Here is a 72,089-nt window from a genome sequence, read left to right on the forward strand (position 1 = left end):
AATTCCTTTTGAATTAGTCTTTATTGGTGTTTTTGTACATTATAATTGTTTATAAAATAAATTTAAAATAGGAAACCGCTTCATACAAAAAATTTTTATTGAACAGCTGTAAAATACAATTTAAAATGATTCAAGCCGTGAGAAAGTAAGCGAACAAAAACAACTCACTTACATTCAAAAAATTTATTTGAAAGTACTGAATCTTAACATTAAGACAAATTGTTTAAACTTAGAGTTTTAAATAAAATAAAATTTAACAGTACTGTAACAGTTAACGATGTCTTTATTAAAATATCTTTCCTAACATTTAACAATTAAAAATAAGATTACTCAGGACTAGAGAAAGGATTTAAAATTGACTAAACAAATTAAGTTGCTTAGACATAATTTTTTGTTATAAAATAATGTTTAGTAAACTAATGGTAATGGTGTGTTTTTGTATAAGATTGTTTAAGCGAAGTGAAAATTAAACATTGTTAAATAAGATATATTTCTTATGTTGGAAGTTTAGTATTCGATTTTCTAAAAACTATGTTGAAGGTTTAAAAAATCGGTAGAAATATTTTTTACGTAAATTTTAAGTTTTTTAATTGACAAACACTCCCATGAGATTCGTTAACTGAAAAAATTTAAATAAAAAAAAATGATATTTATTTTAATACTTTTAGAGGTTAAACAACTGTAAATAAGCCAGTAAATTTTAAGACTAAGCAATATACTATAAAAAAATGAAATACTAAGTTGTAAGTTTAGGAATAATTATAAAATGTTAAAAACATATGTTTAAAATTGTGCCTAGGAAAAAAATAACTAAATTATGTCATTAAAGTACGTTTCGGATATCATTATTAGTATTTATATACTTTTTGATAATAAATTTCTATAATTTCTAAAGAAATAGTTTGAAATATATATTAATTTTTATTAAAGTTAATACTCGATTTGCTACCAAGAAAACTTCAATTTAGGAAAACAATGAACGATAGTTTAATTTGAATCGATTGGGTGTTTGCCAATAAACAGTTCATATGACTGATAAGTTCACGGGTTGAGAAGTTTGAAAGATGAAAAGCATTTTATTGAACCGCAAGCTTATTTTAAGCGCAAACTCTAAAATTAATGTCAATATTTAAGAGAAATAACAAATCTAAAAGTTTAATAAAAAAGCATGCAAAAGTTAGTTTAGTATCTTTCAATTATAAAGTAAGAAGTTATTTCAATGAAAATTTCAAGAGTTTTTAAGTAAAATTTTTATAAAAAACTCTTCTTCTAGCAAAATACATCTTAATGATGTTAAATTTAGGTATTAAAAATCTTCAATCTTTTGTTGAATCTTTCTTCATAAATAATTATATAACAAAGTGTTTTAGTTTGACTTATATATAGGATAAGCAATAATTAGACATATGTTTTATAATACACAAAGTATTTAAAATCAATTCTATTTAAACTTTAAGGTTAGTGAAAAGAATGATAATCTAAATGAAATATTTTAAATCATATACAAAGTAGTAACTACAAATCCTTAAGTAAGAGACTTTTACTTTTAGTTCATACATAATTTTCCTTGTTTATTTATTAACATAATTTTGATATTTTAAGCTTTCAATTTTATAGTTCCTTCTAAACACACGGCTGTTTAAAACTGAACATTATTCAATCACAACTGAATTGTTAGAATTAGGTTTTTTTTGTAAAAAAGGTGAATAAAAAGTGCAATTTCTTAGTAATTGTGTTTTTTATAGCTTAGCTTTTGATTTTTAATTGCACTACGTATATACTTAATTTTTTAATACTGTGTCTGCATTTTCACTTCCTACTATCATAATGTAGTTTTTAACGTTTATAACCAACTATCAAGTACGTAAAAAGTAACACATGGTACGTTAAAACATTCTTTGTCATACGAGATTGTTCCAACAATGTATATTTACCTCTTTTAAACCTGCAACCAGTTATTTTTTTGCAAATTTAGCGGTTTTTGTTCAAACAACATTGCAACACATTATACTTGTTTGCCCTTGGATATTTAGACAAAACTATAAATAGACAAAGTGCTTAATTTGATGTGTGTATTTCTATAAAATCAATAAAAACTACTGTATATAAATTATTTGATTTTACGTTTGAATTTTTTGTCTAACATGTTTGTTTTGATTATTTGATAAAATTGTTTTGAGAAATTTAACATAATTAAATAGGAAAATATGTTACTGATATTTTAAAAAAACGCAAATATTGTAAAAACATGTTTCCTTATATTTTTTTAAAATAGAAATCAACTGAAACTGATAGTAAAGTTTATTGACTAATTAAAATTTTAACTGAAATAAAAGTTTGAATACTTCTTTTTTTCAAACTTTCTTCCATTGCATATTAAATGTAAAACTTTTATTAAAATTTATAATGTTGAAAATGAATTAAAAACAGCTTTAATTTGTTGTAAAATCGGAAAACTTATACAAATTTTTTTTTATATAGTGAAAAACAAGGCACAAATAACTATGTTGTAAATTTTTGAAAATATTATAAATTTCGAAAATTTGTGAAACTAAAAAGTGTAGACTTATAGACTTATTTTTACTTTGAAAAGATTTTCAAAATACGTGGCGAATAAAATAAAATACTTTAAAATATTGTTTACATAAACAAAAACTTTATTTAACATGTTTATCTAACAGTGAAAATATATTTAATTAACAAATAGTTTTAAATAATTACAAAAAATTACATGTATTTACGTACATAAAATTTTGATTAGTAAAACATGTTAAAATTTCATGTGATTATAAAGATAAATCTTCACGGTCAAACACTTTAAGTAGACTTCAAATAGGACAAGTTTAACTTGTAAAGCAAACATAACATTACAAAGTTATTTAAAAAAATTGTACTTGTATAGTTTTTATATCAAATTTTTTATTCAGCAACCATACGGAAAACTAGAACGAGAGTTAAAAGTTAAAACTCACGACGTTTTATTAAGAATGTATGCACATATAAACTACTTTTTACAAATACGTATAAATTAAATAGAGTAGATAATTTGTACTGAATCTTTAGTTTTTAAAATAATAAAAAGCTTAAGCTTTTTTTCATAATGGTTTATTTAAAAAACTTGATCTTAAACAAAAAAGACCAAACGGTCAAGTTATGTTCATTTTAATATGAAACTGTTTTTTATGTAAAAATGTGTACTTTTAAATTATATCTAGTAAAATTTTAAAAGCAATTTTAAGACGAGTGTTTTATTTTTGTTGTTTGCTTTGAAGCCACATATTAATGTCAGTGAGTTATAAATAATTATAATTAATTGATAACTATACAAAGTGTATTTACTAATTAGTTGCACACTTTACACTAGTATCTTAATGTAGTAAAGTTGATTTATAAAACATTAGGAATTGTATTTGTTTACAAGCTCAAATTATGACTTTATAATAGCTTTAACCAAAAAAAATAATAAGCCGTTTAAGTTCTATTGAAAAAATTAACTTCCTTGACATTATGGCATATAAATTCTATTACAAATTTTTTTAATCGCCCATGTCTTACACATACTAACAACATTTTATAAAGTACGTAGTATAAAAGTCTTTAATTTAAAACAAATTGATTAAAACCAACAAACAAAACTTAGACAAAATTCGAACGAGTATAAATAAAAAAGATAAAATAAATAAAAATAAATATATTAAAATAAAAGGCCAAAATAGCTTGAGTAACTGCCAATATAAATAAAGTTGAGGGTATCAGTTTTCAATAGTTATGCTCAGTTTAAATAAGCCAGCCAATTTAAATGAGTCATGCAAATAAAAACCAAAAGAGAATTGACAAAATAAACAGCACATCTAGAAAAATTTCTAGACTTTTCAAGCGTAAAAACCTAAACTTAGATTATCTTTGAGCCAAACCTTGGGGTAAAATAAATTGAAAGCTACAACAAAAGCTACTTTTGAATTTAGTATAAAAAAATATGTGAACAACTTAGGTCAATGGTAGATTTTATGCGTGAACTTCTCGTCTTATTTGTCGTTTGGAGAAAAAATAACAGTAAATTAATATTAAAGTTAAAATAACAATATTAATTTACACACCGTTTACCGGTTTTCAAGCGTAAATTAAACAATTTTCTTTTCTTTGTGTTTTAAACTATTAATTTTTCTTTTCTATTGTTTTTAAAACTAAGTAAACGATTCGAAAATTAGTTGTTTTTTTATATTATATATGAACATCGTATATACATATTTTATAATACAATATTACATATAATTATTGTTGATGGCGCAAGGCATCTTAACTTTGATGTTGATCTTAACTACTGGTTACTAGATTTCTTATTTATATCATTTTGCTAAATTATAGTTTAAATTATTATAGTTTTATTCAATAATTTAAAATGCAAATTTTAAACGTTTTATACTGCTTATAAAAACATTAGTTTACTTTCTTATCTAGAGCAGGTTAGACAGTTAGTGGAATTTATTTAACAACAAATATTCAGTAGTACATCAATCACAATTCAATTATATTTAAGGTTTACAGTTCATAAAGATTTGGGCTACTTATCCATGTAAAACACAATCAAAAACTTTTGACAAAAAAAAATGTAAAAAAAATTCTTTTTATGTCAGATTAGTAATACTTTTGAAAACTTCAGAATTCAAAATAGTTTAAGATATATGCATTACATAAAAAATAAAAACACAGTAACGTAATCACAAAAATGACATAATAATTTAAAACACACACATGAACACGAATTATCTTAAAAAATTAATTATTTCTAATTAGTTTTTGGTAAGTGTTAGTTTAATTTTCAAGCCATGTTAATGACCGTAAGCAAAATTTTAAATAATAGACTTGAGCGTTATTTATTTAAGTTTAATATTATTATTTTTATTGTTTATTAATTTAAAATTGTAAATACTAGTCTACACATAATTAATGTTTTTTTAAATCATAATTTTTATATGTTTACTAATTTAGTTTTAATTTACTTTACTAGTAAACTTCGTTTGAATATAACTTTCATAAACTTTGTTAAATTTTGATATTTTTAAATATCTTATAAAGAGCCAAATAAATCAATCGCCTAAAAATTTTTACCATTTATGTAAATCTTAGCGCAACGACTATTATAAAATTGTTTACAACCATTTGTTTGGCTTATGATATTATTTAGCAGCTGAATTTACAACAGCTTTTAAAATTTGTAAAACTAGCATACAAAGATGCGATGTATTTCAATCATCTTATAATCAGTTAGTTTATATTTACGCTTTGTAACACAATTTACCGAAAATTTACTTGTTACGTCACAATTTAGTCATTGCGCATACGTTGAAGCGTGCGTGATGAAAATTTTTATTAACACCAGTTAGCTAGGAAACCAATTTTTTTTTTTGTTTGAATTAAAGTTCAAAACTTAATTGTGTCCGTTAAATTGGAAAAATAATTAAAATTCTAATTGTATTCTATAAATAGTCTAATTTCTTCTTATTGTGTTTTAAAACTTTACTAAAACCTATGTTATGTTATCTAAAAGAAATGTTTTGCTTAAAGTTAATACGGTATAAAAATTACAATTATGTACTTTATAGGTAAACGAAGTTAGTGATACAGTTTAGTTATGTTTAAGTATTTTTAAACAGTTATAAAGCTGTTCTAGAATTCAATTCAGCCATTTTAAACTACATAAAGTAAATTATCATTTTTATTTTACGGAGAGAAAGTCAAAAATTGTTCTTGTAGATTTAAGCTTTAAAAGTTTTGTGTTATTTTTTAATTAATGTCAGAAATTATTTTTTGTAGCATTTAACAAAAGTGTTCAAAGTTAGTAGCATATGTAGTTTATTAAAATTTATTTTAACTTAACGTAGTTAATATTTTTTTTTATGTTTGTTATATACATTACAGTAACCAAGCGTAATGTTTGTTCTAATTTTATTTAAAAGATGGATTGTAAAAAAAGCCATTATTTTTGATAGTTAACTTAACGAACACAATATGTCAAATTTAAAATGAAAAGTTTAAAAATTCGTTTACTCAAGTTATTTAGTTATAATTTAAGTAGTTCAATAATCTAAACAACAGTATAAAGTTTTTGTTAACAGCCGTTTGCACAGCTAAAAATTTGAATTACCATTGTCAACAGTTTACTTAATGTCTTTAAACAAGTTGTATTTATTTCTGATAATAATGTTTGTTGCTTTCTTTTATTACCTAAATTGAAATAGATTACCTTTCTAAATCGTAATTTATTTAAGTTTATTATAGTATTGAAACAAATATTTCTAATAATTTATTAAAGTTAAAAACTGTTTTAAAGTTTTATTGAGTAAAACAACTAAATAGTGTAATTAATACGTAAAATTATGAAAAGGATAGAAACAATTGTTAAAAAAATATTAAAAGTTATTTAAATTAGAAATTCATTGTTAATTTTAGACAGTTCTTTAAAAGTTTTTAGGCGTTTCGATGGCTACGCTCGATTTTCTAAAAGACTTTTAAACCAAAAAATGTTGTACAATAATTTAAATTAAAATACTTTTGTTTTGTGTCAAAAATATAAACTATTATATTATTTCAGCCAAATATATAGCTTAAAATTTGAAAGAAACACTAAATGTAGCTTTAATACAACTTTTAGCATTTAAAGTCGGTATAGTAAAAGGTTGTGACAATGTTTGATTACGTCATACAAAAATTAAATTAATCATTTTTTTCACATGTTATTAAACTTTACAAATTTATGCTTAAAAACAAGGTTTAGATGATAAGTTTATATTTTTTAAGTTAGTTTAATACTTAAAACTATACTTACTAAAATGATTTTCAACTTTAAACTTTACATATGTTTTTACGAAAAGATTTCAACAAAATATTCAAAAGTTGTTTTTATAGTTTATAAACTAAATATGTTCTATAAAGATACTTACTAGCAATATGGCAAATAAAAAAAGAAAATAGAAATCAAACTCAAATATAAGCATGTTCTAAATTGTAGTTTTAATACTTGAATCTTTAGACTTCTTAAAATTTAATTTGTAAAACTATAGTAGATTTATACATGTATACAACCATTTCGATGGTTTTAAAATTTGAAAGTCTAAAGAGTAAGAAGTCTTATATGCAATAATTATTATACATTCTATATTGATGTTAGCTTTTATTTTAATTTTTTCACTTCTCACTGTTTTGTTTTTAGTGCTTTTCAGACTAGTTTGTTTAAAAAAACTACTATACTACTACTATTTTTAAAATACTAAACTAACAACTAATATAACTAAATTGATTAAAATTAATAAATTTGTTAACAACTGTCCAAATTATAGATTTAATCGTTTGCTAAGAAAAGATCCTAGTGAAACAAGTTCACTGGCATATAAAAAAATTATACAGGAATCTTCCTTTATTATACTAACTGATTACTATAGTAAATAAAAATTTTATGTTATTAATACTTAATCTTATTTTACAAGAGAGTCTAAAATTAAAGCTGAAATATTTTAAGAAAACTATTTCTATGTATAAAAATAACAAATCATAACTAAAACTTTTTTCTAGTATTTATGAAACAATCTGAACTGATAATATAAAAAAGCGTTTCCCTTTATGATAACTGAAAAAAAATTGACTGCTTTGTGTATATTTTAGTTTAAACAATCTTCATTAACTGTAATCAAGTTTGTTTTTAAATTATTGCAGCATTCAATTTTGACAGTCAAACACGTATGTTATTTAAAAAATTCGATTCTATTTTTTTAATTAACATACAATTTTAAGAGGTAAAAATTAATTACGTTATTTAATGTTTGAAAATAATTAATTTTCAATTTATAATGCATAATGACAAACAATAGTAGCTTGAAAAATAATTACGTAATACAGCTTAATCTCGTTACGTTTAACTATATTGGTAAGAATAAGTTTAAGTGAATATTAGGATTACTAAAACCTGCATAATTGTTAAACATAATTTAATTATTGAAATTTTTACTAGAAATCTTTAAACCAGGTTAAAGACTAAAATTGTTTTGGTTTAGTAATTTATTTTAGAAGCAACAACTAAAGAACTGCTTAATAATTTGGCTCAATAATAAATGTCAAAATTAAAATTCTTAAAAGTTTTATATAATAAGTATCATAACAGTTCAATACTTAGAAAAAAAATTGCAATTTAAAGCTTAATAAACAATTAAAATAGCTAGTATTCGTAAAACAAAGCATCTTAGTTGTTATTGACAAAATATTTTTAAGTTATCGAGAAGTATAAATAAGATAAAACTAACTGTTGAATGATTGCAAAGAAAATAAATGAGCATAAAAAAAATTTCTATTTCTTCTCCCTTAGCCATTAATTTGGTTTAAAACTTCCTTCAATTCTACAAAGTAATGATTAATTGAAAAGTAAAACAAATAAATACAACTATAGATAATTAAATATTATGGTTTATCTTAATCATACGTCATGTTCATTGTTTCTAGATCTAACTAATTTTTTTTTTTAATTTAAGAGCTCGTTTAAAAAGTATTAAAACTCAAGTATTTATATAACTACATTTGTTAATAGTTATTCTTCCACAGAAATATTTAATGCAGTGGTATTAAAATAATAACTGACAATAAGTAAAACAGTTATTAGTAATAAAAATCAAAAGAAACTCTTGGTCATACTAAAAGTTTTGTTATTTTCTATCTTTGATGAGAGCAGTCTTGAATATTTGTTTAAGTTTTTATGTTTAAAATATTCCAAGTATGACTCCTAAGCAAAACGTTGTTATCTAAAACTTTTACAAATGATATAATATAATATTGTCTAAAATGGTAATACGATTTGTTACAGCGTCGAAGTTTTAAAAATGTTTGTTATTTCTAAACAAAAAAAACTAGCAATACTATAACTTAGCTGACGCTTAACATAAAATTATGACAAACGACAGCTAATATAGTAACATACTTATTATAAAAGAAAACATAAGTATTAAAAAATGACTTAAAATTTTAAAGTAACTTTTTGTCAATCGCATAATAAATAATATTGTCTATATCTATTGTACGTGAATTTTCCACGAAATTTAATAACAATTTTTTTGTTTAAACATTCTGCCGAAAGCTTCCGTCGCCCTCAGTATTAATCTAAAAAGTTTCCGATAATTTTCAATGATTTTTAACGAAAACTTGTAAAAATTTACCGAAAAGTCCGCATGTAAAAGTACCATAAAATATTGAATGAATTATCTCATGACTTGAATTATTTAGTTGAGTGTCAGTTAATTATTAAAGCAACACATTCATACAATTTTCGATTTTCTTTTTTTGTATAACAATCGTTGTCAGTTAAAATAATGTCGCATTTTTACTTTGAGCAGGATAAAATTAGCGAACCAACTTGTTTATTTTATGTTTTTAACCAAAAAAATTGTTTAACTCTACTGACAAGTACATCCTCAGTCCCTGTTTATCGATTCTTAATTTTTTTTTTAAATGCTTACGTAAAAGTCACAATATTGATTAACTTTTCTTTTTGTTTAAACTTTTCTTTAGTTGTGGTTTTTGAAAGGCAAGTATTAATTTATTTAGTAGAAGACCTCAAAAAACAACTAAGTATGACTTTGACTTTTGTTATAGCTTTGATACTGTACTATGATCATTTCGACAATTGTGCTTAATTAATTGGTTGATGACTGAGAGAATTAGCTTTTTGTGATACAAATTATTTTTTATACTGAATTTTTTTCACTTCTACATTTTTTTAACTTCGATTAAGCTTTAAAACTGTTTAAACAAGTAAATAAAAATGTTTAACTAGTTTGTGATGAAAAGTTGCATACGTTTATTATGTTGTCGTTTTGAAAAATACGAAAATAATTGTTATAAAGTTTTTAAGTTATTAAAACTATTGTTATAAAGTTATTAAGTCGTAAATCATTAAACTTTGTAAATTACAAAAAATAAACAAATTAGTACTTGAGTAATTTTATGTAAAATTTTATTAAATTTCTTATAGCAGTAAAAGTTTCCTATATTTTCTTTTAAAGAAAATATGTTTTAAAGTATTTGCCAAGATTTTCTAATAAAGTTTATTATTAACTAGTTTCCATTGAAAAGTGTTTGACATCTTAGTGCTGTAAATATCTTGGATAGTTTAAAACAAAGTGTACTTCACAACATACATTCGACTGAATAGACCCATTTAAACATACAATGTTGAATAATAGTAAAATAATAATAGCAAAATATAGTTTAATTTTGTAAAGTTTTCTCAATCTTTAACTAAGCACACTTTTTCTTTGATAACTACTACAAGAGAAATGTCAGCTTTTCTTTATACAGATTTACTAAACGACCTCCATCTAATTTAACCTATTTTATTCTAAAGTTTTGGATCAAGAATCTGTTTACTATGTCACTATGGTATTTTATTTTAAATAATACTAACCCTAGTTTAATGAAACTGCTTCTATTCAAATATCATAGTTAAAGTACCTTAAACGTTTAAAAGCTTTAATTTTCTTTTAGGCTTTTACTTTGAAAAAAAATGAAATAAAAATATTTTTATACTTTAGTAAAATAAGTTATTCCGTGAACTTATATCACTTGTATAACAATTTCTTAGAAAAGTGTCACGAAACATGAATTAAACGAAATTTGACACTATAATAAATCTTTCTAAAGATCTTAAATAATTTTCCTAGAAAAAGGTAAGGTTATTTCAGTGCACTCAATTTATAGAAATATTACAATTGCAATAAAATTCATCAAGTTATTTTCCCTGTGGTAAGCATTTCAATTATGACGTATTTGCTGCAATCTGCTAAATGTGTCTGCAATAACATAATTTCAATTAATTTTAATGAATATTTGAACGCGATCTGTGATTAATAACTTCCTTTTTTTATATACTTTTACTCATCCTGTTTTTGTATCTAGGCTTTTTATTTTCTTATTCTTGTAAGGATCCAATTTTTCAAAATGCCGTAATAAAGAAGTCTTTATAGTTGGTATAAAAATTCAAAAACAGTATGATATCAATGTGTTTGTTTAGTTCACGGTAAACCATTAGTTTGTATATTTAAACAAACTACTACCCTCAAATTAAATTAAACATATAGAAAGAAGTTAAATGATGCTTAAACATCTTATAGTACTATTTCAGAATCAAATTTATTAAGTAAACAAATCTATTTGAAAGATATACGAAAATTCATTTATAAAATTAGACGTTTTTTTTTCTAAACAGACAAGTACACAGACTAATAAATGGTAAAGTTTTTACAAATAAAATTTACTTGTTGACTCGTTTAAAATGTAAATTTTAGAAAGTTTACAAAGATTTTTGGCTGATAGTAATCAACTTTGCTTTTCGATACAACGTGAAATCCAAAAAAAAATTTTTGATGATTTTGTAAACAACTTGTCTTGTTTTAAAATAAAAGTTTCTTTTACTAAAAAGAATATTGACATCAGGTTTTTTTATTAGCTTTTTGTTGTAAAATGAAGAGCAGGCTTAGTGCTTTTAGTCTTTGCCTCTATGGTACTTAGTGCTCTCAACCTTTATAGTTATTCTATTAAAATAATTAGTTTAAAGGTCAGAATTGTGCTACTGTTTGGTATTCTTTTTAGGTAACTATTATTTTCTGTCTCTTGTGTCAAAGAGCCGTGTTATAAAAGCTAAGAAAAAGTCTAAACTTATTAACTGCTACAGCTGGCCATTATACAGCAGTATAAAAGTAAACTAAACAGTTGGCCAAAAAACTGACGTAGAAATAAATAACGACTAAGGTTTAGGAACTTTCTAATTGCATGTTCTTCACGAAAACAAAAAAAAGTCGATGTTGTTTAAACTTTGATGCATACACACGTACATTTTAATATAAAGTTACAGGAGATTGATGTGTTAAAATCTAAATATAATTAAAAAGAGCGTTTTATGTGAGGTAAAAGTTTAATTCTTAATAAAAAGTTGTACTAATCAATGTTTTTATCATTTGTTCACCTTAACTTCGAAATAAAGAAATAGTCACGATAAACGTTTTTCAAATAGTTGAATAGGCGTTTGTTCATCAAACTATAAAAAGCAAATAAAACATTATTATCTAATTGCTTTTTACTATTTGATTCAGTGTTAAAAAGTAAAAGTATTTTAATATTTTTATATAAATTAAAAGAATAATAGCAGAACTTTGTTATTTTATACTCAAAAACGTTCTTAAGTGACCGTTAATAAATTTGTTAATGTTAAATTGAGCATACGCTGTTTAAAATCCTTCAAAAAAGCTGATTAACTTGAAAATGATAAATTAAGGCTAAAACATATATAATCCACTGTTTAACTTTTTGTGGATAACTAAGATATTGATGAATTATAAAATACACTTAGAGGTTTTTTCTAAAATAATATTTGTAAAACATAACTTATTATGAAAAATAACTAATGACGTATTAAGTTTTTAAAACTAGCAAATATACTACCGAAATGAGCATAATACCAGTTTTTATCAAACAAAAGTTAAAAATTAAAAATTTCTTTAATAATAAATTACATAAGTCGTTTACATTAACTGCATAAAGTAACAAATATTTAGTAAGTTTATGTCATAACTTAAAAAGTATAATTAACATAATTACTTCCATACTACTCTTAGTATTTTTCTTCGTAAATAAACTTCGTTTTTTAATTCTACAACAATCTGTTTATTTTCAATAATCTGTTTATTTATGTGTTTAAACATTTCTGTCAAGAGCTTCCGTCGCCTTAATTATTGATTTTAACAATGTACCGAACATTTTAATGGTTTTTAACAAAAATTTATAACAATTTAACAAAAAAAAAATCGTTTACATAAATCTATACATACTAAAAAAACGTTTAGAAGGTTTATGTCAAAAGTAATTAAAAACTTTGTTCGAAAATACTTTCATACCATAGTCAATATTTTGTTTCGTAAATAAACTGCTTTATTTTTAACAATCTGTTATTTTTGTTTGAACATAAATGTCAAGAGCTTCCGTCGCCCTTGCTGAAATTTTTCAAAAATTTTTAACGAAAATTTATAACAGTTTAGAAAAAGTCCGCATGTAAAAGTACCATAAAATATTGATTGAATTATCTGATGACTTGAATTATTTAGTTGAGAGTCAGTCGATTATTAAACCAATAAATTCAAACAATTTCCCATACTTTTCTTTGTACAACAATCATTTGCAGTTAAATTAATGTTTCATTTTCGCTTCATACAGGACAAATTTAGTGAACAAATCTATTTATGTTTGTGTTTCAACAAATGTTGATAGCTAAGATCTGGTCTAAATTTAAAAAATTGCTCTTTCTGAAAAAATATTGTATAATATTATTTATTACAAAGAGTATCTAATTACCTTAAAACTTTTATAAATTAAACAATTTACAGCTGAAAAGAGAATTTTGATAAATTTTATCAAACAAAAGTTTATACTTAAAACATATGTTTTAAATAAAATGATTTTAAGTAAGAAAAGTCCTTAACATTAACTATACAAAATAATAAAATTTAGTAATTTTATGTCAACAGTTATAAAACATTATTATTCGAAAATACTTACATACTATTGTAAGTATTTTGCTTCGTAAATAAACTGCATTATTTATAGCAATATGTATATTTTTATTACAACAACCTGTTTATTTTTGTGTTTGAACATTTCTGTCAAGAGCTTCCGTTGCACTAAATATTGATTTTAACATATTACCAAAAATTTTCAATATTTTTTTACGAAAATTTAATTTATGTCCTAAACTATAATTTTAATTTTCATTTATTTACCAAAAACTTTCGAATATTAAAATTAAAATACCTCAAATTTTTAATAATTTACCAAAATATCCCTATCTAAAAGTACTTTATATTATTGATTAAGCTTTCTTATGATTTATAGTTTTAATAAATTTTATTCCATAATTAAAGCAACACATATATGTAAATAAATATAATTGTTAATATTTTTCTTCATTGTAAAATTAATGTCGCATTTTCGTTTTATGCAGGATGTTATAAGCGAAGAAGGCTGTTTATTATTGTTGTTAAACGTTTTATTTTATTTTTAAGTCTTCTGTCAAGCACATCCGCTGCCCTGTTAATCGATTTAGAACAAAAGTTTTTATAAATTCTCACGTAAAATTTACAGTATTGACTAACTGTTCTTTTCGTTTATCTTTTTTTATTATGGTTTTTAAAACGCAAGTACTAATTATTTAGCAAAAGACCACAAAATGTAATTTAGAATGACTTTGACTTTTTTATGACTTTGATACTGAACTATGGCGTTTTAGGATATCAAAAGACGTTAATTGTTAAAGTGATGAAAGAGAAATAAGTAAATAAACTAGTAAAATAGCGATATATATTTTACTTTCAGGTACTCTTATGAAACATGGTATAAAAATATTAAACTTTAATATTATCTAAAGGTTTAGAAATTTGTCCTTTTTTATTTATAAAAGATCAGAGACAGTCGCGATCAATTTGTTGATAAATTGTTATTTACCTTTTTAATTTAATTGTGATGTCCAAATTGTCAAAAATTATTTTTTTAGCTTTATTTTGTCAATTTAAATATAACTAGTAGTTTTAATTTTTTAAGTAATTTTTTTTTAAATATCTATATTAAACAAACATTTAGCTTGATATGTAACTAAACATATTTTAGAAACAAATCTATTTATATTTTATCAACCTTATATATGTTTCAAAATACTAGTAGTTTATGTCATGGTTTTAAAACATAGGCTAGTAAGATAATTATTTTATACTATTTCAAAGTTTTTATTCACAATTTTCTTTAAAAAACTTATCATAAAGTCTACAATAAATATCAATTTAATCATTAAGTAAATTTATTAAATTTCGTAAGCTTTTGATACTTTCTAGTTCAACTTTTATTTTGAAAAAAATAATTTAAACTAAAATTAACATCAATTAAATAGTTCGTTTGATTTATGAACTTTTATGAACAATTGATATAAAAATTAAATTAAACTCAAAAACAAAAGTGCTTTGTAGAACATGTTTATTCTAAAAACAGTTTTAGTTCATGAGTAAATTAGCCAAAAAAGATTGAGTTGCTGCCAAAAAAAATTTTTTTTTATACTAATTATGATCAGTTTTTAAAAATTTGCCAGCCAATTTAAATGAGTCATGCCAATAAAAAACAATAGAGTACAGAAAAAATGAACAGCACATCTATTAAACACTCGCGGCTTTTCAAGCGTAAAACCTTAAACTTAAATTATCTCAGAGCCAAATTTTGGGGTTAAGTAAACTGACTTTAAAATTTAGTAGAAAAATGTCGTCGCTAACAACTTAGGTCAATGGCAGATTTTATGCGTGAACTTCTAGTCTTATTTTTCGTTTGGAGAAAAAATAACAATATATTGATATTGGAGTTAAAATTACAAAATAAATTTACACACCGTTTACCGGCTTTCAAGCGTAAATTAAGCAATTTTATTTTAAAATAACACATCTTTGTTTGAAATGGTTGTCTTGACGCAAAAGCTTTCAAGTTTCTTTAATAGTTTGTTTTTTTGTAGATATTATAGATTAAGAAAATAGAGGATATGGATTCTGTTTTAAAAGACAACGATAACTCTTATGTAAAATCTTAAACTAAAAACCTATAGTCTTTAATGTATATAAATAAAAATCTGACTAATTTTTAAAGTTAAAATATTTGTTTTGAATTTTTAATTTAAACAAATAAACTTTAATTTTCCATGCTTTCACTACTCTTAAAAAGTATTTAAATTTACTTACAACTTTTTGAGTAACAGACTTGAAACGTTTAAAAAAGAGTTCTTACAAGAGTCAAGAATTTAAACTTCGAAAATACTTAAATAAATTTTTGTTAAGATAATAAAAAGTACATCTTTTATTTAGAAATATTGTCATATTAATAGTAATGAATTTAAATGTAAATGTTATTTTTTTTTAAATATTGCAAAGATAAGCTACTGTTGAAATAGCTTTTATTGGTCGTTTATTTTTGTTCTTTAAACTTTTTAATAAGATCAATTTTAAATAAGAAACCGCTTCATATATGTATTATAATAAGACAGCTGCAAATACAATTTAAAATGAGTCAAGCCGTGAGAAAGTATAAAAGTAGAAACGTTTCACATTCGTTTAAAAAATTCATTTAAAAGTTCTGAATCATTAAAATACTAACTGATTAAACTAAACACTTTTACAAAAAATAAAATTTAGCTGTACTTTAAGTAAGTTCTTAAAGTAAAAATCAATAGTCATTTGTATAATTTACAATTATTATTTCTAACTATTTTGTTTTTCTAAATAAATTATTTACGGTAAATTTTTAAACTCCACCACATAGACTGCAATCTTCCATCCTTTTAATTTCTAAAAAGTCTTAAACGTTATTAATTGTTTTTTTAAGTAAGAGAGTTCAAACTTAAAAAAAATTCTTAAAAGAGTCTAAAATTTTAATTTTAAACATACTTATATAAGACTTTCTTAAGAAAACAAAAAGGTATACCCTTTATTTAGTAGCATTCTGTTATAAGTAATGAATTTAATGTTACAATTGAAAAAGAATATTTGCGAAAATTTAGGAGTGATAAATTCCTTTTGAAATAGTCTTTATTGGTGTTTTTGTTCATTGTACCTTTTTATAAAATCAATTTAAAATAGTAAACCGCTTAATGCACATATTTATTATGGGACAGCTGCAAACTACAATTTAAAATGAGTCAAGCCGTGAGAAATTATACAAATAGAAATAGTTTGTTTGCATTTAACAAATTCATTTGAAAGTACTAAATCTTAACATTAAGACAAATTGCTTAAACTTAGACTTTTACATAAAAAAACATTTAACAGTACTGTAATAGTTAACGATGTCTTTATTAAAATATCTTTCCTATCAAAATCTTAACAATTAAAAACAAGATAAGATAAATTATTTAAAATTGATAAACAAATTAAGTTGCTTAGACATAGACTTTTGTAACAAAATAATGGGAATGGTGTGTTTTTGTATAACACTGTTTTAGAGAAGTGAAAATTAAACAATGTTAAATAAGATATATTTCATATGTTGAAAGTTTAGTATTCGATGTTCGAAAAATGTTTTGAAGGTTTAAAAAATCGGTAGAAATACTCTTTTAAGTAAATTTTAAGTTTTTAAAAACATTCGCATGAAATTCGTTAGCTTAAAAAGTTAAAATAAAAAATAACAATGATATTTATTTTAATACTTTTAGAGATTAAACAGCTGTAAATAAGCCAGTAAACTTCAAAGCTAACCAATATGCTGTATAAAAAAATGAATGTACTAAGTTGTAAACTTAGGAATAATTGTAAAATGTTGAAAATATATCCATTAATTTTGCCTAGGGAAAAAATACATAAATTATTTTATCAAATTATTTTTTGGATATCATTATTAGTATATATATACTTTTTAATAATAAATTTTTATAAATCTAAAGAAAAAATTAAAAGTATATATTAATTTTTAGTAAAGTTAATACTCGATTTGCGGCCAAGAAAACTTCAATTTATGAAAACAACCTTTAAAAAGAACGGTATTTCAAGTTATATCGATTGAGTGTTTGCCAATAAACAGTTCATATGACTGATAAGTTCACGGGTTGAGAAGTTTGAAAGAAGAGAAGCATTTTATTGAACCGCAAGCTTATTTTAAGCGCAAACTCTAAAATTAGAGTCTATGTTTAAGAGAAACAACAATTATAAAACTTTGATAATAAAAAGCATACAAGTATTAGTTTAGCATATTTCAATTTTAAACTAAGCAGTTACTTTTATAAAAAATTCAATAGTTTTTAATTAAAACTTTTATAAAAAAAACTCTCCTCCTAGCAAAAAACATCCTAATGATGTTAAATTTAGATATAATAAGTCTATCTTTTTTAATAATAAATATATAAAAAAGTGTTTTAGTTTGACTTATATATAAGATAAGCAATAATTTGACATATGTTTTATAATACACAAAATATTTAAAATCAATTCTATTTGAACTTTAAGGTTAGTGAAGACAATGATAACGTATATAAAATATTTTAAATCATAAGACAAAAAAGTAACTATAAATCCTTACGTTAGAGACTTTTACTTTTAGTTCATACATAATTTTCTTTTTTAATTTATTATCATAATTTTGATTTTTTAAGGTTTTCAATTTTACAGTTCATTCTAAACACACGACTGTTTAAAACTGAACATTATTCAATCACAACTGAATTGTTAGAACTAGGTTTTTTTTTGTAAGAAAGGTTAATAAAAAATGCAATTTATTAATAATTATGTTTTTGTACCTTAGCTTTTGACTTTTAATTGCACTACATATATATTTAATATTTTCATAATGTATATGGATTTTTACTTGCTAATGTTCTGTTTAACTTTTCTAAAAATAAATTAACTATGTAAAACTAACATATGGTACGTTAAAACATTCTTTTTCGTATAAGTTTCTTCCAACAATCTATCTATACCTCTTTTAGATCTGCAACCAGTTATTGTTTTTGCAAATTTACCGGTTTCGCACATACAACAATACGTTGTAATTGTTTGCCTCTGGATATATAGATAAGTGCATAATTATAAATAAAATAAAATGCTCAACTTGAAGTGTGTATTTCATTAAAGTTAATAACTACAACTGTAAATGAACTATTTGAAATTCTACGGTTGAATATTTTGTCAAAATAAAGATAAATTTGTTTTGAGAAATTTAAAAGAATCAAATTAGAAAATATGTTACTAATAATTTAAAAAAAAGACAAAGATAGTAATCACAATGAATTGATAAAATTAGGTATCTTTTATTTTGTAAAATAAGTGAATAAAAAGTGTTATTTCTTAATAATTGCGTTTTTTGAAAGCTTAGCTTTTAAATTTCGATTCACTACATATATATTTAATTTTTCAATACTGTATCTGCATTTTTACTTCCTACTACCAAAATGCACTGTTTAACTTTTATAAGCAACTATTAATTAAGTTAAAGTGACACAAGGTTCGTTTAAAACATTCTTTGTCATACGAAATTGTTCCAACAATGTATATTTACCTCTTTTAAACCTGCAACCAGTTATTTTTTGCAATTTTAGCGGTTTTTGTTCAAACAACAATGCAACACATTATACTTGTTTGCCCTTGGATATTTAGACAAAACTATAAGTAGATAAAGTGCTTAATTTGATGTGTGTATTTCTATAAAATCAATAAAAACTGTATATAAATTATTTGATTTAACGTTTGAATTTTTTGTCTAACATGTTTGTTTTGATTATTTGATAAAATTGTTTTGAGAAATTTAACATAATTAAATAGGAAAATATGTTACTGATATTTTAAAATAAACGCAAATATTGTAAAAACATGTTTCCTTATATTTTTTAAAATAGAAATCAACTGAAACTGATAGTAAAGTTTATTGACTAATTAAAATTTTAACTAAAATAAAAGTTTGAATACTTCTTTTTTCAAACTTTCTTCCATTGCATATTAAATGTAAAACTTTTATTAAAATTTATAATGTTGAAAATAAATTAAAAACAGCTTTAATTTGTTGTAAAATCGGAAAACTTATACAAACTTTTTTTTTATATAGTGAAAAACAAGGCACAAATAACTATGTTGTAAATTTTTGAAAATATTATAAATTTCGAAAATTTGTGAAACTAAAAAGTGTAGACTTAAAGACTTATTTTTACTTTGAAAAGATTTTCTAAATACGTGGCGAATAAAATAAAATACTTAACAATATTGTTTACATAAACAAAAACTTTATTTAACATGTTTATCTAACAGTGAAAATATATTGAATTAACAAATAGTTTTAAATAATTACAAAAAATTACATGTATTTACGTACATAAAATTTTGATTGGTAAAACATTTTAAAATTTCATGTGATTATAAAGATAAATCTTCACAGTCAAACACTTTAAGTAGACTTCAAATAGCACAAGTTTAACTTGTAAAGCAAACATAACATTACAAAATTATTTAAAAAAATTGTACTTGTTTAGTTTTTATATCAAATTTTTTATTCAGCAACCATACGGAAAACTAGAACGAGAGTTAAAAGTTAAAACTCACGACGTTTCATTAAGAATGTATGCATATATAAACTACTTTTTACAAATACATATAAATTAAATAGAGTACATAATTTGTACTGAATTTTTAATTTTTGAAATAATAAAAAGCTTAAGCTTTTTTTCATAATGGTTTATTTAAAAAACTTGATCTTAAACAAAAAAGACCAAACGGTCAAGAACAAACATGGTAACAAGCGTCGCAAATTAAATATATCACTATCAAAAAATCCCCGACAGTAGAATTTTAATCTCAAATGTAAATAAACTTTTAAAAGTAGTTATAATAATTAATTTTTAATCTTAAGATAGGTTTTTTTATCCTGAAGGCAATAAAATTAATTTAAGCTAAAATATTTTTAGTTTTATAACTTAAACCTGTGATTTATTTTATAGCCACAAATTAATACTTTAAAGTTATTTTTTAACAACTTTCAGCCTATAATTTACAACTCTTATTTGTGGACAAAGCATGCACAAAACAAAAATTATTTTTGTATACTGTAAGGAAGACATTGAATTATTTCTCTAAAAATTTTGTTTCTAATCTTTATTGATTAAAAAAGATATTAAGACGTTTAAATTTAATGTACCTTGAAAAACTTATGTACTTAACTTTATTAAAAACTAGTACGAAAAATATTAATATTTAATAAATAATAATGTCGAATAAAAGGTTAAGTTACAAAAAAAAAGTAAATTAAAAAATTTTTTTATTCTTTTTTTAAAACTTTAATCCAAAAATAATTTAAGAAGAACTTCATTTTTTATTGATAAAAAAAGTAGTAACGTAAAATGTAAAAATCTTATTATAAACTGTTTCAGTTTTACAATCAAGGTGTTAAAATTATTTTAGTATACATTGTAAATTAAAACATATTTCATTACCATTTTAGTAAGTTTATAACAACAAAAGTAATAAAGATTAGCTTATGTAATTTTATCCAATGTAAACTATGAGAAAAAAATTAGCTATATTTTGTTACTTTAGCATTCTGCTTACTATAGCAATAAAACAGCTGTAGTTAGTGGTTTTTAAATTTTACCATGCCTGGTCAAGAACATATATGTTCATTTTAATATGAAACTGTTTTTTATGTAAAAATGTGTACTTTTAAATTATATCTAGTAAAATTTTAAAAGCAATTTTAAGACGAGTGTTTTATTTTTGTTGTTTGCTTTGAAGACACATATTAATGTCAGTGAGTTATAAATAATTATAATTAACTGATAACTATACAAAGTGTATTTACTAATTAGTTGCACACTTTACACTAGTATCTTAATGTAGTAAAGTTGATTTGTAAAACATTAGGAATTGTATTTGTTTACAAGCTCAAATTATGACTTTATAATAGCTTTAACCAAAAAAAAATAAGCCGTTTAAGTTCTATTGAAAAAATAAACTTTCTTGACATTATGGCATATAAATTCTATTACAAATTTTTTTAATCGCCCTTGTCTTACACATACTAACAACATTTTATAAAGTACGTAGTATAAAAGTCTTTAATTTAAAACAAATTGATTAAAACCAACAAACAAAACTTAGACAAAATTCGAACGAGTATAAATAAAAAAGATAAAATAAATAAAAATAAATATATTAAAATAAAAGGCCAAAATAGCTTGAGTAACTGCCAATATAAATAAAGTTGAGGGTATCAGTTTTCAATAGTTATGCTCAGTTTAAATAAGCCAGCCAATTTAAATGAGTCATGCAAATAAAAACCAAAAGAGAATTGACAAAATAAACAGCACATCTAGAAAAATTTCTAGACTTTTCAAGCGTAAAAACCTAAACTTAGATTATCTCTGAGCCAAACCTTGGGGTAAAATAAATTTAAAGCTACAACAAAAGCTACTTTTGAATTTAGTATAAAAAAGTAAATGCTAACAACTTAGGTCAATGGTAGATTTTATGCGTGAACTTCTCGTCTTATTTGTCGTTTGGAGAAAAAAAAAATAATAAATTAATATTAAAGTTAAAATAACTAAATAAATTTACACACCGATTACTGGTTTTCAAGCGTAAATTAAACAATTTTCTTTTCTTTGTGTTTTAAACTATTAATTTTTCTTTTCTATTGTTTTTAAAACTAAGTAAACGATTCGAAAATTAGTTGTTTTTTTATATTATATATGAACATCGTATATACATATTTTATAATACAATATTACATATAATTATTGTTGATGGCGCAAGGCATCTTAACTTTGATGTTGATCTTAACTACTGGTTACAAGATTTCTTATTTATATCATTTTGCTAAATTATAGTTTAATTTATTATAGTTTTATTTAATAATTTAAATTGCAAATTTTAAACGTTTTATACTGCTTATAAAAACATTAGTTTACTTTCTTATCTAGAGCAGGTTAAACAGTTAGTGGAACTTATTTAACAACAAATATTCAGTAGTACATCAATCACAATTGAATTATATTTAAGGTTTACAGTTCATAAAGGTTTGGGCTACTTATCCATATAAAACACAATTAAAAACTTTTGACAAAAAAAATGTAAAAAAAATTCTTTTTATGTCAGATTAGTAATACTTCTGAAAACTTCAGAATTCAAAATAGTTTAAGTTATATGCATAATATAAAATTTAAAAACACAGTAACGTAATCACAAAAATGACATAATAATTTAAAACACAAACATGAACACGAATTATCTTAAAAAATTATTTATTTCTAATTAGTTTTTGGTAAATGAAAGTTTAATTTTCAAGCCATGCTAATGACCGTAAGCAAAATTTTAAATAATAGACTTGAGCGTTATTTATTAAAGTTTAATATTATTATTTTTATTGTTTATTAATTTAAAATTATAAATACTAGTCTACACATAATTAATGTTTTTTTAAATCATAATTTTTCTATGTTTACTAATTTATTTTTAATTTACTATACTAGTAAACTACGTTTGAATATAACTTTAAAAAACTTTGTTAAATTTTGATCTTTTTAAATATCTTATAAAGAGCCAAATAAATCAATCGCCTAAAAATTTTTACCATTTATGTAAATCACAGCGCAACGACTATTATAAAATTGTTTACAACCATTTGTTTGGCTTATGATGTTATTAGCAGCTGAATTTACAACAGCTTTTAAAATTTGTAAAATTAGCGAAAAAAGACGCAATGTACTTCAGTCAACTTATTATCAGTTAGTTTATATTTACGCTTTGTAACACAATTTATCGAAAATTAACTTGTTACGTCACAATTTAGTCATTGCGCATACGTTGAAGCGTGCGTGATGAAAATTTTTATTAACACCAGTTAACTAGGAAACCAATGTTTTTTTTTGTTTGAATTAAAGTTCAAAACTTAATTGTGTCCGTTAGTTTGAAAAAATAATTAAAAATTCTAATGGTATTCTATAAATAGTCTAATTTCTTCTTATTGTGTTTTAAAACTTTACTAAAACCTATGTTATGTTTTCTAAAAGAAATGTTTTGCTTAAAGTTAATATAGTACAAAATTACAATTATGTACTTTATAGGTAACGAAGTTAGTGATACAGTTTAGTTATGTTTAAGTATTTTAAAACAGTTATAAAGCTGTTCTATAATTCAATTCAGCCGTTTTAAACTACATAAAGTAAATATCATTTTTATTTTACGTAGAGAAAATCAAAAATTGTTCTTGTTCTTGTGGATTTAAGCTTAAAAACGTTTTGTGTTATTTTTAATCAATGTCAGAAATTATTTTTTGTAGCTTTTAACAAGAGTGTTCAAAATTAGTAGATCAAGTAGTTTATTAAAAATTCCTTTAACTTAAAAGTAGTTAATAAAAAAATTATTTTTTATGTTTATTATGTATATTACAGTATCACGCGTGAGGTTTGTTCTAAATTTTTAAAAAAGATGGGTTGTAAAAAAACAATTATTTTTGATAGTCAACTTATCGAACAAAATATATCAAATTTAAAATGAAAAGTTTAAAAGTTCGTTTATTCAAGTTATTTAATTATAATTTAAGTAGTACAATAATCTAAACAACAGTATAAAGTTTTTGTTAACAGCCGTTTGCACAGCTCAAAAATTTGAATTACCAGTGTCAACAGTTTAATTAAAATGTTTAAACAAATTATATTTATTTTAGATAATGATGTTTGTTGCTTTCTTTTATCACCTGAATTGAAATAGATTACCCTTCTAAATCCTTATTAATTTAAGTTTATTATAGTATTGAAACAAATATTTCTAACAATTTATTAAAGTTAAAAACTGTTTTAAAGTTTTATTGAAAAGAACATATTAATAGTGTAAAATAACACGTAAAATTATGAAAAGGATAGAAACAATTGTTATACTAATACTTGAGTTATTTTATATAAAATTGCGTGGCTAATCATAACAGTAAAATTTTCCTTGTTTTTTTCTTGAAAGAAAACAAGTTCTCAAGTAGTTGCCAAGATTTTATAGTTTAGTTTGTTTTTAACTAGTTTCCATTTATAAGTGATTGACATCTTAGTTCTGCAACTATCTCAGGTAGCTTAAAACAAAGTGTACTTTACATACAACTAAATAGACTCATTTAAACAAACAATTATAAACAAAAGTAAAATAAGTTTAATTTTGTAAAATTTTCTCAGTCTTCAACTAAGCACACGCTTTTTCGTTTTGATAAATACTATAAGATAAATGTCAGCTTTTTTTTATACAGGTTTACGAAACACTTTCATCTCATTTAAACTATTTTATTCTAAAATTTTGGATGAAAGAGCAGTTTATTATGTCCCTATGAAGTTTTGTTTTAATTTATACAAAACCTAGTTTAATGAAACTGTTTTTTTTTTTTCAAACACTACAATTAAAGTAATGACCTTAAACGTTTAAAAGCTGTAGTTTTCTTTTATGCTTTTACTTTCAAAAAAAGCAAATATAAAATGAAAAAATTATTGTATTTTAGTAGATATAGTTATTCCTTGAACTTGTATAACTTGGAAAACAATTTATTGGAAAAATATCTAGAAACATGAATTAAACGAAACTTGACACAATTATGAAAATAATTTTCCAAGAAAAAAGTAGGGTTATTGCGGTACACTTAATTTATAGAAATATTACAATTGCTATAAAATTCATTTAAATTATTTGCTCTGTGGTGAGCATTTCAATTATGACGTATTTGCTGCAATGTGCAACAAAAATGTCTGCAATAACAAAATTTCAATTAATTTTAATGAATATTTGAACGCGATGTGTGATTAATAACTTCCTTTATTTATATATACTTCTACTCATTCTATTTTTGTATCATGGCTTTTTATTTTCTTATTCGGTAATAATCCAACTTTTCAAAATGCCTTAATGAAAAAGTCTAAATCATTATTAATTCAAAAACAATATAATATCACCGTGTTTTTCAATAAACTTTCTAGTTTGTGTAGTAAAACCACATGCTCTTTTACCCATAAATAAATTAAACATATATTAAGCATAAATTATGCTAAAATAACTATTAATATTATTTCAGAATCAAATATATTAAATAAACTAAAATATTTGAAAGTTAAATAAAAAATCACTTGTAAGAGGTTTTTTTCTAAACAGATAAGTGCACAGACTTATATATTTTAAATTTTTTACAAATGAAATTCATTCGTTGGTTCGTTTCAAATGTAAACTTTAGAAAGTTTACAAATATTTTAGGCAGATAGTAATCAAGTTTGGTTTTCTATACAACGTGAAATCCAATAAAAAAGTTTTATTTTCCAGAATTTGTAAACAACTTGTCTCGGTTTAAAACATAAGTTTCTTTTACAAAAAAAAAATTTGACATCAGGTTTTTTATTAGCTTTTTTTTGTAAAATGTAGAGCAGACTTTGTGCCTAAAATATTTGCCTTCATGCTTAGACCTTTATAGTTGTTCTATTCAAATAGTTAGTTTTAAAGATCAGAATTTCACTACTGTTCAATTGGTTTTTAGGTAACTATTTGTTTGCGTCTAGTGTGCTAAAAATCCGTATTACAAATATAAAGGAAAGGAAATGTCTTAATTGCAACAGCTGACCAATATACAAGTAATATAAAATATGATAATATAAAAGTAATATAAAAGTAAACTAAATAGTAGGCTAAAAAACTGACGTAAAAATAAATAACGACTAAGTTTTGGGAACTGCACGAAAACAGAATAAGGTTTCCGATATCTTTCTTTGTATAGCAATCATTGTCAGTTAAATTATTGTCGCATTTTTGCTTTATGCAGGATAAAATTAGCAAAGCAAGCTGTTTTCTGTTTAAACAAATGTTTTATTTATATTTTTTAACTCTACTGTCAACCACATCCTCTGCCCTGTTTATCGACTTTTAAACAAAATTTAAAAAATGCACACGTAAAATTTACAATATTGATTAACTGTTCATTTTGTTTAAACTTTTATTAAGCTGTGGCTTTTAAAAGGCATGTACTATTTTTTTAGCTAAAAGACCTCAAAAAATAATTTAGGTTGACTTTGATACTGAATATGGCGTTTTGCTAAGAAGACTTAAATTTTTAAGTGACGAAAGAGAACTAAATAATAAACTAGTAAATGAGTTTTTTTTTAATTTCAGGTACTCTTATAAAACTAAGTCTTGGAAAAATCTGTACAGAAATAATAAACCTTAATATAATTTACAAGTGTAGAAATTTTTCCTTTTTTATTTAAACTTGTGTCAGCGACAGTCGCGATTAATTAGTTGCTAAATTAATTTTTATTTTTTACTCCTTCAACTTAATTTTAATGTTCAAATTTTCCCGATCTGCATAAGGTTTATCCAATTTAATAAACTTTTGAAGAGTGATTTCCAAAAAAAAATTATATTGCTGTAATTTTTTGTTGCTGTATTTTCTTGCGTTAAAAACATACAACTCATTTTGTTTTACTCATCACCAAACCTTTGTAAATGAAAATAATCTTTATTAAACTTGTTAAATATAGTGTTAACTAACAACGTATTTTATTAGTTATAAAAGTTGAGTTTTGTCAATTAAGTTTAATTATTAGTTTCAATTTGTTAACTATTTTTTATCAAAATATTATTTTTATTTTAATAAACATTTAGCTTTCTATGTAACTAAATATTTTTTTTTTCTAGTTCTAAAACTTAGGCAAGTTAGCTAATTATTTAACACTATTTCTAAGTTTTTAATCGAAATATTTCTTAAAAAAACTCATCAAAAATTTTTAATATTAATATAATTTGTCGGTATTTTTTAGTCTTTTAGTTATTTTATTTTAAAAGATTATAAAAATTATTGATGTTATCTAGTTCAACTATGGCTATAAAAAAAGATTAAACAAAAATTTAACATTAATTAAGTAGTTCGTTTGAATCGAGCTTACATTAAAATAATACTTTGTTATTTTTAAACTTTTGTGAACAATTTAATTTTAAACTAAAAATTAAATAAAACTCAAAAACAAAAGAGCTTTTATGAGAGTGTTTATTCTGGAAACGGTTTTAGGGCATGATAAAATTAATAAAAAAACTAAAACAGCATGAGATGCTGCCAATAAAAATAAAATTAAAGGTTTTTTTTCAATAGTTAAGATCAGTTTTTGAAATTTAAACAAGTCAGCCAATTTAAATGAGTCATGCAAATAGAAAACAAAAGAGTACAGAAAAAAAGAACAGCACATCTATCAAACACTCGCGGTTTTTCAAGAGTAAAACCTTAAACTTAAATTATATCAGAGTCAACATTAAAGCTACTTTGAAATTTAGTAAAAAAAACAGAACGCTCAAATCTTAGGTCAATGGCAGATTTTATGCATGAACTTCTAGTCTTATTTGTCGTTTGGAGAAAAAACAATAATATATTAAAATTGAAGTTAAAATAACCAAATAAATTTACACACCTTTTACCGGCTTCAAGCGTAAATTAAGCAATTTTCTTATAAAATAACACACATTTGTCTGAATTGTTTTTGTTTCAAATTGTTAATTGACGCATAAGCTTTAAAGTTTCTATATTAGTTTTTTTTTTGTAGAGATTATAGATTGAGAATATAAAGGATATGTATTCATTTTTCAAAGACTACAATAACTCTTATGTAAAATATTGAAATATAAACTATTAGTTATTAATGTAGATTAATAAAAACCTAAATGAATTCGAAAGTTAAAATATTTGTTTTAAATCTTTAGTTCAAACTCATAAACTGTAATTTTCCATCCTTTAACTTTCTAAAAAAAATCTTTAAATTTACTAATAAATTTTTGAGTAAGATATTTCAAACGTTTAAAAAACAATCTTACAAGAGTCAAGAATTTAGACTTTGAACATACTTAAAAAAAGCTTTATTAAGAAAACAAAAAAGTATATCGTTAACATCATAAGAAATATTCTAATATTAATAGTAATAGACCTAAATTATTTTTTTTTATTCAAAAATGATGGAAAGATAATCTACTGTTGAAATAGCTTAGATTGGTCGTTTGTTTTTGTTTATTATACTTGTTTATGAAATCAGTTTTAAAAAAGAAACCGCTTCATATACTTATTATTATTGGACAGCTGCGAAATACATTTTAAGATAAGTCAAGCCGCGAGAAAGTATTAAAAGTAGAAACGGTTCACATGCACTTGACAAAATTCATTTAAAATTAATGAACCATGAAAAAAAACTAACTGATTAAACTCACGCTTTAACATAAAATAAAATTTATCTGTACTTTAGGTTAGTTCTTAAAGTAAAAATCAATAGTCATTTGTATAATTAACAATTATAAATTCTAACTAGTTTTTTAAATTAAAATATTAATGTTTAATTTTTTAACTCAAACACATAGACTGAACTCTTCCAATTTTTACTTTCTAAAAAGTCTTAAAAGTTATTATTAACTTTTTAAGTAAGAGAGTTCAAACTTTCAAAAAAATTCTCAAAATAGTCTAAAAGTTTAGTTTTAAACATAATTAAATAAAACTTTATTAAGAAAACGAAAGGTATACATTTTATTTAGTAATATGCTAATATAATTAATGGATTTAATGTTAAAATTTAACAAAAGTTTTTGCAAAAATTTAAGAGTGATAAATTCCTTTTGAATTAGTCTTTATTGGTGTTTTTGTTCATTATAATTGTTTATAAAATAAATTTAAAATAGGAAACCGCTTCATACAAAAAATTTTTATTGAACAGCAGTATAATACAATTTAAAATGATTCAAGCCGTGAGAAAGTAAGCGAACAAAATAATTCACTTACATTCAAAAAATTTATTTGAAAGTATTGAATCTGAACATTAAGACAAATTGTTTAAACTTAGACTTTTAAATAAAATAAAATTTAACAGTACTGTAATAGTTAACGATGTCTTTATTAAAATATCTTTCCTAACATTTAACAATTAAAAATAAGGTTATTCAGGACTAGAGAAAGGATTTAAAATTGATTAAACAAATTAAGTTGCTTAGACATAAATTTTTGTAATAAAATAATGTTTAGTAAACTAATGGTAATGGTGTGTTTTTGTATAAAATTGTTTAAGCGAAGTGAAAATTAAACATTGTTAAATAAGATATATTTCTTATGTTGGAAGTTTAGAACTCGATTTTCTAAAAACTATTTTGAAGGTTTAAAAAATCGGTAGAAATATTTTTTACGTAAATTTTGAGTTTTTTAATTGACAAACACTCCCATGAGATTCGTTAACTTAAAAAATTTAAATAAAAAAATAAATGATATTTATTTTAATACTTTTAGAGGTTAAACAACTGTAAATAAGCCATAAATTTTAAGACTAAGCAATATACTATAAAAAAATGAATATACTAAGTTGTAAGTTTAGGAATAATTATAAAATGTTAAAAACATATGTTTAAAATTGTGCCTAGGAAAAAAATAACTAAATTATGTCATTAAATAACGTTTCGGATACCATTATTAGTATATATATACTTTTTGATAATAAATTTCTATAATTTCTAAAGAAATAGTTTGAAATATATATAAATTTTTAGTAAAGTTAATACTCGATTTGCTACCAAGAAAACTTCAATTTAGGAAAACAATGAACGATAATTTAATTTGAATCGATTGAGTGTATGCCAATAAACAGTTCATATGACTGATAAGTTCACGGGTTGAGAAGTTTGAAAGATGAAAAGCATTTTATTGAACCGCAAGCTTATTTTAAGCGCAAACTCTAAAATTAAAGTCAATGTTTAAGAGAAACAACAAATCTAAAAGTTTAATAAAAAAAGCATGCAAAAGTTAGTTTAGTATCTTTCAATTATAAAGTAAGAAGTTATTTTAATGAAAATTTCAAGAGTTTTTAAGTAAAATTTTTATAAAAAACTCTTCTTCTAGCAAAATACATCTTAATGATGTTAAACTTAGGTATTAAAAATCTTCAATCTTTTGTTGAATCTTTCTTCATAAATAATTATATAACAAAGTGTTTTAGTTTGACTTATGTATAAGATAAGCAATAATTAGACATATGTTTTATAATACACAAAGTATTTAAAATCAATTCTATTTAAACTTTAAGGTTAGTGAAAAGAATGATAATCTAAATGAAATATTTTAAACCATATACAAAATAGTAACTACAAATCCTTAAGTAAGAGACTTTTACTTTTAGTTCATACATAATTTTCCTTGTTTATTTATTAACATAATTTTGATATTTTAAGCTTTCAATTTTATAGTTCCTTCTAAACACACGGCTGTTTAAAACTGAACATTATTTAATCACAACTGAATTGTTAGAATTAGGTTTTTTTTTTTGTAAAAAAGGTGAATAAAAAGTGCAATTTCTTAGTAATTTTGTTTTTTATAGCTTAGCTTTTGATTTTTAATTGCACTACGTATATACTTAATTTTTTAATACTGTGTCTGCATTTTCACTTCCTACTATCATAATGTTGTTTTTAACGTTTATAAGCAACTATCAAGTACGTAAAAAGTAACACATGGTACGTTAAATCATTCTTTGTCATACGAGATTGTTCCAACAATGTATATTTACCTCTTTTAAACCTGCAACCAGTTATTTTTTTGCAAATTTAGCGGTTTTTGTTCAAAACAACATTGCAACACATTATACTTGTTTGCCCTTGGATATTTAGACAAAACTATAAATAAATAAAGTGCTTAATGCAGGGGTCGGCAGGCAGTTGGTGGTCGCGGGCCAAATTTCAAGTTTCCAAAGTCTTCGCGGGCCGCAGTTTTAGTTTTAGTGACATTTCAATAATCTTATGATTTTAGTTTTAGTCACACTAGAGGAAATTTTTACTTTTATTCACCTTATTATTTAAAATGACTTTTAGCTATACATAGAATGCCTATTTAAATTAATATTGATTATGATTCACATTGACTAATATACTTTAATAAATATGTACTAATATTGTTAATAAAGTGTGTACTTTCATAAGCACTTAATAAGTTAAACTTAATACTTATTTAATTTTACTTACAACCTAACTCTCTATAAAAACCTAACTTGAAAGACAATTTATGGGTTACTTTTATACATTTGATATGTCATCAACACTTTTTCATATTTCTAAGAATATTTACTTCGAAAAAAGTTTTTGCGAGTTAAATAATTTACACTCATTAAGAAATTTAGTAATTAGTTAACATAATAAAATTAATACCTGTTTGTATTCTAGAAAGCTAAAACAAATGACTTAACATAATTTATTCTCAAATACTTTAATAATTAAATATTTTAATAGTAATAAGACTTTTACATGGCTTCCATTTAAAAAGCAAAAATGTCTGAGATGCATCAAACCAGCTTAAATTTATTAAAATTTTAAAAAGCTAATAAATAGTTGTTAACCAAGCTTAAATACCTAGTTAAAATATCACCATTATTAAAAAGTACGTACACAAAGTGTAAAAAACTAGAAAAAAATGCAATTAGTAAACTACACAACAGTCATAAAAACTATTCTGAGAATTGGAAGATTTCTTTTAAGTGTTTGAAATAAAAGCTTCACACACACCTGAGTTTTCAAGCTTTTAAAAAAGCCTGTTTGTGTAGCAACCCAGTTAATATAAAGTTCACTACATAAAGAAATAACAATTGTTATTAACAGTAAATAAATCACATGCCAAAAATGTATAAGTTAGCTGGAATGGACAAATAAGTTTCTTAAACAAGTTTAACAAAAGTATAAAATTTAATTGAGTCATTAGCAAAGTAGAAATTTTTTTTCTATTAATCTTGATAGCAATTCTTTATTTGCAATAAGAATATTGCATTTAAAAATATTAATTGTAAAATATAAGACGAGTTACAAGAATAAATAAAGCGTTAGTTAGGAGTTATTGCGAGAAACAATAAAAAAATCACCAAAGTCATTTTCGACTAAGCACATTATTATCTTCAGTAACTACAGAATAATCAGAAAAAATTGTTAAGGCAAGTAATAAAGTAGCAAAATTTATTACTTAAAATGAGATATCGTTTATAATTAAAAACTTTTATAAAGAATTGATGTTGGCGGTAATGAAAAACTTTTGTTTATTTCTTCAATGACAACATGAAGTCGTGTTTAGGAAATGCATTAAGGTTATAAAGTCGCATAAATCCAATTAGGACTTTAATCAAACTGTTAACATGAGAGCACTGATAGAAAAACTATTGCTCATCTGAGAATTTTTATTAGAGATATTTTTACTAACTTTGACATTTTAGTAGAATTTCTTGGTTTAGTTCCAACGCGAAGCACAACAATCGGTGAAATTTTTCAAGTGAAGGTGCAATGTACCAATACGGAGTTTTTGGAAGTACAATTACTTTTTTTTTTTTGGTATAAAGTTTAATTTAAGTTAAAAAAATGTCTTATAACATTTATCAGTATTAAAAAATACTGTTAAGCTACTATAATATATTTTTTAATAAAAAACATTTATTTGGTAATTTTTTTTGAGTCAAATCGAAATTACTTTTAATGTAAAAATTGTTTTAAATTCCAGGTTTTTTCAAAAATTTTCAAATTCAAGTTTTTTTCTAGAATTTTTTACCGTAAATTCACAAATTCAAAGCTATTCCGGGATTCAAATTTTTTGGCAACACTGATTGTTCATTCTTTAATGTACACAATAATATAAATAATATTTTGAATTATATCAGCTGTAAGACTTAAAATTCAACATATATTAAAACTCAAACTAACACTGTGGATTGAGCAAAACATACATCATAAGTTTAATTTGCCACTCTTTCAAGCAAAAAAGCCAGCCTGAGTCGACAAAAACATTCAAGATATTTTTGTATACAAAAAGCAATTCTAGCCAAAAATTTTAAAAATGGCTTAGTTGGCCTGAGATTTGAAGTCTTCAAATAGTGATGTGTGGCAATGTTTAGTTGTTTATTTGCTTGAATTTGAACTATTTTGATTAACAATGTACAAACTTTATAAATTTACAATCCCTATATCTAGTTTTTATTAAATAGGTAGCTCTAAAAAACAGCAACTGTGTGTATTGATATGCAAAGCATAAAAATTAACTTAGCTTGAAAAAAACAATGTTTGAAAAATGGAATGTATACCTAACAAAAATTATATTAAATTATGTCATATATATTGTTTTAAATGTGTCTGTACAAATTTAGATATGACATGTATAGATAAAATGTTAGAAAAGTATGCATAAACTAAACTTAAACTAACTAAAGTATTAAACAAAAAGTGGTTTAAATTATGAGCATTTTTTGAAGTTGGTGTGCATAGAAAACTTATAAAAATTAAAATGTGTCACAACAAAAATCAAATGAACCTTATTTCTTATTACTATGTTATTTTAAATGTTATAATACAACATTAATATAACATTTACAACTAAAAAATTTATAAAAGAAACTGAGGTATAAAAAATGTTGAAAAGGAATATCTAAGCTTAAAAGAAATAACACTTTAGTTAATTACTGTGCATTACTTTTGTACAAAATGGAAAACATTTGCATTTAGTTTATTTAATAAATAGGTATTATATAACCAACTTATTAAATCCAAGCACTCTTGACACTTTTCAGATAATTACTTACTGCTGTAAAAAAGAAGTAATTATAAAACTGAGAAACACATCCTGTTAGAACACTAATCTGTCTCTTTCACATTTTTAAACTAAAGCAGTAATTTCTTGAAATTATTTTAAAATGTTATAGAGAGACTTAAAATCAAACTAATCAAATTAAGTCGAATTACCGAAAAAATTTAACTAGAAATATAATTTTGCTCAGCGGGCCACATTTACATGCTCGCGGGCCACAAAAATTTCTTTCACGGGCCGCATTCCATTCAAAAAAATAACATGCTCGCGGGCCGCAGATTTACCCTTCGCGGGCCGCAATTGGCCCGCGGGCCGCAGTTTGCCGACCCCTGGCTTAATGTGTTTATTTCTATAAAATCAATAAAAGCTACTGTGTATAAATTATTTGATTTTACGTTTGAATTTTTTGTCTAACATGTTTGTTTTGATTATTTGATAAAATTGTTTTGAGAAATTTAACATAATTAAATAGGAAAATATGTTACTGATATTTTAAAAAAACGCAAATATTGTAAAAAACATGTTTCCTTATATTTTTTTAAAATAGAAATCAACTGAAACTGATAGTAAAGTTTATTGACTAATTAAAATTTTAACTGAAATAAAAGTTTGAATACTTCTTTTTTCAAACTTTCTTCCATTGCATATTAAATGTAAAACTTTTATTAAAATTTATAATGTTGAAAATGAATTAAAAACAGCTTTAATTTGTTGTAAAGTCGGAAAACTTATACAAACTTTTTTTATATATAGTGAAAAACAAGGCACAAATAACTATGTTGTAAATTTTTGAAAATATTATAAATTTCGAAAATTTGTGAAACTAAAAAGTGTAGACTTATAGACTTATTTTTACTTTGAAAAGATTTTCAAAATACGTGGCGAATAAAATAAAATACTTAACAATATTGTTTACATAAACAAAAACTTTATTTAACATGTTTATCTAACAGTGAAAATATATTGAATTAACAAATAGTTTTAAATAATTACAAAAAATTACATGTTTTTACGTACATAAAATTTTGATTAGTAAAACATTTTAAAATTTCATGTGATTATAAAGATAAATCTTCACAGTCTAACACTTTAAGTAGACTTCAAATAGCACAAGTTTAACTTGTAAAGCAAACATAACATTACAAAATTATTAAAAAAAATTGTACTTGTATAGTTTTTATATCAAATTTTTTATTCAGCAACCATACGGAAAACTAGAACGAGAGTTAAAAGTTTAAACTCACGACGTTTTATTAAGAATGTATGCATATATAAACTACTTTTTACAAATACATATAAATTAAATAGAGTAGATAATTTGTACTGAATTTTTAATTTTAAAAATAAAAAGCTTAAGCTTTTTTTCATAATGGTTTATTTAAAAAACTTGATCTTAAACAAAAAAGACTAAACGGTCAAGAACATATATGTTCATTTTAATATGAAACTGTTTTTTATGTAAAAATGTGTACTTTTAATTTATATCTAGTAAAATTTTAAAAGCAATTTTAAGACGAGTGTTTTATTTTTGTTGTTTGCTTTGAAGCCACATATTAATGTCAGTGAGTTATAAATAATTATAATTAATTGATAACTCTACTAAGTGTATTTTCTAATTAGTTGCACACTTTACACTAGTATCTTAATGTAGTAAAGTTGATTTATAAAAAATTAGGAATTGTATTTGTTTACAAGCTCAAATTATGACTTTATAATAGCTTAAACCAAAAAAAATAATAAGCCGTTTAAGTTCTATTGAAAAAATAAACTTCCTTGACATTATGGCATATAAATTCTATTACAAATTTTTTTAATCGCCCTTGTCTTACACATACTAACAACATTTTATAAAGTACGTAGTATAAAAGTCTTTAATTTAAAACAAATTGATTAAAACCAACAAACAAAACTTAGACAAAATTCGAACGAGTATAAATAAAAAAGATAAAATAAATAAAAATAAATATATTAAAATAAAAGGCCAAAATAGCTTGAGTAACTGCCAATATAAATAAAGTTAAGGGTATCAGTTTTCAATAGTTATGCTCAGTTTAAATAAGGTAGCCAATTTAAATGAGTTATGCAAAAAAAAACCAAAAGAGAATTGACAAAATAAACAGCACATCTAGAAAAATTTCTAGACTTTTCAAGCGTAAAAACCTAAACTTAGATTATCTCTGAGCCAAACCTTGGGGTAAAATAAATTGAAAGCTACAACAAAAGCTACTTTTGTATTTAGTATAAAAAAGTATATGCTAACAACTTAGGTCAATGGTAGATTTTATGCGTGAACTTCTCGTCTTATTTGTCGTTTGGAGAAAAAATAACAATAAATTAATATTAAAGTTAAAATAACAATATTAATTTACACACCGTTTACCGGTTTTCAAGCGTAAATAAAACAATTTTCTTTTCTTTGTGTTTTAAACTATTAATTTTCCTATTCTATTGTTTTTAAAAATAAGTAAACGATTCGAAAATTAGTTGTTTTTTCTATATTATATATGAACATCGTATATATATATTTTATAATACAATATTACATATAATTATTGTTGATGGCGCAAGGCATCTTAACTTTGATGTTGATCTTAACTACTGGTTACAAGATTTATTATTTATATCATTTTGCTAAATTAAAGTTTAATTTATTATAGTTTATTCAATAATTTAAAATGCGAATTTTAAACGTTTTATACTGCTTATAAAAACATTACTTTACTTTCTTATCTAGAGCAGGTTAGACAGTTAGTGGAATTTATCTAACAACAAATATTCGGTAGTACATCAATCACGATTCAATTATATTTAAGGTTTACAGTTCATAAAGGTTTGGGCTACTTATCCATATAAAACACAATTAAAAACTTTTGACAAAAAAATGTAAAAAATAATTCTTTTTATGTCAGATTAGTAATACTTCTGAAAACTTCAGAGTTCAAAATAGTTTAAGTTATATGCATAATATAAAATTTAAAAACACAGTAACGTAATCACAAAAATGACATAATAATTTAAAACACAAACATGAACACGAATTATCTTAAAAAATTATTTATTTCTAATTAGTTTTTGGTAAACGAAAGTTTAATTTTCAAGCCATGTTAATGACCGTAAGCAAAATTTTAAATAATAGACTTGAGCGTTATTTATTAAAGTTTAATATTATTATTTTTATTGTTTATTAATTTAAAATTATAAATACTAGTCTACACATAATTAATGTTTTTTTAAATCATAATTTTTCTATGTTTACTTATTTATTTTTAATTTACTATACTAGTAAACTTCGTTTGAATATAACTTTAAAAAACTTTGTTAAATTTTGATCTTTTTAAATATCTTATAAAGAACCAAATAAATCAATCGCCTAAAAATTTTTACCATTTATGTAAATCACAGCGCAACGACTATTATAAAATTGTTTACAACCATTTGTTTGGCTTATGATGTTATTTAGCAGCTGAATTTACAACAGCTTTTAAAATTTGTAAAATTAGCGAAAAAAGACGCAATGTACTTCAGTCAACTTATTATCAGTTAGTTTATATTTACGCTTTGTAACACAATTTACCGAAAATTTACTTGTTACGTCACAATTTAGTCATTGCGCATACGTTGAAGCGTGCGTGATGAAAATTTATATTAACACCAGTTAGCTAGGAAACCAATATTTTTTTTTGTTTGAATTAAAGTTCAAAACTTAATTGTGTCCGTAAGTTTAAAAAAATAATTAAAAAAAATCTAATGGTATTCTATAAATAGTCTAATTTCTTCTTATTGTGTTTTAAAACTTTACTAAAACCTATGTTATGTTTTCTAAAAGAAATGTTTTGCTTAAAGTTAATATGGTATAAAAATTACAATTATGTAATTTATAGGTAACGAAGTTAGTGATACAGTTTAGTTATGTTTAAGTATTTTTAAACACTTATAAAGCTGTTCTAGAATTCAATTCAGCCATTTTAAACTACATAAAGTAAATATCATTTTTAATTTAAGGAGAGAAAGTCAAAAACTGTTCTTGTACTTGTAGATTTAAGCCAAAAAACGTTTTGTGTTATTTTTTAATCAATGTCATAAAATATTTTCTGTAGCATTTAACAAGAGTGTTCAAAGTTAGTAGATCAAGTAGTTTATTAAAAATTCCTTTAACTTAAAAGTAGTTGATAAAAAAATTCTTTTTTTATGTTTGTTATATACATTACAGTATCCACGCGTGATGTTTGTTCTAATTTTATTTAAAAGATGGGTTGTAAAAAAAATAATTATTTTTGATAGTTGACTTAACGAACAAAATATATCAAATTAAAAAAGTTTAAAAATTCGTTTATTTAAGTTATTTAGTTATAATTTAAGTAGTTCAATAATCTAAACAACAGTATAAAGTTTTTGTTAACAGCCGTTTGCACAGCTAAAAATTTAAATTACCAGTGTCAACGAGTTAATTAAAGTGTTTAAACAAATTATATTTATTTTAGATAATGATGTTTGTTGCTTTCTTTTATTACCTCAATTGAAATAGATTGCTCATCTAAATCCTAATCAATTTAAATTTATTATAGTATTGAAACAAATATTTCTAATAATGTATTAAAGTTAAAAAGTGTTTTAAAGTCTTTTTGAGTAAATTAAATTAATAGTGTAAAATAATACGTAAAATTATGAAAAGGATAGAAACAATTGTTTTACTGATACTTGAGTAATTTTATATAAAATTGCGTGGCTAATCACAACAGTAAAATATTTCCATGTTATTTCTTGAAAGAAAACAAGTTCTCAAGTAGTTGCCAAGATTTTATGGTTTATTTTTAACTATTTGTCAATTGAAAAATGTTTGACATCTTAGTGCTGCAACTATCTTGGATAGCTTAAAACAAAGTGTACTTTACAACATACAAACAACTAAGTAGACCCATTTAAACATACAATGTTAATTTTTAGTGAAATAAAGTTTAAATTATATAAAGTTTACTCCAGTCTTTAACTTAGCGCACTTTTTTTTTGTTTTGATAAATACTTTAAGATAAAGCTTTTTTGTAAAGATTTACGAAACGACCTCCATATCATTTGAATTATTTTATTCTAAAGTTTTGTACCATAAAGCTGGTTACTATGTCACTATGGTATTTTGTTTTAATTTATACAAAACCTAGTTTAATGAAACTGTTTTTTTTTTCAAATACTACAATTAAAGTAATGACCTTAAACGTTTAAAAGCTGTAGTTTTCTTTTATGCTTTTACTTTCAAAAAAAGCAAATATAAAATGAAAACATTATTGTATTTTAGTAGATATAGTTATTCCGTGAACTTATATCACTTGACAAACAATTTCTTAGAAAAGTGTCACGAAACAAGAATTAAACGAAATTTGACACTATAATGAATCTTTCTAAAGATCTTAAATAATTTTCCAAGAAAAAAGTAAGGTTATTGCGGTACACTCAATTTATAGAAATATACATTCGCAATAGAATTCATCAAATTATTTTCTCTGTGGTAAGCATTTCAATTATGACGTATTTGCTGCAATCTGCTAAATTTGTCTTCAATAACAACTTTCCAATTAATTTTAATGAATATTCGAACGCGATGTGTGATTAATAACTTCCTTTTTTTATATATACTTTTACTCATCCTATTTTTGTATCTAGGCTTTTTATTTTCTTATTTTGGTAATGATCCAACTTTTTTAAATGCCTTATATCATCAAATGAAAAATTCTAAATCATGATTGTTGGTACAAAACTTGAATTACAATATAATATCAATGTATTTTTTTAATTCACAGTGAAATTTTTAGTTGTATAATTAAATGACACGCTCTATTACCCTCAAAATAAAATAAACATATATTAAGAAGTTAAATGATGCTGAAATAACTCATAATATTATTTCACAACTTATTTAGTAAACAAAACTCTTTGAAAATTATTCAAAAAATCACCTAAGTTTATAGTTTTTTTGTTAGAAACAGATAAGTGCACAGATTAATATTTGATAAGTTTTTCATAAATAAATGTTACTTGTTCATTCGTTTAAAATGTAAGTTTTAGAAAGAGAGTAATAAAATTTGCTTTTCGTTACAACGTGATATCCGAAAAAAATTGTTTTATTTTTCGAGTTTTAAAATAGCTTGTCTCAGTGTAAAATACATTGCTTTTACTAAAAAAATACTCACAACAGGTTCTTTAATGGCTTTTGTTGTAAAATTTAGAACATAATTTTTTTCTTAAAACATTTTTCGTTAGCAATTATACCTTTATAATTGCTCTATTGAAATAGTTAGTTTTAAAGATCCGAACTGTACTTCGAAAGTTTACAATCATTTTTACTAGTTTTTTAGGTAACTATTTGTTTGTGTGTAGTGTGCTAAAAAGCCGTAACACAAAAGTAGTCGAAAATTTTTAACTTTACTAGCTTGATAACACACAACAATATAAAAACAAAACTAAGAAATAGGTTTTAAAGCTGATATAAAGAAAAATAAGGATTGTTGTTTCGGAATTTTTTAAATTGTTAAAATTTTGTTCAAATTAATTTATTTTTATCCTACCAACTTTCAGACATACGACATGTACAACTTTGCATTTACTTGTTTGAGCTCCAAGTATAATTAGAAATAGATTTTTAGATTATTAAAAATTTAATTTCAAAAGAAGAGTTGTACTAAATGTTGTTTTATTAACTGAAACTGACGTAAACATAAATAACTGTTGGTTGAGGTTAAATAAATTACATGTTTTCATAAAAACAGACAAAGCTTAGTGTTGTTAAGACATAGGTATTATAAAGTATAAACATTCAATACGTAAAACTTTGTATAAAACAGCCAGACATTAATTTTACGTTTGTTGAAATCTGATCATATATTTAAATTAAGCCATTTGTTATATTAAGTTCACCCTTTTAAAGTGTTTCAGTTTTATTCAGAAGTTATAATAATCATTAATTTTTGTCATTTAATTAGTTTAGCTTAAATGTTTTTTGATACAAGTTTTGCTGCCGTTTTATTTAATTGTATATCAAATAATACAAAATGAGTCAATCAGAAAGCAAGTTTTACTGTTTTTTTGTAATGTTGAATAGAATTAAAAACAGAGATATATAAACAAGCTACAGAGATTTAAGCTTGACTTTGAACTATACTTAATTATTATTTACAATATTTAATGTAAAGTTAATTTCAAACGACGTAATTTCTATACAAGTTATTTTTAATTTAAATTTAGAGTAAGTAACTCTTATTTTGAACTATATGTTCTTAAAATATATTCCTTATAGATATTATTTATCATTTCATACATGATATTCCCTTAAAAAGACATGGTATACTGTATTGAAAAACTACAAAAGTTATCTAAATAAAAGTTGAAAAGAAACTTCAAACAAAAAATTTATTCATATTTTTTTATTTATGGTTTGAAAATAAACAGTAAAAGTTGTTTTTAGATTTAATTTATTGTTGAGGCATGAAAAAACTGACTGTTACACACTGGGTAACAATTAAATTCTTCACAGACGGTTAGGAAACTATTTTATGCTAAACCGAGCATACACCTTATGCAACTGTTATAAAATCAATCGCTTAAGAAATTAGTTTATTCCTGTGTGGTAAAAAATATTTTTTCTCAGCTAAACAATAAAAAAATTATAGCCCTGCCAAGTTATCAATAATAATAAGAAAATAGTTGTTTTATTTGTGGGATATTTTGTCTTGCATACTTTGAAACAACGTATTAGTAGAATACATATGTATGTAATTCTTCTAAAATTGCGTATGTATAAAACAGTTACAGTTTTACTAAAAACAAATTATAAAAAGTAATCGTTTCTCCTTTTTTTTGAGTAAAACAAGTAAAATCAAAGTTTTAGTAAAGTTTACGTATAATTTTACTTTTTAAATATATTACTTTGTTTAAGGCTGTTTAGATTTTAATCAGAAAAAATCTTTCCCATGTATATTTTGAAATTTATAAAATAAATAGTCTTACCGAATAAATAGCTTGTTTTAATTATCAAGTTGGATAGCGTATGGAACTATCAAAATATCCAACATAAAACAAAAAAAAACATTTGTTTAAGTAATTTAAAACTAAAAACGTTTATAATTTTATTGTGAAAAAGATATTTTAATTTGTATTATTTTTTTAATTTCATTAAAAAGTGCTAATGTTTTATTTACTATACTGATGAAATGATTTTTATTTAAATTTCAATGGTTAAGTGTAGTCGTCAAAACTTCTTATATTACAACCTTTTTGTACTTATTTGTTTCTGTCAAGTGCTTAAATTTCCCTTATTGATTTTTAATCGAAAATTTAACCCACAAGTGCTAATTATATATATTAAATTTTCTCTTTATTTGAGTTTTCCGTCAGTTATAGATTTTGAACAGTAAATTTTGTGTTAAAGTTTTTTTTGTACCTACTTACACCTAGCAACATTTTTTTGTGTTTATATTTTGTATTTTTATGTTTAACTGAAATGGTAGGAAATTTTTTTAAACATTCAAATAATTTTTATAAATCATACAGTACTTGTACTGAAAAATAAAATTATAGTAATTTATAAAAGTATAAAAAACTAATATTTATTTTAACTTGAATAAAGAAAAACTGTCACTTAACTTTAAATTTTTTTATACTTTGCTTTTATATTTAGCGTAGTTCTAAAAATTTTCGTAATGAGCTTGAAGACTTAGCTTATGTGCTTAAATATACTAGATAAAACATAACACTGTAAAGTAACTTATATTTAGACTCTAGTTAGTTTTAAGAAAAAAGTAAGGTTATTACGGTACATGCAATTTATAGAAATATACAATTGCAATAAAATTCATTAAATTATTTCTCTGTGGTGAGCATTTCAATTATGACGTATCTTCTGCAATCTGCTAAGCTTGTCTGCAATAACAACTTTTTAATTAATTTAAATTAATATTTGAACGCGCTATGTGTGATTAATAACTTCCTTTTTTTTATATATACTTTTACTCATCCTATTTTTGTATCATGGCTTTTTATTTTCTTATTCTGGTAATGATCCAATTTTTCAAAATGCCGTAATAAAGAAAGTCTTTAAAGTTGGTATAAAAATTCAAAAACAGTATGATACCAATGTGTTTGTTTAGTTCACGGTAAACTTTTTAGATTTTATATTTAAACAAACTACTACCCTCAAATTAAATTAAACATATAGAAAGAAGTTAAATGATGCTTAAACACTTTATAATTTAATTTCAGAATCAAATTTATTAAGTAAACAAAACTATTTGAAAGATATACAAAAATTCATTTATAAAATTAGACGTTTTTTTTCTAAACAGAAAAGTGCACAGACTAATATATGATAAAGATTTTACAAAAAAAATTTACTTGTTGACTCGTTTAAAATGTAAATTTTAGAAAGTTTACAAATATTTTTGGCAGATAGTAATTAACTTTGCTTTTCGATACAACGTGAAATCCAAAAAAAATTTTTGATGATTTTATAAACAACTTGTCTTCGTTTAAAACAAAAGTTTTTTTACTAAAAAATTTTGGCATCAGGTGTTTTTTATTAGCTTTTTGTTGTAAAATGAAGAGCAGACTTTGCGCCTAAAATATTGCCTTTATGGTTTAACCTTTATAGTTATTCTATTAAAATAGTTAGTTTTGAAGATCAGAATTGTGCTACTGTTTGGTAGTTTTTTTAGGTAACTATTATTTTGTGCCTGTTGTGCTAAAGAGCCGTGTTATAAAAGCTAAGAAAAGTCTAAAGTTATTAACTGATAAAGCTGACCAATATACAGCATTATAAAAGTAAACTAAACAGTAGGCTAGAAAACTGAGGTAAAAATAAATAACGACTAAGATTTAGAAACTTTTTAATTGCGTGTTCTGCACGAAAACAGAAAAAGGTTGATGTTGTTTAAACATACGTAATACTAGCATACTTTGATACATACAGTTTAGTATGAAATGGCCAGAGATTGATGTGTTAAAATCTAAATAATTAAAACAAGCCTTTTTTGTTAGGTAAAAATTTAATTTTAAATCTAAAATTGTACTTAGTACTGTTTTTATCATTTATTCAACTTGACTTCGAAAAAATAAATTGTACAATAAAGTTTTTTGATATACTTGAACAGGCGTTTGTTCATCAAACTATAAAAAGCAAATAAAATACTATTATCTAATTGCTTTTTACTATTTGATTTAGTATTAAAAGGTAATCAACACTTTATATTTTCATAAATAATATAGGAATAATATCAGAACTTTGTTATTATATATTCAAAAACATTCTTCAGTGACCGTTAATAAAGTTTTTAATGTTAAATCGAGCTGTTTAAAATCCTTGACAAGTACTGATTTATTTAAGAATAATTAATTTTGCCTAAAGACATATATAATTTACTGTTTAACTTTTTGTGGATAACTAAGATATTGATCAGTTATAAAATACAATTAGAGGCTTTTTATAAATAAATATTTGTAAAATTATACTTATTTCGAAAAGTAAGTAATGACGTATGGAGTTTATAAAACTAACAAATATACTACCGAAATGACAATATTACCAGTTTTTATCAAACAAAAGTCAAAAATTAAAAAAATTTTAACAATAAATTACAAAAGACGTTTACATTAATTATATAAAGTAACAATTATTTAGAAAATCTATGTCATAACTAAAAAAGTATACTTGACAAAAATACTTCCATACCACTGTCAGTATTTTGCTTTGTAAATAAACTATTTTTATCACAACAATCTGCTAATTTTTTTGTTTGAACATTTTAGTCAGGAGCTCCCGTTGCCCTTAATATTAATTTTAACAATTTACCAAAAACTTTCAATGACTTTTAATGAAAATTTATATAAATTTACCGAAAAGTCCTAAAGTAAAAGTACCTTAAAATATTGATTGAATTATCTCAAGACTTGAATTATTTAGTTGAGTGTCAGTTAATTGTTGAAGCAACACATTCACACAATTTCCCAATATTTTTTTTTGTATAACAATCGTTGTCAGTTAAATTAATGTCGCAATTTCGCTTCATGCAGGATAAAATTAGCGAAGCAACTTGTTTATTTTTTTTTTTTAAACAAATGTATTTTTTGACTCTACTGACAGGTACATTCTCAGCCCCTGTTTATCAATTCTTAATTTTTTTTTAATTGCTTACGGAAAATTTACAATATTAATTAACTTTTCTTTTTGTTTAAATTTTTCTTTAGTTGTGGTTTTTAAAAGGCAAGTATTAGTTTATTTAGTAAAAGACCTCAAAAAACAATAAAGTATGACTTTGACTTTTGTTATGACTTTGATGCTGTAATATGAGATCATTTTGACAATTATGCTAAATTAATTGGTGGATGACTGAGAGAGTTAGCTTTTCTATTACAAATTATTTTTTAAACTGAACTTTTTTCACTTCTACATTTTTTTTTAACTTGGAGTAAAACTGTTTAACAAAGTAAATTAAAATGTTTAACTAGTTTGTGATGAAAAGTTGCTTACGTTTGTTGAGTTGTCGTTTCGAAAAAATTCGCTTTTCGTTACAGCGTGATATCCGAAAAAAGTTGTTTCATTTTTTGAGTTTTGTAGATAGCTTGTCTCAGTGTAAAACGCTATGCTTTTACTTAAAAATTACTCACAACAGGTTTTTTATTAGCTTTTGTTGTAAAGTTTAGAGCAGACTTTTTTTTTCTAAAATATTTTCCTTTAGTTATTACACCTTTATAGTTGTTCTATTAAAATAAATAGTTTAAAAGATCCGAACTGTACTACGAAAGCTTACAATCATTTTTACTAGTTTTTTAGGTAACTAATTGTTTCTGTGTAGTGTACAAAAAAGCCGTAACACAAAAGTAGTCGAAATTTTTTAACTTTACTAGCTTGATAACACACAACAATATAAAAACAAAACTAAGAAATAGGTTTTAAAGCTGATATAAAGAAAAATAAGGATTGTTGTTTCGGAACTTTTTAAATTGTTAAAATGTTGTTCAAATTAACTTACTATAGCTTACAAACTTTCAAACATACAACACGTACAAATTTGCATTTATTTGTGTGAATCTGCTTTAATAATTAGAAATAAGCCTTTTAGAATATTAAAAGCTTTATTTCTAAAGAATAGTTTTACTAAATATTATTTTATTAGTTTAAACTGACGACAACATATATAACTGTTGGTTTAGGTTAAATAAATTACATGTTTTACATAAAACAGACAAAGCTTAGTGTTGTTAAGACATAGGTAATATAAAGTATAAACATACAATACGTAAAACTTTGTATAAAACAGCCAGACATTAATTTCACGTTTGTTGTTAAAATCTGATCAGAATTATTTAAATTAAGCCTATGGTTACTTTTAGTTCACCCATTTAAAGTTTTTCAGTTTCATTCAGAAGTTGTAATAATCAGTAATTTTTGTCATTTAATTAGTTTAGCTTAAATGTTGTAATAATCAGTAATTTTTGTCATTTAATTAGTTTAGCTTAAATGTTTTTTAATACCAGTTTTGCTGCCGTTTTATTTAGTTTAATATCGAATAATATAAAATAAGTCAACCAGAAAGCAAGTTTTCCTGTTTTCCTGTAATGTTTAATAAAATTGAGATCAGAATATATAAACCAGCTAGAGAGATTTAAGCTTGACTTTGAACTATACTTATTATTATTTACAATTAAATTGAAATTTGACTTTTGACTAATTTGACTTTTATTAATGTAAAGTTAATTTTAAACGACGTAATTTCTATACAAGTTTTTTAAAATTTAAATTTAGAGTAAGTAACTCTTATTTTGAACTATATATTCTTAAAATATAATCCTTATAGATATGATTTAACATTTCATACATGATATTAACTTAAAAAGTCATGTATAGTCTGTATAGAAATACTACAAAAATTATTTAATAAAAGTTGAAAAGAAACTTCAAACACAAATTTTACTCATATTTTTCTATTTATGGTTTGAAAATAAACACTAAAAATTGTTTTTAGGTTTAATTTATTGTTGAGGCATAAAAAAACTGACTGTTACACAACAACACTGGGTAACAATTAAATTCTTCACAGACGGTTAGGAAACTATTTTATGCTAAACCGAGCATACACTTCATGCAATTGTTATAAAATCAATTGCTTAAGAAATTAGTTTATTCCTGTGTGGTAAAAAAAAAAATTTCTCTAACAATAAAAAAATTATAGCCCTGCCAAGTGATCAATAATAATAAGAAAATAGTTGTTTTATTTGTGGGATATTTTGTCTTGCATACTTTAAAACAACGTATTAGTAGAATACATATGTATGTAATTCTTCTAAAATTGCGTTTGTATAAAACAGTTATAGTTTTACTAAAACAAATTATAAAAAGTAATCGTTTCTCCTTTTTTTTTGAGTAAAACAAGTAAAATCAAAGTTATAGTAAAGTTTACGTATAATTTTACTTTTTAATTATATTGTTTAAGGCAGTTTAGGTTTTAATCAGAAAAAATATTTCCAATGTATTATTTGAAATTTATAAAATAAATAGTCTTACCAAATAAATAGCTTGTTTTAATTATCAAGTTGAATAGCGTATGGAACTATCAAAATATCCAAAATAAAACAAAAAAAAAGCATTTGTTTAGTAATTTAAAACTAAAAACGTTTATAATTTTGTTGTGAAAAAGATATTTTTAATTGTATTATTTTTTTACTTTCATTAAAAGGTGCTAATGTTTTATTTACTATAGTGACTAAATGATTTTTTCTTATTTTTTAATGCTTAAGTGTAGTCGTCAAAACTTCTTATATTACAACCGTTTTGTACTTATTTGTTTCTGTCAAGTGCTTAAATTTTCCTTATTAATTATTCAAACAAAAATTTAACCGAAATGTGCTAATGATATCGATTAAATTTTCTCTTTATTTGAGTTTTCCGTCAGTTATTGATTTTTAACGGTTTATTTTGTGTTAAAGTTTTTTGTAGCTACTTATAATTAAACACTTAGCAACATTATTTTGTTTTTATATTTTATATTCATATAATTAACTGAAATGGTAAAAAAAAAATTTCAACTTTGAATAATTTTCATAAATTATACAGTACTTGTAATGAAAAATAAAATTATGCTAATATATAAAAGTATAAAAAACTTTTATTTATGTTAACTTAAATAAAGAAAAACTGTCACTTAACTTTAAATTTCTTTGTACTTTGCTTTTATATTTAGCGTAGTTTTAAAACTTTTGGTAATGAGCTTGAAGACTTAGCTTATGTGCTTAAATATACTAGATAAAACATTACACTGTAATGTAATTTTTTTTAGACTCTAGTTAGTTTCCAAGAAGAAAGTAAGGTTATTACGGTACATGCAACTTATAGAAATATTTCAATTGCAATAAAATTCATTAAATTATTTTCTCTGTGGTGAGCATTTCAATTATGACCTATTTGCTGCAATCTGCAACAAAATGTCTGCAATAACAACATTTCAATTAATTTTAATGAATATTTGAACGCGCTGTGTGATTAATAACTTCCCTTTTTTATATATACTTTTACTCATTCTATTTTTGTATCATGGCTTTTTATTTTCTTATTCGGTAATAATCCAATTTTTTTAAATGCTTTAAATCATCAATTCAAAAATATTGCTGTAAACTTTTGTTGCTGTATTTTCTTGCGTTAAAAATTCATAAAGGACCTATCGTTTTGTTTTGCTCACCACCAAATCTTTGTAAATGTAAATATTTTCCTATATTACTCGTTAAATATAGTTTTAACAAACAACGTTTTTTTATTAGTTATAAAAGTTGAGTTTTGTCAGTTTAACTTTAATTATTAGTTTTAATTTGTTAACTATTTTTTTATCAAAATATTTTTTTTTCTTTAAACAAGCATTTAGCTTTCTCTGTAAATATACATTTTTTAAAATTTGGTTCTAAAATTTGGCTAGTTAGCTTGTTTAACACTATTTATAAGTTTTTAATAAAAATTTTTCTTTAAAAAACTCATCAAAAGTTTTTACTATTGATATCATTTGTGGGTTTTTTTTTTGTGTTTTAGTTATTGTATTATAAAAGATTACAAAAATTATTGATGTTATCTAGTTCAACTATGGCTATGAAAAAATAGATTAAACAAAAATTTAACATAAATAAAGTAGGTCGTTTGGATCGAGCTTACATTAAAATAATACTTTGTTATTTTTAAACTTTTTGTGAACAATTGATTTAAAAATTAAATAAAACTCAAAAACAAAAGAGCTTTTATGAGAGTGTTTATTCTGGCAACAGTTTTAGGGCATGATAAAATTAATAAAAAGGCCAAAACAGCATGAGCTGCTGCCAATAAAAATAAAATTGAAGGTTTTTTTTCAATAGTTATGCTCGGTTTTTGAAATTCAAACAAGTCAGCCAATTTAAATGAGTCATGCAAATAGAAACCAATAGAAAACAGAAAAAAAAGAACAACACATCTATCAAACACACGCGGCTTTTCAAGCGCAATACCTTAAACTTAAATTATATCAGAGTCAACATTAAAGCTACTTTGAAATTTAGTAAAAAAACAGAACGCTCAAAACTTAGGTCAATGGCAGATTTTTTGCGTAAAATTCTCGTCTTATTTTTCGTTTGGAGAAAAAATAACAATAAATGAATATTGAGGTTAAAATAACAAAATAAATTTACACACCGTATACCGGCTTTCAAGCGTAAATTAAGCAATTTTCTTTTAAAATAACACATTTTTGTTTTAAATGGTTGTCTTTACGCAAAAACTTCAATTTTCTTTACTAGTTTGTTTTTTTGTAGATATTATAGATTAAGAAAATAGAGGATATGAATTCTTTTTTCAAAGAAAGCAGTAACTCTTGTGTAAAATTTTATAATAAAAACATTTAGTCATTATTAAGATAAGTAAAAACCTAACTAAATTTTAAAGTTAAAATATTTGTTTTGAATTTTTAATTCAGACATATAAACTGTAATTTTCCATCCAAACCAAAATTTTATAAGTAATAGACTTCAAACGTTCAAAAAAACATTCTTACAAGAGTCAAGAATTTAAAATTTGAACATACTTAAAAAAAACTTTATTAAGAAAACAAAAAATATATCTTTTATTTAGAAATAATCTAATATTAATAATAATGAACTTAAATTAAAATGTTTTTTTTTCAAAAATGTTGGAAAGTTAAACTACTCTTGAAATAGCTTTTATTGGACGTTTATTTTTGTTCTTTATTCTTTTTAATAAAATAAATTTCAAATAAGAAACCGCTTCGTATATGTATTATTACTGTGACAGCTGCGAAATACGATTAAAGATTAGTCAATCCGTGAGAAAGTATAAAAGTAGAAACAGTTCACATTCGTTTAACAAATTCATTCAAAAGTTCTAAATCATGAAAAAAAAAACTAACTGATTAAACTTACACTTTTACATAAAATAAAATTTAGATGTACTTTAAGTAAGTTCTTAAAGTAAAAATCAATAGTCATTTGTATAATTTACAATTATTTATTCTAACTATTTTTTTTAAATTAAAATATTTATGTTAAATTTTTCAACTCAAACACATAGACTGCACTTTTCCAATTTTTACTTTCTAAAAAGTCTTAAAAGTTATTATTAACTTTTTAAGTAAGAGAGTTCAAATTTTTAAAAAAAATTCTTAAAATAGTATAAAAGTTTAGTTTCAAACATAATATAATAAACCTTTCAAGAAAACATAAAGGTATACCTTTTATTTAGTAATTTGCTAATATAAGCAATGGACTTAATGTTAAAATCAAAAAAAATATTGCAAAAATTTATGAGTGATAAATTCCTTTTGAATTAGTCTTTATTGGTGTTTTTGTTCATTGTACCTTTTTATATAATCAATTTTAAGTAGAAAACCGCTTAATACACATATTTGTTATTGGACAGCTGCAATATACAATTTAAAATGAGTCAAGCCGTGAGAAAGAATACAAGTAGAAACAATTCACTTACATTCAAAAAATTCATTTAAAAGTACTGAATCTTATTATTTAGACACCTTGCTTAAACTTAGACTTTTACATAAAATAAAATTTAACAGTACTGTAATAGTTAACGATGTCTTTATTTAAATATTTTTCCTAAGAAAATTTTAACAATAAAAAACGAGATTATTTAGGACTGGAGAAAAGATTTAAAATGATTAAACAAATTACGTTGCTTAGACATGGATTTTTGTAATAAAACAATGTTTAATAGAATAATGGTGTGTTGTTGTATAACATTGTTCCAGCGGAGTGAAAATTAAACAATGTTAAATAAGATATTTTTCTTATATTGAAAGTTTAGTATTCGATATATCTAAAAAATGCTTTGAACGTTTAAATAATCGGTTGAAATATTCTTTTACGTAAATTTTAAGTTTCTTAATTCGAAAACATCCCCATGAGAGTCGTTAACTTTAATAGTTTAAATAAAAATTTTCATACTTTTAGAGGTTAAACAGCTGTTAATAAGCCAGTAAATTTTAAGGCTAACCAATATGATATATAAAAAATGTATGTTTTAAGTTGTAAACTTAGGAATAATTATTAAATGTTGAAAATATATGTTTTAATTTTTGCCTAAGGAAAAAATAACTAATTTATGTCATTCAAGTACGTTTCGGATATCATTATTAGTATATATATACTTTTTGATAATCAATTAATTATATCTTCTAATGAAAATAATTTAAGTATATATTTATTTTTAGAAAAGTAAATACTCGATTTGCTGCCAAGAAAACAATGAACGATAGTTTAATTTGAATCGATTGAGTGTTTGCCAATAAACAGTTCATATGACTGATAAGTTCACGGGTTGAGAAGTTTGAAAGATGAATTTTATTAAACCACAAGCTTATTTTAAGCGCAAACTCTAAAATTAAAGTCAATGTTTAAGAGAAACAACAAATCTAAAAGTTTCATAAAAAAAGCATGCAAAAGTTAGTTTATTATCTTTCAATTATAAAGTAAGAAGTTATTTTAATGAAAATTTCAAGATTTTTTAAGTAAGATTTTTATAAAAAACTTTTCTTCTAGCAAAATACATCTTAATGATGTTAAATTTAGGTATTAAAAATCTTAAATATTTTGTTGAATCTTTCTTCATAAATATTTATATAACAAAGTGTTTTAGTTTGACTTATATATAAGATAAGCAATAATTAGACATATGTTTTATAATACACAAAGTATTAAAAATCAATTCTATTAAAACTTTAAGGTTAGTGAAAAGAATGATAATCTAAATGAAATATTTTAAATCATATACAAAATAGTAACTACAATTCCTTAAGTAAGAGACTTTTACTTTTAGTTCATACATAATTTTCCTTGTTTATTTATTAACATAATTTTGATATTTCAAGCTTTTCAATTTTATAGTTCCTTCTAAACACACGGCTGTTTAAAACTGAACATTATTCAATCACAACCGAACTATTAGAATAAGTTTTTTTTGTAAAAAAGGTGAATAAAAAGTGCAATTTCTTAGTAATTGTGTTTTTTGTAGCGTAGCTTTTGACTTTTAATTGCACTTCATATATACTTTACATTTCCATAATGTATATGCATCTTTACTTGCTAATGTACTCTTCAACCTTTTTAAGAAACAATTAATTACGTAAAACGTAACACATGGTACGTTAAAACATTCTTTGTCATACGAGATTGTTCCAACAATGTATATTTACCTCTTTTAAACCTGCAACCAGTTATTTTTTTGCAAATTTAGCGGTTTTTGTTCAAACAACAACGTAACACATTGTACTTGTTTGCCATTAGGTATGTATACATAACTTTAAATAAATAAATAATGTGCTTAATTTGAAGTGTGTACTTCAATAATATAAATAATTACAACTGTAAATGAACTATTCGAAATTCAAATCTATCAAACACTCTCGGCTTTTCAAGCGTAAACATCTAAACTTAAATTATCTCAGAGCCAAACCTTGGGGTAAAACATATTGAAAGCTACAACAAAAGCTACCTTAAAATTTATATAAAAAAGTAAATGCTAACAACTTAAGCCAATGGCTAATTTTTTGCGTGAACTTCTAGTCTTATTTGTAGTTTGGAGAATAAAACAACGATAAATTAATATTGAAGTTAAAATAACAAAATAAATTTACACACCGTTTACCGGCTTTCAAGCGTAAATTAAGCATTTTTTTTTAAATAACACATCTTTGTTTGAGATGGTTGTCTTGACGCAAAAGTTTTCAAGTTTCTTTATTAGTTTTTTTTATAGATATTATAGATAAAGAGTAGAGATGATATAGATATTTTTATCAAAGACAACAATAACTTTTTGTAAAATCTTAAAATAAAAATCGTTAGTCATTACTGTACATAAATAAATATCTAACTAAATTTTAAAGTTAAAACATTTGTTTTGAATTTTCAATTCAAGCACATAAACTGTAAAATTCTATCATTTCACTTTCTTGAAAGTCTATAAATTTACTAACAATTTTATGAGTAATAGACTTCAAACGTTCGAAAAAACATTCTTACAAGAGTCAAGAATTTAAACTTTGAACATACTTAAATAAAACTTTATTAAGAAAAACAAAGAGTACATCTTTTGTTTAGAAATAATCTAATATTAATTGTAATGAATCTAAATTAAAATGGTAATTTTTTTTTTAAATGATAGAAAAACAAACTTCTGTTGAAAATGTTTTTATTGGTCGTTTGTTTTTGTTCAAATGGTTAAAAAAAAACAATTTAAAGCAGGAAACCGCTTATTACACATATTTATGATTGGACAGCTGCAAAATACAATTTAAGATGAGTCAAGCCGTAAGAAAGTATAAAAGTAGTAACGGTTCACATTCGTTTAACATATTCATTTAAAAGTTCTGAATCAAGAAAAAAAAACTAACTGATTAAATTTAAACTTTTAAATAAAGTAAAATTTAACTGTAATTTAAGTAAGTTTTGAAGTAAAATTCAATAGTCATTTGTATAATTTACAATTATTTATTGTAACTATTTTTTTTTCAAACTATAATATTCATGTTAAGTTTTTCAACTCAAACACATAGACTGCACTCTTATATCCTTTTACTTTCTAAAATGTATTAAAATTTATTAATAATTTTTTAGTAAAAGAGTTCAAACTTTCAAAAAAACTCTTAAAATATTCTAAAAGTTTTATTTTAAACATACTTAAAAAAAATTTATTTACAAAACAAAAAGGTATACCTTTTATTTAGTAATATGCTAATATAAGTAATGGACTTACTGTCAAAATTTAAAAAAAAGTCTTGCAAAAACTTAGGAGTGATAAATTTCTTTTGAATTAGTCTTTGTTGGTGTTTTTGTTAATTTTACTTGTTTATAAAACCATATTAAAGTAGAAACCGCTTAATACACATATTTATTATTGGACAGCTGCGAACTACAATTTAAAATGAGTCAAGTCGTGAGAAAGTCTACAAGTAGAAACATTTAACTTTCATTCAACAAATTCATTTAAAAATACTGAACCTTAACATTAAGACAAATTGCTTAAACTTACACTTTTACATAAAATAACATCTAAAAGTATTGTAATGGTTAACGATGTCTTTATTATAATATTTTTCCTAAGAAAATTTTAATTAAAAATAAGATAACTAACGACAAGAGAAAAAATTTAAAATTGATTAAACAGACTAAGTTGCTTAGACATAGATTTTTGTAATAAATAATGTTTAGTAGAATAGTGGTAATGGTTGTTTTTGTATAACATTGTTACAACGGAGTGAAAATTAATCAATTTTGATAAGATATATTTGTTATGTTGAAATTTTAGTATTCGATTTTCAAAAAATTGTTTTGAAGGTTTAAAAAATCGTTAGAAATATTCTTTTATGTAAACTTTAAGTATTTTAAATCACAAACATTTCCATGAGATTCGTAAACTTTAAAAGTTTAAATAAAAATTAACAATGATATTTTTTTCAATACTTTTAGAGGTTAAACAGCTGTGAATAAGCCAGTAAATTTTACGGCTTACCAATATGCTTTATAAAAAATGAATGTACTAAGTTAAAATTTAGTAATAATTATAAAATGTTTAAAACATATGTGTTATTTCTCGTCTAGGGAGAAAATAACTAAATTATATCATTAAAGTACATTTCGGATATCATTATTAGTATATTTATACTTTTTGATAATCAATTAGTTATAATTTCGAAGGAAAAAATTCTAAGTATATATAAATTTTAATAAAGTAAAGACTCAATTTGCTGCCAAGAAAACTTTAATTTAGGATAAAAACCCTTAAAAAGAACGGTATTTCAAGTTATATCGATTGAGTGTTTGCCAATAAACAGTTCATATGACTGATAAGTTCACGGGTTGAGAAGCTTGAAAGATGATTATTAAACCGCAAGCTTATTTTAAGCGCAAACTCTAAAATTAGAGTTAATGTTTAAGAGAAACAACTATTATAAAAGTTTAATTATAAAAAGCACACAAAAATTAGTTTAGCATCTTTTAATTTTAAAGTTAGCAGTTATTTTTATAAAAATTTCAAGAGTTTTTAATTTAGATATTTATAAAAAAACCTTCCTTCTAGCAATAAACCATCATAATGATGTTAAATTTAGATTTTAATAAGTCTTAAATTTTTTGTTGAATCTTTCTTTATAAATAACTATATAACAAAGTGTTTTAGTTTGACTTATATATAAGATAAGCAATAATTAGACATCTGTTTTATAATACACAAAGTATTTAAAAACATTTCTATTTAATGTTTAAGGTTCGTGAAAACAATGATAACCTAAACAAAATATTTAAAATCATAAGAAAAAAAAGTAACTACAAATCCTTACGTAAGGGACTTTTACTTTTAGTTCATACATAATTTTCCTTATTAATTTATTAATAAAATTTTGATATTTTAAGGTTTTCAATTTTATAGTTCAATCTAAACACACCTCTGTTTAAAACTGAACATTATTCGATCACAACTGAATTGTTAGAACTAGGTTTTTTTTTTTGTAAAAAAGGTGAAAAAAAAGTCCAATTTTTTAATTTTGCTTTTTGTAGCCTAGCTTTTGATTTTAATTGCACTACATATATATACTTAATATTTTCATAATGAATATGCATTTGTAGTTGCTAATGTACTACTTAACTTTTCTAAAAAACAATCAATTATGTAAAAGTAACACATAGTACGTTAAAACATTCTTTTTCATATGAGTTTGTTCTAACAATCTATGTTTACCTCTTTAAAACCTGCAATTTTTTTTTTGCTAATTTAGCGGTTTTTGCACAAATAACAACGCAACACATTTTACTTGTTTGCCCTTAGATATGTAGACAAAACTTTAAATAAATAAATAATGTGCTTAATTTGAGGTGTGTACTTCAATAATAAAAATAATTACAACTGTAAATGAACTATTCGAAATTCTACGGTTCAATCCTTTTTTTTAAATAAAGATAAAGTTGTTTTGAATAAGAGAATTAAATTAGAATATATGGTACTAATGACTTTAATAAAGGCAGAGATTGTAATCACAAGTGAATTAATAAAATTAGGTATCTTTTTTTTTTGTAAAATAAGTGAATAAAAAGTGATATTTCTTAATAATTGCGATTTTTGAAAGCTTAGCTTTTAAATTTTAATTCACTACATATATACTTAATTTTTCAATACTGTATCTGCATTTTTACTTCCTACTATAATTTGTACTGTTTAAAGTTTATAAGCAACTATTAATTACGTTAAAGTAACACAAGGTACGTTTAAACAGTATTATTTGTCAAATACTTTATAATATTCTTTACATAAAAAAAAATTATTTAACATGTTTATCTAACAGCGAAAAGATATTGATTTAACAAATAATTTTAACTAATGACAAAAAACTACATGTATTGACGTACATAACATTTTGATTAGTAAAACATGTTAAAATTTCATGTGATTATAAAGATAAATCTTCACAGTCGAGCACTTTAAGTAGACTTCAAATAGCACAAGTTTAACTTGTAAAGCAAACATAACATTACAAAATTATTTAAAAAAATTGTACTTATATAGTTTTTATATCAAATTTTTTATTCAGCAACCATACGGAAAACTAGAACGAGAGTTAAAAGTTAAAACTCACGACGTTTTATTAAGAATGTATGCATATATAAACTACTTTTTACAAATACATATAAATTAAATAGAGTAGATAATTTGTACTGAATTTTTAATTTTTAAAATAATAAAAAGCTTAAGCTTTTTTTCATAATGGTTTATTTAAAAAACTTGATCTTAAACAAAAAAGACCAAACGGTCAAGAACATATATGTTCATTTTAATATGAAACTGTTTTTTATGTAAAAGTGTGTACTTTTAAATTATATCTAGTAAAATTTTAAAAGCAATTTTAAGACGAGTGTTTTATTTTTGTTGTTTTCTTTGAAGCCACATATTAATGTCAGTGAGTTATAAATAATTATAATTAATTGATAACTATACAAAGTGTATTTACTAATTAGTTGCACACTTTACACTAGTATCTTAATGTAGTAAAGTTGATTTATAAAACATTAGGAATTGTATTTGTTTACAAGCTCAAATTATGACTTTATAATAGCTTAAACCAAAAAAATAATAAGCCGTTTAAATTCTATTGAAAAAATAAACTTCCTTGACATTATGGCATATAAATTCTATTACAAATTTTTTTAATCGCCCTTGTCTTACACATACTAATAACATTTTATAAAGTACGTAGTATAAAAGTCTCTAATTTAAAACAAATTGATTAAAACTAACAAACAAAACTTAGACAAAATTCGAACGAGTATAAATGAAAAGATAAAATAAATAAAAAAATATATATTAAAATAAAAGGCCAAAATAGCTTGAGTAACTGCCAATATAAATAAAGTTGAGGGTATCAGTTTTCAATAGTTATGCTCAGTTTAAATAAGCCAGCCAATTTAAATGAGTCATGCAAATAAAAACCAAAAGAGAATTGACAAAAAAAACAGCACATCTATAAAAATTTCTAGACTTTTCAAACGTGAAAACCTAAACTTAGATTATCTCTGAGCCAAACCTTGGGGTAAAATAAATTGAAAGCTACAACAAAAGCTACTTTTGAATTTAGTATAAAAAAGTAAATGCTAACAACTTCGGTCAATGGAAGATTTTATGCGTGAACTTCTCGTCTTATTTATCGTTTGTAGAAAAAATAACAGTAAATTAATATTAAAGTTAAAATAACAATATTAATTTACACACCGTTTTCCGGTTTTCAAGCGTAAATTAAACAATTTTCTTTTCTTTGTGTTTTAAACTATTAATTTTCCTATTCTATTGTTTTTTAAACTAAGTAAACGATTCGAAAATTAGTTGTTTTTTTATATTATATATGAACATCGTATATACATATTTTATAATACAATATTACATATAATTATTGTTGATGGCGCAAGGCATCTTAACTTTGATGTTGATCTTAACTACTGGTTACGAGATTTCTTATTTATATCATTTTGCTAAATTAAAGTTTAATTTATTATAGTTTTATTCAATAGTTTAAAATGCGAATTTTAAACGTTTTATACTGCTTATAAAAACATTACTTTACTTTCTTATCTAGAGCAGGTTAGACAGTTAGTAGAATTTATTTAACAACAAATATTCAGTAGTACATCAATCACAATTCAATTATATTTAAGGTTTACAGTTCATAAAGGTTTGGGCTACTTATCCATATAAAACACAATTAAAAACTTTTGACAAAAAAAAATGTAAAACAAATTCTTTTTATGTCAGATTAGTAATACTTCTGAAAACTTCAGAATTCAAAATAGTTTAAGTTATATGCATAATATAAAATTTAAAAACACAGTAACGTAATCACAAAAATGACATAATAATTTAAAACACACACATGAACACGAATTATCTTAAAACATTATTTATTTCTAATTAGTTTTTGGTAAATGTTAGTTTAATTTTCAAGCCATGTTAATGACCGTAAGCAAAATTTTAAATAATAGACTTGAGCATTATTTATTTAAGGTTAATATTATTATTTTTATTGTTTATTAGTTTAAAATTATAAATACTAGTCTACACATAATTAATAATTTTTTTAAATCATAATTTTTCTATGTTTACTACTTTAGTTTTAATTTGCTATACTAATAAACTTCGTTTGAATATAACTTTCAAAAATTTTGTTAAATTTTGATTTTTTTAAATATCTTATAAAGAGCCAAATAAATCAATCGCCTAAAATTTTTTACCATTTATGTAAATCACAGCGCAACGACTATTATAAAATTGTTTACAGCCATTAGTTTAGCTTATGATATTATTTAGCAGCTGAATTTACAACAGCTTTTAAAATTTGTAAAACTACTAGGGATATGAAATGATAACAATCTTCTTGTTATCAGCTAGCTTATATTTACGCTTTGTAACACAATTTACCGAAAATTAACTTGTTACGTCACAATTTAGTCATTACGCATACGTTGAAGCGTGCGTGTTGAAAATTTATATTAACATCAGTTAACTAGGAAACCAATATTTTTTTTGTTTAAATTAAAATTAAAAAGTTAATTGTGTGCGTTAGTTTATTAAAATAATTTTTACAAACAAATTTAATAGGATATAAATAGTCTAATTTCTTCTTATTGTGTTTTAAATCTTTACTAAAACCTATGTTATGTTTTCTAAAAGAAATGTTTTGCTTAAAGTTAATATAGTACAAAATTACAATTATGTACTTTATAGGTAACGAAGTTAGTGATACAGTTTAGTTATGTTTAAGTATTTTAAAACAGTTATAAAGCTGTTCTAGAATTCAATTCTGCCATTTTAAACTACATAAAGTAAATATCATTTTTATTTTAAGGAGAGAAAGTCAAAAATTGTTCTTGTTCTTGTGGATTTAAGCTTAAAAACGTTTTGTGTTATTTTTTAATCAATGTCAGAAATTTTTTTTTGCAGCATTTAACAAGAGTGTTCAAAGTTAGTAGTATATGTAGTTTATTAAAAATTCTTTTTTTATGTTTGTTATATACATTACAGTAACCACGCGTAAGGTTTGTTCTAAATTTTTTAAAAAATATGGTTTGTAAAAAAAAACAATTATTTTTGATAGTCAACTTAACGAACAAAATATATCAAATTTAAAATGAAAAGTTTAAAAAATCGTTTATTCAAGTTATTTAGTTATAATTTAAGTAGTTCAATTATCTAAGCAACAGTATAAAGTTTTTGTTAACAGCCGTTTGCACAGCTAAAAATTTGAATTACCAGTATCAAAATTTTAATTAAAGTGTCTAAAAAACTTATATTTATTTCTGATAATAATGTTTGTTGCTTTCTTTTATTACCTAAATTGAAATAGATTACCCTTCTAAATCCAAATAAATTTAAATTTTAATGTAGTATTGATAAAAAGTTTTTTAATATCTTGTTAAAGTTAAAAACTGTTTAAATGATTAGTTTAATAAAACAAATTAATAGTGTAAAATAATACGTAAAATTATGAAAAGAATAGAAACAATTGTTAAAAACATATTAAAAGTTATTTAAATTAGAGATTCATTGTTAATTTTAGACAGTCCTTTAAAAGTTTTAAGGCGTTTCGATGGCTACGCTCGATTTTTTTAAAGACTTTTAAACCAAAAAATTTTGTACAATAATTTAAAGTAAAATACTTTTGTTTTGTGTCAAAAATATAAACTATTATATTGTTTCAGCCAAATATATAGCTTAAAACTTGAAAAAAACACTAAATGTAGCTTTAATACAACTTTTAGCATTTAAAGTCGGTATAGTAAAAGGTTGTGACAATGTTTGATTACGTCATACAATAATTAAATTAATAATTTTTTTTCACATGTTACAAAACTTTACAAACTTATGTTTTAAAACAAGGTTTAAATGTTAAGTTTATGTTTTTTTAAGTTAGTTTAATACATAAAACTATACTTACTAAAATGATTTTCTACTTTAAACTTTACATATGTTTTTACGAAAAGATTTCAACCAAATATTAAAAATTATTTTCATAGTTTATATACAAAATAAGTTCTATAAAGATACTAACTAGTAATGTGGCAAATAAAAAAAGAAAATATAAATTAAACTCAAATATAAGCGTGTTCTAAATTGTAGTTTTAATACTAGAACCTTTAGACTTCTTAAAATTTTATTTGTAGAACTATAGTAGATTTACACATGTATACAACCATTTCGATGGGTTTGAAATTTGAAAATCTGTAGAGAAAGAAGTCTTATACGTAACTAATTATTATACATTGTACATTGATGTTAGCTTTTATTTAATTTTTTCACTTCTCACTGTTTTGATTTTAGTGCTTTTCAAACTAATTTGTTTAAAAAAACTATTATACTTCTACGATTTTTAAAATATTAAACTAACAACTAATATAACTAAATTGATTAAAATTAATAAATTTGTTAACAACTGACCAAAATATAGATTTAATCGTTTGCTAAGAAAAGATCCTATTGAAACAAGTTCACTGGATTATATAAAAAAATATACAGGAATCTTCCTTTATTATACCAACTATTTACTATAGTAAATAAAATTTTATGCTATTAATACTTGTCCTTATTTTACAAAAGAGTCTTAAATTAAAGCTGAAATATTTTAAGAAAACTATTTCTATGCATGAAAACAAAAAATCATAACTAAAACTTTTTTCTAGTATTTATTAAACAATCTGAACTGATATTATACAAAAGCGTTTCCCTTTATGATAACTGAAAAAAAGTTAACTGCTTTGTGTATATTTTAGTTTAAACAATCTCCATTAACTGTAATCAAGTTTGTTTTTAAGTTATTGCAGCATTAAATTTTGACAGTCAAACACGTATGTTATTTAAAAAATTCGATTCTATTTTTTTAATTAACATACAATTTTAAGAGGTAAAAATTAATTAAGTTATTTAATTTTTGAAAATATTTAATTTTCAATTTAAAATGCATAATGACAAACAATAGTAGCTTGAAAAATAATTACGTAATACAACTTAATCTCGTTACGTTAAACTATATTGGTAAGAATAAGTTTAAGTGAATATTAGGATTACTAAAACCTGCATGATTTTTAAACATAATTTAATTATTGAAATTTTTACTAAAAATCTTTAAACCAGGTTAAAGACTAAAATTGTTTTGGTTTAGTAATTTATATTAGAAGCAACAACTAAAGAACTGCTTAATAATTTGGCTCATTAATTAATGTGAAAATTGAAATGCTTAAAAGTTTTATATAATAAGTATGATAACAGATCAATACTTAAAAAAAAATCGCAATTTAAAGCTTATTAAACAATTAAAATAGCTAGTATTTGTAAAACAAAGCATCTTAGTTATTATTGACAAAAGATTTTTAAGTTATGGAGAAATATAAACAAGATCAAACTAACTGTTGAATGATTGCAAAGAAAATAAATGAGCATAAAATTTTTTTTTATTTCTTCTCTCATAGCCATTAGTTTGGCTTAAAACTTTCTTTAATTCTATAAAATAATAATTAGATGAAAACTAAAACAAATAAATACAACTATAGATAATTAAATATTATGGTTTATCTTAATCATACGTCATGTTCATTGTTTCTAGATCTAACTAATGTTTTTTAAATTTAAGAGCTCGTTTAAAAAGTATTAGAACTCAAGTATTTATATAACATCATTTTTTAATAATTATACGTCCAAGGAAATATATAATGTATTGGTATTAAAATGATAATTGACAATAAGTAAAACAGTTATAGGTATTAGTAATAAAAGAAACTCTTGGTCATACTAAAAGTTTTTTTAATTTTCTATCTTTGATGAGAGCAGTCTTGAATATTTGTTTAAGCTTTTATGTTTAAATTATAGCAAGTATGACTCCTAAGCAAAACGTTGTTATCTAAAACTTTTACAAATGATATAATATAATATTGTTTAAAATGGTAATACGATTTGTTACAGCGTCGAAGTTTTAAAAACGTTTGTTATTTCTAAACAAAAACAAAACTAGCAATACTATAACTTAGCTGACGCTTAACATAAAATCATGACAAACGACAGCTAATATAGTAACATTTACTTGTTATAAAAAAAGACATAAATATTAAAAATTAACTTGAAATTTTAAAGTAGATTTTTGTCATAATAAATAATATTGTCTATATCTATTGTACGTGAATTTTTCACCAAATTTAATAAATATTTTTTTTTTTAAACATCCTGCCGAAAGCTTCCGTCGCCCTCAGTATTAATTTTAAAAATTTCCGATAATTTTCAAAGATTTTTAACAAAAATTTATAAAAAATTACCAAAAAATCCTCATGTAAAAGTATCATAAAATAAAGAATGAATTATCTCATGACTTGAATTATTTAGTTGAGTGTCAGTTAACTATTAAAGCAACACATTCATACAATTTTCGATTCTTTTTTTGTATAACAATCGTTTTAAGTTAAAATAATGTCCCATTTTCGCTTTGAGCAGGGTAATGTTAGCGAAGCAACTTGTTTTTTTTTTGTTTTTAACCAAATGTATTTTTTTAAATCTACTGACAAGTACATCCTCAGTCCCTGTTTATCGATTCTTAATTCTTTAAATTGCTTACGTTTAATTTGCAATATTGATTAACTTTTCTTTTCGTTTAAATTTTTCTTTAGTTGTGGTTTTTGAAAGGCAAGTATTAATTTATTTAGTAAAAGACCTCAAAAAACAACTGAGTATGACTTTGACTTTTGTTATGGCTTTTATACTGTACTATGAGATCATTTCGACAATTATGCTTTATTAATTGGTTAATCACTAATTAGGTTTTTTATTACAAACTATTTTTTAAACTTATTTTTTTTTGCTTCTACATTTTTTTTAACTTCGATTAAGCTTTAAAACTGTTTTTAAAGTAAATTAAAATGTTTAACTAGTTTTAGATGAAAAGTTGCATACGTTTATTGAGTTTTCGTTTTGAAAATAAAGTTATTAAGTCGTAAATCATTTTACTTTGTAAATTACAAAAAGTAAACAAATTAATACTTGAATAATTTTATGTTAAATTGTATGGCAGTTAAATTGTTATGTTGAATCATAACAGTAAAATTTTCCCATAGTTTTCCTTTAAATAAAAAAACAAGTTTTCAAGTATTTGCCAAGATTTTATAGTATAGTTTATTTTAACTAGTTTCCATCGAAAAATGTTTGACATCTTAAATCTGCAACTATCTTAGATAGCTTAAAACAAAGTGTACTTTACAACATGCATACAACTAAATAGACCCATTTAAACATACAATGTTGAATAATAGTAAAACAATAAAAATTGGGGACAAAAATTCATTTTACAATTTAGTCTTTATGTACTTAGTTTTTTTTTCAATCTACGCTTATCAAAAGTTTATGTAGATAACTTAACATATTTGAGTAAAATAGTAAACTCAGTAAAATTATAAGATTATGCGTCATAATAGGTAATAATCTATATGTACAATGCGATGTTAAATGATATTAAAATAATAAAAATTGGGGACAGAAATTCATTTTGAAATTAATTTTTTGTGTACTTAATTTTTCTTCAATCTACGCTTATCAAAAGTTCATGTAGATAACTAAACATATTTGTGTAAAACAGTAAACCTAATAAAACTGTATAGTGTCATAATAGGTAAATAAAATTATATGTACAATTCGATGCTGTATAAAGTCATTTAACAAAATGTTAAGTGTTAAGCTAAAGTACTTAAAATTTAAAGCATTAGAAGCAAATTTGATAAGAGCACATAGACTTATTTAAACGTTCTCTAAAATAAAATTTAAAAATTAATTTTCTTAATTAAAATAAGACTTCCATATCTAGGAAAGAAGCTGAGCTTTTTGAAAACCAAATTAGAGATACCGTAGATAACACTTTAGGGGCAGTAAATTTAAGAATAACTCATTCCACCAGAAAACCCTTTAATTGGATTGTTAAAGATTTCACTCATGATCCAGAAAAATGCAACATAAATTATAATCACAAATGCTACTGTGATAGTGTGTATATTGGGAGAACTTCGCAACGATTCCACATAAGAAGGGACCAACACGTGATCAACGCCTTAAGAAACTGAATGACCTATGGGACAAACAAGCCAATAAAAATTCAATCGGCAATAGATGAACATTTGTTAAATAACCTAGACTCAAAAACTATAACGATAATACGTTTTTCATTATTTGTAAAGGACGTACTATGTATCATTTAAGTGTTTTAAAATCTTTGTTGATAAAAACTAATAAGTCAAGTTCATGCAAACAAAAATTTGCTTATAGTTTCAATTCGTTTAAATTATTGTAAATTCGCTTCTAAGTTTCGTTTTTGTTGTTTAATTTCAACTTTAAAAAAAGTTTGAATAATTCTGTTTCCTCTTAACAAAATTGCTATTAATGCTTTCAATTTCCAGTTCTTTAGCTTTACACGTAGAACTTTGTTAAACAACTTTATAATAGCATCGCATTACACATACAATTTTATTTACCAATTATGACGAATAATCTTACAATTTTATTAATTTTGCTGTTTTACACAAATATGTTTAGTTATCTAAATGAACTTTTGGTAAGCGTAGATAGAAAAACTTTAAGTTCACAAAAATTAAATTGCAAAATTAATTTCTGTCTGCAATTTGTGTTTAATGTTAGTACCGAAAAAAAATTGTTTAGTAATTTGAGCATAGAAATAGCTTAGTAAAATTATTTAGTATTACTTAGTAAGATTGTTTAGAAGCTATTAAGCAAAATATCGTTTTAAAAAAGTGTTTAACTAAGCACGTAATTTCGTTTTGACAAATACTATAAAATAAAATGATACTTTTTATTTATATAGGTTTACGAAACTACTTCCATATCAATTAAACTATTTTATTGTAAAATTTTAGATCAGAAAGATGGTTACTATGTCACTAAAGAATTTTATTTTAATTGTACTAAACCTAGTTTAACAAAACTGCTTCTTCTTAAATATTAAATAAAAAGCCCTAAACTTTTAAATACATTAGTTTTTTTTTACTTTTAGTTTCAAAAAAAAGTATAAAACGAAGATATTTTTATAATTTAGTAAATAAAGTTATTCCACGAACTTATATCACTTGACAAACAACTTCTTAGAAAAGTGTCACGAAACATGAATTAAACGAAACTTGACACAATTATGAAAATAATTTTCCGAGAAAAAAGTAAGGTTACTGCGGTACACTCAATTTATAGAAATATACAATTGCAATAAAATTCATCAAATTATTTTCTCTGTGGTGAGAATTTCAATTATGACGTATTTGCTGCAATCTGCTAAATGTGTCTGCAATAACAGCATTTAATTATATTTAATGAATATTTGAACAGGCAAACATTAATTTTTCGTTTGTTTAAATCGGATCGGAATTGTTTATATTAAGCCTTTTGTTACATTTAGTTCACCCATTTGAAGTTTTTCAGTTTTATTCAGAAGTTGTAATAAACACTAACTTTTGTCATTTAATTAGTTTAGCTTAAATGTTTTATAATACCAGTTTTGCTGCCGTTTTATTTAGTTTAATATCAAATAACACAAAATGAGTCAATCAGAAAGCAAGATTTCCTGTTTTCCTGTAATGTTAGATAAAATTGAGAACAGAGATATATAAAACAGCTACAGAGATTCAAGCTTCACTTTGAACTGTACTTAATTATCTTTTACAATATTTAATGTAAAGTTAAATTAAAACAATGTCATTTATATACAAGTTTTTTTTAATTTAAATTCCGAGTAAGTAACTCTTAATTTATAAATTTTTAAAGTATATCCCTTATAGATATCATTTATCATTTCATACATGATATTCACTTAAAAATTTATGGTAAACTGTATTGAAATACTACAAAAGTTATCTGAATAAAAGTTAAAAAGAAGTTTAAAATAAAAATTTTATTCATATTTTTATATTTATGGTTTGAAAATAAACACTAAAAGTTGTTTTTAGATTACATATACTGTTGAGGCATGAAAAAACTGATTGTTACACAACAACACTGGGTAACAATTAAATTCTTCACTGACGATTAGGAATCTATTTTATGCTAAACCGAGCATACAACTTAATGCAGTTGTTATAAAATCAATCGCTTAAGAAATTAGTTTATTCCTGTGTGGTATAAAAAATATTTTTTCTCAGGTAAACAATAAAAAATTATAGCCCTTTTAAACTATCAATAATAATAAGAAAACTAACTGTTTTATTTTTGGGATATTTTGTTTTGCATACTTTAAAACAACGTATTAGTAAAATACATACGCATGTAATTCTTCTAAACTTGCATCTGTAAAAAACAGTTATAGTTTTACTAAAAGCAAATTATAAAAAAGTAATCGTTTCTTCTTTTTTTTGGGTAAAACAAGTAAAATCAAAGTTTTAGTAAAGTTTACGTAAATTTTACTTTTTAATTATATTATTTTGTTTAAGGCAGTTTAGACTTTAATCAGAAAAAATATTTCCCATGTATTATTTGAAATTTCTAAAATAAATAGTCTTACCAAATAAATAGCTTGTTTTAATTATCAAGTTGAATAGCGTATGGAACTATCAAAATATCCAAAATAAAACAAAAAAAAAGCATTTGTTTAGTAATTTAAAACTAAAAACGTTTATAGTTTTGTTGTGAAAAAGATATTTTTAATTGTATTATTTTTTAATTTCGTTAAAAAGTGCTAATGTTTTATTTACTAAACTGACTAAATTATTTTTATTTATTTTTTAATGGTTAGCTGTAGTCGTCAAAATTTCTTATATTACAACCGTTTTGTACTTATTTGTTTCTGTCAAGTGCTTAAATTTCCCTTATTATTTATTTTATACGAAAATTTAACCGAAAAGTGCTAATGATATTGATTAAATTTTCTCTTTATTTGAGTTTTCCGTCAGTTATTGATTTTTAACGGTATATTTTGTGTTAAAGTTTTTTGTAGCTACTTATAATTAAACACTTAGCAACATTATTTTGTTTTTATATTTTATATTTATATATTTAACTAAAATAGTAGGAAATTTTTTTTTAAACTTTGAATAATTTTCAAAAATCATACAGTATTTGTAATGAAAAATAAAACTATGCTAACTTATAAAAGTATAAAAAACTTATATTTATTTTAACTTAAATAAAGAAAAACTGTCACTTTATAATTCTTTATACTTTGCTTTTATTTTTTGCGTAGGTCTAAAAATTTCCGTAATGAGCTTGAAGATTTAGCTTATGTGCTTAAATATATTAGATGAAACATAACACTGTAATGTAACATTTTTTAGACTTTAGTTAGTTCCAAGGAAAAAGTAAGGTTATTACGGTAAATGCAATTTAAAGAAATACACAGTTGCAATAAAATTCATTAAATTATTTTCTCTGTGGTGAGCATTTCAATTATGACGTATTTGCTGCAATGTGCAACAAAAATGTCTGCAATAACAACTTTTCAATTAATTTTAATGAATATTTGAACGCGATGTGTGATTAATAACTTCCTTTATTTATATAATTCTACTCATTCTATTTTTGTATCATGGCTTTTTATTTTCTTATTCGGTGATAATCCAACTTTTCAAAATGCCTTAATGAAAAAGTCTAAATCATTACTGTTGGTATAAAAATTCAAAAACAATATAGTATCAATGTGTTTTTTAGGAAACTTTTTAGTTTGTGTAGTAAAACCACATGCTCTTTTACCGATAAATAAATTAAAAATATATTAAGCATAAATTATGCTAAAATAACTGATAATATTATTTCAGAATCAAATATATTAAATTAACAAAACTATTTGAAAGTTAAATAAAAAATCACTTGTAAGAGTTTTTTTCCAAACAGATAAGTGCACAGACTAATATATTTCAAATGAATTTCTACATTTCTACAAATGAATTTTACTTTTTGGTTCGTTTAAAATGTAAATTTTAGAAATTTTACAAATAATTTTTGCAAATAATAATCAAGTTTCATTTTCTATACAACGTGAAATCCGATAAAAATAATTTATTTTGCTGATTTTGTAAACAGCTTGTATTCGTTTAAAACAAAAGTTTCTTTTACTAAAACAATTTTGACATCTGGTTTTTTTATTAGCTTTTTGTTGTAAAATTAAGAGCAGACTTTGCGCCTAAAATATATGCCTTTATGGTTATACCTTCATAGTTATTTTATTAAAATAGTTAGTTTTTAAGATCAGTATTGTACTACTGTTTAGTGGTTTTTTAGGTAACTATTCGTTTCTGTCTGTTGTGCAATACTATTTGTTTGTTTCTAGTGTGTCAAAAAGCCGTATTATAAAAATTGAAAGAAAAGAAAAAGTCTAAAATTAGTCTTAACTGCTGCAGCTGACCAATGTAAAGCACTCTATAGTTAAAACTAAACAGCAGGCTTAATACTAACGTGAAAATAAATAACGGTTATGGTTTAAGAACTTTTTAATTGCATGTTCTGCACAAAAAAAAAAGGTTTGCATGTTGTTCAAACATACTTAATACTAACACAAACACTTTAAAGCGTTTATTTTAATATAAAGTAGCCAAAGATTAATGCGTTGAAATCTAAATATAATTTGAACAATTTATGTTAGGTAAAAGTTTAATTTTAAATCGAAAGTTGTACTAAGCATGTTTTTATCATTTACTCATTTTGACTTCAAAATAAAAAAACTGTCACGGAAAACTTTTTTGAAATAGTCGAAGAGGCGTTTATTGATCAAACTATAAAAAATAAATTAACAATATTGTCTAATAAGTCTTTACTATTTGACATAGTGTTAAAAACTTTTATATTTCTATAAATAATATAGGACTAATAGCAGAACTTTGTTATTTTATAGTCAAAAACATTCTTAAGTGACCGTTAATTATCTTTTTAATGTTAAATCGAGCATACACTGTTTAAAGTTCTTGAAATAAACTGTTTTTTTTTTGAAAATTGTTAATTTTAGCTAAAACATATATAATTCACTGTTTAATTTTTTTAGATAACTAAAATATTGATGAATTATAAAATATAATTAGAGGCTTTATCTAAAAAAATATATGTAAAACAATACTTATTACGAAAAGTAACTAATGACGTATAAAGTTTAAAAAACTAACAAATATACTACCGAAATGAGCATATTACCCGTTTTTATCGAACAAAAGTTAAAAATTAAAAAGTTCTTTTATATTAAATTACAAAAACGTTTAGATTAAGTATATAAAGCAACAAATATTTATAAAGTCGATTTCATAACTAAAAAAGTATAATTGACAAAATTACTTCCCAACCTTATCAGTATTTTGCATCGTAAATAAACTGCATTATGTTTATCACAACAATCTGTTTATTTTTTTGTTTGAACATTTCTGTCAGGAGCTTCCGTTGCCCTTAATATTGATTTTAACAATTTACCGAAAATTTTCAATGTTTTTTAACGAAAATTTATAACAATTTATCAAACATTTCATAATAATTTCCCGAAATATCCTATTGTAAAAGTACCTTGAAATATTGATTGAATTTTCTCATGGCTTATATTTTTTAATTGAGTGTCAGTCAATTATTAAAGCAATACATTCATACAATTTCCGATACTTTTCTTTTTACTTAATGCAGGATAAAATTAGCAAAGCAAGCTGTTTTTTGTTTAAAAAATGTTTTATTTTAATTTTTTTTAACCTTACTGTCAACCACATCCTCTGCCCTGTATTTCGACTTTTAAACAAAATTTAAAAAACGTAAAATTTACAATATTGATTAACTGTTTATTTTGTTTAAACTTTTCTTTAGTTGTGGTTTTTAAAAGGTAAGTACTTTTTTTTTGCAATAGACCTCAAAAAATAATTTAGCTTGACTTTGACTTTGATACTGAAACATTTTCATGGCGTTTTGTTAAGATGACTTTGATTGTTAAGTGACGAAAGAGAAAAAAAGTAATAAACTAGTAAACGAATCATAGTTTTTTAATTTCAGGTATTTTTATGAAACTAGTTTGGGAAACCTTTTTATGAAAGTTTTAAACCTTAATACTATCAAAAAGTGTAGAAAATTGTCCTGTTTTATTTAAATTTAAGTTAGAAACAGTGTCCGTTACCAATATACTCTATTTTTACTTTTATTACTTAATTGTGATGTTCAAAATATCTTTGATTCGCAAAAGGTGTCAAATAATAACCTTAAAAATCATCGAAGATTTTTTTATAAAAAAATTACATTGCTGCCAATTTTCGTTGCTGTATTTGCTTGCATTAAAATTTTCTAAAGAATCTTTTGTTTAATTTTTCTATGTACATTCTTACGACTAAAGCTTTGTAATTGTAATTAGGTTTTCTTATGGTATTTGTTGATCATAATTTTAAATTCATATAACCAACAATGTTTTTATTATTACTTATAAAAGTTTAATTATGTAAATTTTACTGTAGTTAGTAGCTTTAATTTGTAAACTTTTCTTATTAAAAAATGATTTACTTCAATCAACATTTAACTTTTTCTGAAACTAATGATTCTTTAAAAAAAAATCTTTTTATTCTTGATTAACTTTATAAATATTTAAACTTAGTTTAGGTTCTTGAATGTTATGGCTGTAAAGCTTAGGCTATTTACCTATTATTTTACACTCTTTCTAAATTTTTAGTCAAAATATTTTTTCAAAAATCTTAGCAAAAAATTATGCAATTAATATCATTTGTGGGTATTTTTTAATCGCTAAGATTTAAGTAATTTTTCAAGAAAAAAGTAAGGTTGTTGCGGTACACTCAATTTATAGAAATATTACAATTGCTATAAAATTCATTTAAATTATTTTCTCTGTAGTGAGCATTTCAATTATGACGTATTTGCTGCAATCTGCAACAAATGTCTGCAATAACAACATTTC

The sequence above is a fragment of the Thalia democratica genome, chromosome 3 (genome assembly GCF_965202585.1).
Source record: "Thalia democratica chromosome 3, ktThaDemo2.hap1.1, whole genome shotgun sequence".
Lineage (NCBI taxonomy): Eukaryota > Metazoa > Chordata > Thaliacea > Salpida > Salpidae > Thalia > Thalia democratica.